Raw genomic sequence first — 72,089 nt, forward strand, 5'->3', positions numbered from 1 at the left:
AAATTTCTTGTCGTTCTGTGACAAACCAATTCTATGGACTTTTGAAATCTTAACAGTGTGGCTCTAAGGATTTAAGTTGCTCTGTGTAAGAACAGAAAATGGTCTCTCTGATAGCAGACTTCCCTTTTGTTCAGTATTTTTAGGAAATTAAAGATTAATTCATTTTAATACCAAAATGATAATGCTAGTCCTTGGGAATTATAAGTGTACAACAGGAACTGCTTAAGCAACCACAAATGTCACTGAATTTGCTGCTTATGAGGGCTCATTTTTCCTATTCTTTTATCTAGCTCACAGGAACCCAGAAGAAAATGGGAAGTAGGCCCTGGATCAGACTGCAACTTCAAAGTGGTGGAAGGTCTCACTTTTGATTATCACTACAGTGATCAAAAAGTTGTCTTTGAGCCTCAGACAAGAGGCTTACCCTAAGTCAATGTGATGGGAAGAATGCTAGTAGAAATTGAGCACCCTAGGAAAAATTTGAAATTATAGAAGTGTTTTATTAGGTTGTGTGTGTAGCAACAGTAATGTTCACCTTAACTTTCTATAAATTTTTTAATTCTACAAGTTCCCCAGTTAGAAATACTTCTGCAACTCCATTCCATTTTCCACATTTCTTGATTTTTCTAAATTACAGATGTTTTCTAAAAACATCCCACCCACAGCTAAAATCCTCCAATGACTTCCCATCATCTTGGTGATAAAAATCCAAATCATTGGCAGAACCAACAAGTCGTCCTTGATCTGATTCTTACCTCTCTCTCTCCAGCTGGCATGAAGGTACCATTTGGGTTCTGAATTTCATGAGAACCAGTATCATGTTTCCCACAAGCCAAAATCAACACTTGAAAACCATGTATATAGAGGGAAACTGCATGTAATGTTTTTTTTCTGTATCCTTCCCCTGACACCATGTTTCCAACTTCACAACTAGATGTACAGCTCCTATCTCTCTATTCTGTTGATCTCTCCAGCCTCTTTTCACCAGATCATGACCTATATGATTCCAGTCTCCAACTAGACCTCACCTGCTGTACATAGGAAGCCACATCTATCCTTTCCTAGATGGGATGAGCATCCTTCCCTATTGAGTCCATACCTCTCTGTGCATTATTCTGTCCAGATCTTGAACAGCTTCTATTGTAGACGCCCCTGTCATGGTCTCACCACTCCTACCGCTGTAAGTTGCATAAAAACAGTGACTATGTTTTTAGCTCTATTTTACTAAGCCAAATACTCAGAACAGGAATGTAATATGTGACGAATCAATGCACTAGCTAGTTCATTTGATCCTCCCAAACCTCTATGATTAAGCAGATAGAAAACTTCCTGTTAGCCTCATTTAGTAGGTGGCTGGAGCTTAGAGAGTATGTTAACTTGCTCAAGGTCTCACAGCTATTTAGGAGCAGAACTTCAGCTAAAATCTGAAATTGAGAGGAGTACTTTCTCTATAATTCTCTCTCACCCTCCCTTTCCTACACACACACACACGCACGCACACACACACACACGCACACACTTCTACTTTTGTGAATAAAATTCTAGGTCAAGTTATGATGTTAACCAAGTAGAGAAGTCCTCTCTTGTTCATGTTTTTACTTTCTATACTTTCAGTTACCCAGTTACCATGGTCAAAAAATATTGAATAGAAAATTCCAGAAGCAAAAAAAAAATTCTCAAGTTTTAAACTGTGCATTTTCTGTGTAGCATGATGAAATCTTGCACCATCTTGCTCCCATCCTGCCTCAGGAAATAAACCATCCCTCTCTCTAGTATATATGCGCTGTCTATATTATTAGCCCATTAGTCACTCAGGTATCTCTGTTACCAGATCAACTCGTTGTGTCACAATGCTTGTGTTATTTTACTAATAGTGGTCCCAAAGCACAAGAGTAGTGATGCTGACAAATTTTTACATTATATTGTTATGATTTTTCTATTTTGTTATTAGTTATTATTGTTAATCTCTTACTGTACCTAATTTATAAATTAAACTTTACCATGGTTACTTCTGCATAGGAGAAAACATAGTATATATAGGGTTTGGTATTGTCTGCTATTTCAGGCATCATGATAAAGGAAACTCAGATAAGAGAGAGATATTCTATTCTCATCACTTTGTGCTGAGATGAGTCTTAAAGGTTTTTAAAAATATATTGCAAGTCATTCACAGAAGCCAGAGATATGTTTTTATTTAATTACCACAACCCCCATAAAAAATTGGAGACTGTTATTTCTGGAGACTCTTGGATTTCCTTTGGAAATACCTCCCAACTCAGAACAAAATCTGAACAGTCTGATGCAGTCTCAAAAAAATTTTGCAAGAATACTTGTTGGAATAGGTGCTGTGTCACCGAGAACCACTGACATGAAGGGTTAAGATTGCAAAACCAGCTACAAACCATATATGGAGAAACCCATTTCTTAAAACTTGTGATGAACTCATGTTCTGTTTTCCGTTTGCTCAAAGCTGAAGTCAGCTATGCTTTGTGAAACCGGCAGCTGAAGACAGAGAGGAGAATTCTCTCAGAAACCCAGGCTCTGGATTTAGCTCCCTGCGGCTTTGTGCCCACCGGACTGAGCATGCGGGTCACATTTGCTACTATGACCTGGCTGATTTCTTTTGTCTATAGTTATTCATATAAGGTAGATACCTTGCCAGATATTGAAAATGAAGATTTCATCAAAGAGTGTGTTCGAATACATAACAAGTTTCGATCAGAGGTGACTCCAACAGCCAGAGACATGCTATACATGGTAAGGAAAAAAAAAAATACAGTATTTGTGGCATAAGTCAATCAAAAACAGCTCAGGTATTAACTTGGTAATCTTGGATGACTTTTTTGCTTATGATTAGTGTGTGCTGTAAATTCACAATCCATGATTAAAATGCAGTTTAGCCCTTTACTCACCACATCAAAAGCAAGCACCACAAGAGCAGTGTCGTTCTCTTTTGGGGCCCTTTCCTTCCTCATCTTGGGGAGACTTCTTTATTTTTTTGGTTATTTTCTTCCCTGTTAATAGGATTCTTTCGGTTTCTGTTTTTTCTTTTCTTGACTCTAAGCTCACTTTTTCTGTTGCCTTCTCAGGAAGGCAATGTGGATTCTAGGGTAAGGATGGGATTTTTGATTCTGGGTTTGAATCCCTGATCTGTGACTTTGAGCTGGTTTGTAGCTTTTCTGAGCTTCTTCAGATGAGGGATGTTGTGGCTAATAAATTGCATAGACAGTGAAACAGTATATACTATCTTGCACATAATAAGGCTTCAGTGAAAAACGTTGGTCTGTCTTTCTGGCTTAGATGCTAAATTCCATCAAACCAGATTATCGTTATTTCCTCAGCCCTAGTTATTGCTTGAAGACTGTGTTTAGGGAAGATTTACATAGCATCACATCTCATGTGCCTTTTAAATCCCTGCTGGCTCACACCACTTACATTGTTGTGGAAGATTCCATTCTTGACTCCCATATTGTTTAATAATTCCTTTTGCAGACTTGGGACCCAGCACTAGCCAAAATTGCAAAAGCGTGGGCAAAAACTTGTCAGTTTAGACATAACCCACAGCTGAAATCAAACAAGATGCACCCAAACTTCACTTCACTGGGAGAAAATATCTGGACTGGGTCTCTATCCTTATTTTCGGAGTCTTCAGCCATCTCAAACTGGTATAATGAAATTAAAGACTATGACTTCAACACCCGAAGATGCACAAAAGTCTGTGGTCATTACACTCAGGTAAGTATTGCCTGATGGTTTTTTGCTTTGTTTTGTTTTGCTTGTGGAGCTGAGGATTGAACCCAGGGCCTAGGGCATGCTAGGCAAGTACTCTGCCACTGAGTCACATCCCCAGCACTGCCCCCTTGTGTTTTTGAAACCATCTTTTCAAGTAGGAGGAGAAAACTGAAATCTGATATTAGGAAATATAAAGAAGGCCAGTGCCCCTGTAAATATGTGTGAGTAGACATAACAGTCCTAGTTCAAAGATAATAATAAATGGAATAGACTCCAATACCAGAGGAAATAATTCTTGAAAAGTTTAGTTAAATGGACAAAAGTGATATGTGAGGACCATCAATCTGGAAAAATACTAAATACTAGTACTGTATGAGATAACTTGCAAACATTATATTATTTAAAACCTTATAACATCTGATATCTGAATCTGAACTTTTACTAGCTAAATGATATTGAAGAGGTAACTTCTTAACCTCTCTGGTCCTGTTGGTTTGGATATCATCCCTTTATGGGTCTGTGGTGAGAATTGAATTAGGTCTTCAATGTAGAGAACTAAACCCTACAGTCACTGTGAAAGTGGTTGCTATAGCTTTGTTTTCCCAGACCCTAGGGATCTCTGGGCCTCTCCCCATGAGTAGAGTCCTCTTTTCAAGTAGGGGCAGAATAGGGTGGTCTCTTAATGAGAAGAGGTTAAGATCATTTAGCAGGGGCTCTAATAGCTATTTTGTGTCTAAAATATTAGCCCTCTCTTTTCCACCTAGATATAAAGCAACAACTTACAAATAAGTTCATTAATTTGGGAAGATCCATCTCTCAAATCTGAGGCCTCTGTGGCATAAATTTAAGTTTCCTTCTCTTATTTTGACTCCCTGTAATGATAGATATTATGCCTTACTTGAATATGCATGCAGAGGTTAGGAGTCAGTTCTCAATTTAACTGTATTCTAACCTCTATATATTTTGCATGCTGAGCTACTTGTTAATCATCTGAAGTACCAGGCTCATTTATACACATTATATACCTTCTACACCTTGTTAATTTTGCCTGGAATTGTTTTCTTTTTCAGTTGACTCAATCTTCATGAACCAGCTTCTGTTTTTCTTGCTACATGAAGTCTTGCACACACACCCCACCCTTGGCTGGAGAGTTGTTCTGTCCTCTTTGCTCATTGGTACCTTGTCAGTAACTGTGAACAACACCAGCCAAGCACTGTAACACATCCATTTACACATAATGTCTCTTCCAAAATATGACCAACTTCTGAGGACTAGGGACCAATCCAGACTGTATCCCTCCTTCCCTATCTCATTCCCTACATGTTTCCCCTCCCACTTTTCTTGAGATTATGCCCTAAAAATGTGTTAGCATATTGTTCTAGGACTCCGGAGTGAGATTTGTACTTTGAAGGCAGTGAACAAAGGTTAGATCCATCCATGGGCTAGTTTCCCAGAAGTAATATTGGAAAAGGATCTGATAGCTTGATTAGGAGTCCATTTTTATTTTTATGAGAAATCTTGCTGATTGATTCAAGATCACTCAATTGCCATTTTAAATTCATGCTAGAAAGTTACCTCGAGTGGATATAGTAACTCCTGACTTATCCTCATCTTCTGTTGAAAATTGAGCTATTTATAAATTTTCGTCCATGTTGGCTGGTTATACAGAATAAAAAGAATAAATTCAGATAAATTATCTCCCCACAAAAGGTTTAATATTTCTTGACATGTTAATTTAAAACTTTAGCTTTATATTCACTGGAAACAGCCTATTATTAAGGAATAATTTTAGTGTGGTAATATAGAAGATCAATCAAATCATATGTTTTGTTGCTGCCAGTCCATTTTGGAAAAATTTGAGAACAGTTTGGCAGTGTAGATTACTTGGGTCTGATAGTGCCAGGGCTTCCCACTAGATGGCACTATTCGTCTTATTTTTGTTTTTAATCTCGATTTCCCCACACATTCACCTTCCTGAAATTTTTCTTACACTCTTACACTCTCGTGCAACAATGAAAATTTCACAATTTCTCTGGAAGGTCTTATGCTGTTATGATATTATCATGCTTCTGATAATGATTCAGATGGCTCCATGCAGAGAATTGAAAGGATAAAGATGGTGGGAAGAAATTGTTAGAGAAAAAGAAGAGACATGGCTCTCCCATATGGGTTCCCCTGATGCAAAACTTGTTAGAAAGTATAGCATCCCTAGGTTCTGGATGGCTTTCATATGGAAAAACACCCTGAAAGCATCTTGCTCAGGGCATATACTGTCCTTACTGTACTTTGTGACCAGGCAAAATTAGCTTCCAATCTCTCATCTATAGAACATAGTGTCAAAACACCATTAAAAAGAAGCCAAGTGCTTTGCACAGGGCCATTTGGAAAGATGGCCTGGGACATCTCTGGAAAAGGCAGATCCTACCCATCACAGGATGCCAGGTATTAAAAAGTATAAAATAATTTCAAAGACTTTCCTTTGAGAAGAAAGTCCCATGGCACCCGGCTGACTTAGGGCCACCTAAGGGAATTGTTTTCCCCAAATTTTTTACCTTGTTCAGTCAACCATGGTTTAAGTGTGTCTGGTGCAACCCAGGCTGGCAGCAGTTCTTGGAGTGGTCAGTGTGATGGTGAGTGTATAGACATGCGGAATGCAAGAGTTACGGTGTCACGGAGGCTTCCACCAAGATTTCAAAGTAAAGCCCGGTAGGCCAGACAGTGTGTGATAGAGTGCAAGCCCCTGAAAGCAGTCTCTTACAGAATGATACATGAAGCTGGGAGAGTGAGCCAAACCACAATGGAGACCCCAGGAAGTTAGAGGTGCCAGGAACGAGGAATGCCTGCTGAGGGAAGCTGAGGCAGCAAGTAAACCCAACCTGTGAGGGTGGTCATGTAGGCCATATTACAACCCCAAGATAGCAGAGGTGGGGCTGCCCAAATTGTTCAGAGCTCACATCACACCACCCTGTCCACCAGATGTTAGACAGGGAATGATAGGATTTGATGTTATCTGCTAGTTTTAAATCTTGTGTTGGTCTAATTCCTTTTTTTTTTTTTTACTTACTCCTCTCTTTATGAATGGAATTGTATATCCTGTGCCATTTTTTATTAGTGTTATTGTAGGGACTCATAGCTGTTTGCTTTGACTCTCAAAGGAAACTTTGGACTTTTTGAAGAATATTAAAATATTTGGGACTCCGGTGACTCTTGGGATGGACTAAATGTATTTGCCATAGGAGACAGAACATGAGTCTTTGGGGACCGGGGGCAGAATGCTAGAATTCAGATCTTGAATGTCTCCCTTGTGTTAAAGGTTAATACCGCCTATGGCAGTATTAGGAGACTGGTAAAATGTTTAGCATTGAGGTCTAGTGGAAGGAAGTTAGGTCATTGAGAGGTATGCCCTTGAAGAGAATATTGGGATTCGGCTGCTTCCTTTCTTTCTCTTTGCATTCTGGCTATTATATGTTCCTCTCATGATGTACTTACTATGTTGTCACAGGCCCAAAGGCAACAGTCAACTGTCCGTGAACTGAAACCTTTGAAACCATGAGCCACCGTAAGCCTTTCCTCCTTATTCTCTCAGGTATTTTTGTCACAGGGACAGAAAGTTGACTAACATACCAAATAAAACATATAATAAATGCTAACTAAAATTTGTACTTTTGGACAAAAATAGCATTAAAGATACAGTATTACAAACATTAAAAATACTTGAGATGTAATGACTCTATGGAAGGAAGTACTTAAAGACCAAAAGATAAAACAAATCAAGCTAAGGTGAAAGCCAGGAACAGAGACCACATGAACCCAGGAACAGAGACCACATGAACCCAGGTAGCATGTGGAAGAATCACCGGAAGAACTTGTTAAAATAGATTTTAAGGACAATTCCAGTGACTTTGATGCCAGAGTTCTGAGATGAACCCCAAATTCTGCAAATCATCCCATGCAAAATCAGCTTGAAATGCAATAAATAAAAATTCAGAAAATTTCAAAGTAAAACAAAAATAATTGAAAAGCAAAAGTTTAAGAATCAAACCTGGGGAACAATAGCCAGCCCAAAAGCTAGATTCTCTCAGTAAGATGGAAGCCTAAGCGACTTCTATGCCTATGTAGGCCGGGGTTCCCTCAAGAGGATTCCTTGGAATGTGCTATGCAGAGAAATGTTCCTCAGGAAATACTCCATTTAGACCACAGAGAAGGGACTATCCCTTTCTAAAAGAGGGTCCTGCTCCTCTTCTCTGGGATGTTGGAAATGCCTTTCCAGATCCTCTGCAGTGGTCAAACCAAGGGAGAAAGACAGTCTGAAAAATCAGCTGTCCTCACTGGTACTATGATCACGTCCCTAAATACTCCTTCACCTCCTATGCCACATGCAAACCCTGGGGGAACTCATATTGCATCCGCAGCCCCCCTCTCCCCTCAGTCTTCACTATTTTCCCAGGGAATAATTTTTTTCTGCAGTCACCCTGGCCATGGTTTAATTCTGTGAATGAATCTTTTCCTCTTTGGGTTCACAGGAAGTATTGCCCTCTCCAGCTCTAGCTTGCTTCCTCGGAAAAGGGCTCCATGCCACATATGCCCTTAGAACCCTTCACGATGGTCAACACTCTTATGTGATGGTTGCAGGACTGATTTCCTCTATATTTTTGCAAAGGCACCTGCTGGCTCTAGCTCATCCACTATTACACCCCCATATTTAGCACAATTCTTATCACAAAATTACTCAACAAACTATGGTAAAAAAATAATTTAAAATGTAAATCAGTACCTCTGTAAAAAGGAATGCATTTAATTGTTGGCTTGTCTTCAGCTACTGACTCTTTAAATACTTTGTTTAGTCGTCTATGACACCAAACACTCTTTGTCAGGTAAAGCTACAAAATTTGTGGGGCCTGGTGCAAACTGAAAATGTAGACTCCTTCATTCACAAAGCAAGGGAAAAGTCCCACTGCTGGTGCTAGATTATGCAACAGTTTTGATTAACCAAATACGGAGCTCTTTTGGGCCTGGATTCAACTTCCCAGCACAGGCTGCTCTCCCTGAAGCTGTCTCCACTCTTGATTTCCCTCCACATCACTGACTACTTTTGCATCTGATTTGCTGCTCTTGCCTTTTTCTTGGTCCCAAGCTCTGCTTTAATTTTTCATAATCTATTACTTTGCCTATGTGATATAATCTAGCTTCATGTCTTTATACCTCTAACCTTACGCTGTTCACCGAACTGAAAATGGTTAAGTCCAGTAAATGTCCTGAATAGAACTGTTGCCCATGCTCCTACCCACCTTGCTTCTTCCCTAGTTTGAAACATCTCAATACATGTTGCTTAGATCAAACCAAAATGCTTCCCACATCCATAATAAAAGCAAATCCTTCCAGCAACACTTCTAAGCTGAGCCATGAACTTGATCAGTCCTCAGGAATGCCATCACCCAAGTGTGAGTTACCACGTTTCATTCTTGTAACACTGAAATAGCCTCCAAAGTTACCTCTTTGTTAGTTAAAGCACTTACTACCATGCTCTTTTCAGTGTCTTTACTTCCTCACTGCTACTGGGTTCTTGCTAAGATATGATAAAAAAAAAAAACAGTCACTCACCTACAAGAATCTCCACGGTTGGTTCCCCTGCCTTTGAGCTAATTGTCTATGACTCTCCCCCACTCAGTAGATCAGGCTCTACTTGCCTTTATTCTGCCAGTCTAATATATTAAGGAAAGGCTGCCTCAGGGCCTTTGTTCCTGACAGGGCTCTACAGAATGCTCTTTCTTCATTGTTGAGGTCTCCTAAACCATTAGCCTCTATGTTGTACCCTCATTGTTCATGTCCCAGTTCAAATGCCTCCCATTCAGAAATGGCTTCTCTGAACACCCCTGTTAAATCAGCCCCCTTTCTCCCCACTGATCACTCTTCATTGTTAACCCTGTTTTATTTCTTCATTGTAGTAACTCAAAATTATCTTGTTTATATGTTTATTTCTCTCTCTCAAACACATACACACAGACTACCACCATCACCACCGATGACAGTAATTATAGATCTTGTTTCCAGCTGAATTTTGAGCACCTGAAACTTCCTTGGTAGTAAGTACTTTAACTAAATAGAGCAAATATAGCTTACCATGTTTAACCACTGAACCACATCCCCAGCTCTTTTTATTTTTCATTTTGAGGCAGGGTCTTATTAAGTTGCTTAAGGCCTAATCATACCCAAATGTTCATTTCACTGTTTTCCTCTGTGTTAATATCCTCATTTATTTTCAGGTTGTCTGGGCAAACAGTTACAAGGTTGGCTGTGCAGTACACTTTTGCCCTAGAGTTTCTGGCTTTGAAAGTCTTTCCAATGGAGCACATTTTATATGCAACTATGGACCAGCGTAAGTGCCTGAATTAACCTCTTTCTAAAAGTTAATGTTATATTTTAAAAGTATTCATCTTCATTTTAGAAAATCTAGTTAATAAAGTATAGAGAAGAAAATTAATATAACTCTTAATTACTCTGCCCTGAGATCTACTCCATTAACATTCTGGTACTTTTTTCTGTGTTTCTATACTCTTTTTAAATACACATATTTTTAAAAGCAGCAAGACTCAAGTGTTTATCAGGGACACAAACTAGTCTGATATGGTAATAACACAAGATGGGACAATTTTTTATTAGTTTATTAAAAATTTGGCAAATTTTATAGAATCTTCTAAACAAAAGAACTAAAGTTCTTCAATTTATATAACTTCATACTTTTGGTAGTTCTGTTTTTTAAATGAAAAATGTTTTCACCCTTTGGAAAAAGTGGGAAGTGACCTTACCATATCCTTAACATAAACACATAAACACACACATAACATACCCAGATACATGTATAGGCATGTACATTTGTGTATTGTAAACATATGTAAAAAACTGTTACCATGCTGTAAATACAAGTTTTATATCTTTTTTACTTAGAATTATACCATGTCTTTGTCACTTAATTTAAACCTGAAACTCAATTTTAATAATTATAAAATCATTGATGTTTTATATAATGCTTACAATATGCCAAGCACTGTTCTGAGTAATAATTTACATGTATTTAATCTTCATTAAAAGTTTAGGAAATGTAAAAAAAAAAAAAGTTACACCTTTATCTTGTTTTGCAGATGAGGAAACTGAGGCATGGGCAAAGGGAGTAACCTGCCCTGTCCTACATTTTGTAAATGTCTTGGCTGGCCTCTGATCTGGCTATCTATCTCAGTTTGTGCTCTTGATAGATAATAATAAAAGTTAATCTCAGTGAAGAATTTAGATTGTTCTGTATTTTGTGATGAACAACTATAGTCAGAAATATTCAGTCACTTTTATGTTCCTACAATTCCTAGGAGTAATACTAGTAACTTGACCCTTTTTAACTTTTTAATACCTTTTACCAAATTACTTTTCATCACTTATTTTCAATTTATACTGGGGATTGAACCCAAGGGGCTGCTTAACCACTGAGGCACATCCCCAGCTCTTTTTTATTTTTCATTTTGAGTCAGAGTCTCATTAAGTTGCTTAGGGTCTCATCAAGTTACTGAAACTGGCCTAGAACTTGTGACCCTCCTGCCTCAGCCTCCTGAGTAGCTGGAATTATAGTCATGCAACATCACACCCCGGCGCATTTTAAGTATTTTCTAACTTGAAAGAAATTGTTTTCTTTTGCATCTCTGATTACTAATGATGATAAAATCTCTTCACCTGATTGTCTATTTATATTCCTTCTTGGTAAATCATATGATCTGCCCATTTTTCTTTTAGAGTGGTTTTCTTAATGATTGCTATTAGCTGTTTATATTTTAAGGCTTTTTAACCATTTGCCACATATGTAACATTGTTTTCTTTAATTTGTTGCCCTTGAGTTTTGTTTGGAGGGAAGGGAACTAAAATCAAGTATCCTTCAGAAAAGAACAACTTTGATTTAAGATTCCATAGTTGGAAAATAAGGAAAACCAAAGAAAAGGTAGACAAAACCTTAATTCAACCAGTGATAGTTTTTCATGACAGTTTAATGGTTAAGGTACAGTTAATTTACCATATGACCAGAAACAAATTAGTTAATTCTCTGAATCTGTTTTGTTGTCAAAAATCAAAATAATAATAGCATCTATATTTAGTGTAGCTATAAGAGTCATAGAAAGCTATGCCTGACACAGGTGATTGTTCATAAGTATTTATTATTTTTATTCTCATTATTAATTGCATGTGTGAATCCTAGTACACAATCACTTTACTTACTTTTGGTTATAAACATTGTTGTGAAACTTATGTTTGAAGTTATGTTTCCAAAAAAAACTGAGTTAGCTTCATACATTCATTTATTCAGCAAATATTTCTTTACTAAACTTCAAAGAAGAGCAAGCCAGATGCAGTCTCTGCCCTTATTTATATTTATGAGGCAGCTCAATAGATATATATGACTGCATTATAATGGGGAAACTAAGAGAATATAAATAATACTCTAATAGGAACTACCACTGGGAAAAGGTCCTGTTTAAAATAAAATGATCAGGGAAGGACATTCTGTGATAATTTTAGCTTAGGTGTGAAAAATGAGAAGGAATCAGATGTGAGAACTGCAGGAAGAGTTGTGCAGAGGGGAGAACAACTGCAAAACTTACATGGAGAGGACTTTGGCAAGTTTGAAGCATGGACAGAGACCAGGGTGTTAGAGCGTTGAGTGAAATGAAACCAAGGGGAAGATGGCAGCAGAGATCTCACAGGGCCTTGTAGATCATGGCGAGGGTTAACCTTAGTCAAGTCAGTAGAGGAACCCATCAAAGTATCTTAAATAGGGGACTCATGATGAGATCTGCTTTAAATCTGGAGATCAGTCTGTGAAGTGTGGAAAAGGAACTGGAACGGCAGAAGACAGAGGGGCCAGTTAGGAAGGTCTTCATTTCCTTCTGCCTTCTGAGGCCTTTTCTTATATCTTCAAAGCTGTACGCCCCCACTCCACATAACCCAGTATTTCCCCAGTGTTTCTGAGAATGCCTCAGAAGGGGAATAGGATGCTTAATTCTCCAGTCACCTGTACCTCTCTCTTCTTCATTCCCCTGGGCATCATTCAGCAAAACCATGGTAACAGATCTCTACCCAGAGTGGTTAGTGGAGAACAGGACAGTAACACAGAGGAGGAAATAACCTTAATTACAAGAACAGTAACTAGTATGGTTTGGCCATCTCTGCCTTGGGAACCCTTAATCATATTTAACTTCTCTTCCCCAATGTCCCAATCTTCTCTCTCAAGGTACTAGAAAAAAATACTAAAGCTTTCTGCTTCTTCACTGGATAGAATACTTCAGATCTCTTTGTCATAATCACTCTCATTCAGACAAACCCAGGTCTTTCTAGTAGCATGCTTTTCCCAAATGCATTCTTCACTTTACCTACAACTCACAACTATCTTGTTTTTAGCTTATTTTTAAGTAGCAATGTTTTCCTTCTCCTTTACAGTTTGGAATGCATAGTTGAAGGATAAGGTAGCATAAATGATTTTGTTAAAACCATCTAGAATTTAAGCAATTTAATGAGTATTATGCTTTTTAACAATAAAAGATATTCCAAGACTAATGTCTAATTTGAATCTTTTGTGACTGCTATCAGAAAGTCTACTATATTGCTTTGATTATACAGTACAAGGATAAATTTCACTTCTGAAGCAACCAATAATGTGAAGCCAAATGAGATTAGAACATATATCTTGGATTGAAAAAAAATGAGGTGTTAATATAAAGCCTCTAACTGGGGGCTTCTTAACACTAGAGTTAAATGTATAGTTTTACTGGGATAGGAGTTCATAAACATGGTTCAGAAAAAAATTACAATTCCTTCCACTGTGAATGAAGACAACAGACTAGGTTTTTTTAGCACTGTGACTCTGTATTAACAATATCTGTGTCTTTGAAAATAGCAGTTATTTTCACATTAACTCTAGTTGCTGCAGATACCTAAAAATATTTATGATTAACATTGATTTGAAACTACTTACAATATTAGAACCTGCTAGATCTGGTTTAATACTTAATAGAAAAGCACATATTTCTATATCATGATTCTTTTTTCAACATTTTGATGCTTATTTCTGTTTAATCATTTTCCCACATTCCTATGTATTTTTTTTTTTTTTTTAGAAAGAGTAAGAGGAGAGAGAGGGAAAGAGAATTTTAATATTTATTTTTTAGTATTTGGCGGACACAACATCTTTGTCTGTATGTGGTGCTGAGGATCGAACCCGGGCCGCACACATGCCAGGCGAGCGCGCTACCGCTTGAGCCACATCCCCAGCCCTCCTATGTATTTTATGCAATTAAAAATCATCCTATTTTAAGAAAGAGTCCATAGGATTTACCAAGCTATCAAAAGGCAAAGAAGAACTGCATTCCAAAAGCAGAGTTTAAAAAATTAGTGCAATGGTAGATTTGCTGATATAATGTACCAAGCCTGTGAGCATTGCTACTCTTTAGGTGCTCATGGGAATATAAAATGTTTATATATAATTTCACTTTCGGGGGCTGGGGGGGATGTGGCTCAAGCGGTAGCGCGCTCGCCTGGCATGCGTGCGGCCCGGGTCCGATCCTCAGCACCACATACAAAGATGTTGTGTCCGCTGAAAACTAAAAAAATAAATATTAAAAAATTCTCTAAAAAAATATATATAATTTCACTTTCTATCAGTGACCTTGGTCAGTTATTTGTACTGTGCCTAAGCCATTAGCTATATAATAGGGATAAATAAAAAACAGTAACATCCTCATAAAAATGTTGTGAAGATTATCTCATTCAAGGATGCTTAAAACAGTGCCTAACACATAGTGAATGACCAATATTTAGCTATTATTCACAGATCATCTTTTATGTGAAAACAACCTGTAATTCAGAATTTCCTGTGTGTGTGTGTGTGTGTGTGTGTGTGTGTGTGTGCGCGTGTGTGTGTATTTTGAAAGGCATTTCCTATCCAATAAAAACTATGGTGGCTAGGTTGAATAATGAGAGTAAATACAGGTCATGATAGCTTTCATGAGATAGGCAGATTTTTGGATGACAGCAATTACACAGGCCAGAGAACAGTAGAGGAAGCACAGCCCTGGTGTCAGACAAATCTAGTTTTCCTCCTGACTCAGGTATGTGTAAATTGTGATTTGGGGCAAGTCACTAATCTCTTAGATCCTCAGAAATAAAAATAATTTCCTCCCAGAATTGTCAGAAGTGAAATAATGTAAATTAAGAGGGCCATTGAATGAACCCTACACATACTAGTAGCTTTCCACTTATTTCCTTTTCTTCACATTTTATTAACTACTGGTTGCTTACAAGCTCTCAATAATTTTCACTTCCACCTTATTATCATTCTGGATCTGGTCAAGGATTCACAGTAAATTGTAATTGGAAACAAAAACTCTACTAATAGACATGCTTCTTCTGCTTTACAGAGGAAATTACCCAACTTGGCCATACCAGAAGGGATACACCTGCAGTGCCTGTCCTCCAGATGACAAATGTTTACAAAATCTCTGTGGTGAGTAAAAGGAACAACCCACAAATGAAATAATGGAATAGAAACTATTATGCCTTTCTCTACGGTTAAGAGTGTAATTATTTTATCCTAATAGCTGTTTTCGAGGAAATTGGCATCGAGGAGTAACCCAATGGCTTACCGTTCTAGAAATAAATATGTTTAAGAAAAATTTGAGATATTCTTTAAGAAGATCTTTTAAAATATCCTTTATTTTCTCATGGTGTGAAGGGAAACCTCGAGTAAGCTATTGTGCAAATTGCATAATACTTTGTGCCTTTATCTGTAACAAACTCAACTGCTCAGAACAGCAGGGCTGGGGTGGGATGCTTAGGATAGGACAGTGAGCCAAGTTTTACTGCATAAATTTTCATTTGGAAAAAAAAATGTTGCATTGCTTACATTTCCTAAGATTCCTTTCACACACAAAATTAGGATTCTATTAAATTGCTGTTTCCTTCCTATTTGTAAACATTAAACTGTAAACCTTACTCCAGGCATAGGGGTACTTTCTGGATCAACTCTCTAAGCCAGTTATTTTTCCCTCAGTCCAACCATTTTTTTTATTCCACTCACATCAAGTTCGCTAGGAAAACCCAGTAACATGTATCTAAAATGCAACTAATCTCTTCTGAGAATACAACATGTTAACCAAATTCTTTTAGGGTGTTACAACAAAGCATACATGTATACACAAGTGTGTATCCGTGTGTAAGTTTCTTCCACATTAGGCAGTATAATATATGAGTTAAAACCATAGATTTTAGAACCATATGCCAGTTTCCAGTTCAGTGTCCAGTTCTACCACTGTGACCTCAGGCAACTTTCTGAACCTATTTCCATAACTATAAAATGTGCTTGATAGTATCACCTCATGGGTTTGGTGAAATAACTTAGGGTAAAATCACGTTTTTCCTTTAAAGTTTCTACATAATTAGTAATGCCATCACAATAATATTGCTGACAGTTTGTTTTTGATCTTTGGAGCTCTAAACTTGAGATGGTCTCTAATCTTGGGAGATAAAACTCAGATTAAACCTCTAGTCCAAGAATGAAAATCCCTGAGCTCCTAAGGGTAAAAGCACACGCTAACTTGCATATTTACAAGATATTGTAAAACATATCACCCATTTACCATAGCATCCTCCAGATTAATTCTGCCACTAATTTTCAGAAAACTCAATTTTTCTGTAAAATGTTGGCTTCCTTGAAAGCATTCCATTTTTTTGCACTAGTGGGGAATGACAGGATTTATAATTTAAAAATGAAAGGATAACCATCCCCATCCCACCTTTTATCCTGAAGTCTGAGTAGGGTAAAGTTAGATAAAACCTTTTATTTAACAGATTTCAACTCACAAATTATGGCAAACATCAGAAAAAAAAATTGTTCATAGTCTTCTAGATACTATCTGTAGTTCAATAAATACCAAGAGGCCATACCAAACTGTTTTGCAACATATGTCAAGCACACCCATGATACAAAGGTAATTGTAGCTAGTAGATGTATATTAAGATGTATATTTGTTGAATATTTAAAAATATATACAAGAAAAAAATAATTAGAATATCACACCCTTGAATTCATGGATATAATTGCAAAAAGTTAGGGTAGCAGCTTCATGGTAACTCAGCACAAAGCTCACTCCCAGGTATGATGATGTTCAAAGATGCTCACAAGTGCCCAGAGGGCTAGGTCCTTGATGGCTTCCATTACAGGAACCCCAAAGCAACTGATGTACAACTAGTGTGGAAAAGGTCATTTAATAAAACAAAAAATCAAGAAGGCTAAAGGCAGTTGTGGGACTTATTTCCTCCCAGTACTCTGAAATAAAAAATCTAAATAAAGCTCAGTAAAAAAAAAAAGAGCATAGTTACCGCTTTTAATAAGCCAAAAGTCCTAATGATGACTTAATGATAAACTGGAATGGATGAAAGAAGCTACCGTCCCTTTAGTAGGGATTCAGCATTCACAATATCGTTGTTCTCAGGGAAAGACCCATTCTCAAGAAAAATATTTTGATAAACTGCTCATGTTGATTATTTCTAATATGATTTAAATTTTTTTTACTCTTGATTGTATTTATTATCTGAAGGATATAGTTATGTAAGATAATTTTCTATTTATAATAGATATAGTTTCCTCTGTATAAAAAGTTCATATAAAAAGCAGACTTAAAAAGACAATGTTAGCACAGTTAGGACAAAAAAATTCTTTTGGCGAGGATGTGGGGGAAAAGGTACTTTCATACACTGCTGGTGAGACTGCAAATTGGTGCAGCCAATGCTATGGAAAGCAATATGGAGATTTCTTGGAAAATTGGGAATGGAACCACCATTTGACCCAGCTAACCCTCTCCTCGGTCTATACCCAAAGGACTTAAAAACAGTATACTACAGGGACACAGCGATATCAATGTTTACAGCAGCACAATTCACAATAGCTAAACTGTGGAACCAACCTAGATGCCCTTCAATAGATGGTTAAAAAAAAAAATATGTGGCATATATACACGATGGAATATTACTCAGCAATATAAGAGAATAAAATCATGGCATTTGCAGGTAAATGGGTGAAGTTCAAGAAGATAATGCTAAGTGAAGTGAGCCAATCCCAAAAAACCAAATGCTTTCTTTGACATAAGGAGGCTGATTCATAGTGGGATAGGAAGAGGGAACATGGGAAGAATAGACAAACTCTACTAGGGCAGAGGGGTTGGAGGGGAAGGGAGGGCGCATGGGGTTATTAATGATGGTGGAATGTGATAATCACTATTATCCAAAGTACAGGTATGAAGAAATGGATTGGTGTGAATATACTTTGTATACAACCAGAGATATGAAAAATTGTGCTCTATATGTGTAATAAGAATTGTAATGCATTCTGCTGTCATATATAAATAAAAAAAATTCTTAAATTACCTTTGAAAATCACTGCAATGAAGTCAATAGTTACACTTTTTTTTTTTTTTAAATAAAAATCTTACCTGTACCTTTTTTTTTTTTAAATTCCCCCTGACTTCACAGTTAATCCAAAGAGAGACAAGGTCACACGTATGTATACACATCCTAAATTGTTTCATTAAGCACTATGTAATTTATGTCATTCCATTATGAGAAACAATGTCTTAGAAGACTTTCTATGTTTATTTCACAGGTTACTACTCTCTTGTGGATCCAGCCTGGCCCATATTTTTACGAAACAGATATACATCTCTCTTTCTTATTGCTAATTCAATAATTCTAATAATGTCCGTTATAATTACCATTTGGATAAAGAAAAAATACCCTAATTTAAGTCTTTTAGACTAATGCAGTCTGGGGGGAGGGAGAGATTTATTCATATGGCTTTTTAAAAAAAGTAACAATTGGGTGTATTTCTAATTTCCACTTTAAAACATTATTTTTAAAAAATACACTGCTGCAGTAAAGACTTGCTCAAAATAAAAATGGCTCAACTTCCTAATTATAGAATAAACTTATCTTTACTTTGCACTTTTTTATGAATAAGCATTGTTTTCAGGTTGCCACCACTGGGCTTTCCATATGTAATCTAGTTCCTGTGCTTTAGTTTAGCTTCCAAATCTATAAAATGAATGAGCTAGACTTATGTGATTCTAAGTTAACTCCAGTGATTGGTGCTTCTTACATGTTGCTTTAGCTCAATGTACCTGGTTTCCCTGTTCTCTTGCAATTTAGTATCTTTTTGGTTTAACACTTCCTCAGACTTGGTAACTGAAGTATTTGATTTCAGAGGCCTTGATTTTCTGCTTATGAGCTGTTTACTCTTAAAATAAAACAAAATTGTAAGAAGGGATAATCAGGGAGAGAGAATGCACTGAAAAACTGGCATTTATTTTCCTCAAAACCAAATGCTGGGACATGATTATGGTTAAAAACTAACCAATGACATCAGACTTTGGATTTAATGAAAAATTACAATAGTCACGTTCCAAAAATGTATATATAAAAAAACTTAAAAGTTACTCCTAAACTCATGCTTAGGCAAAACCTGCCTGATTAGGTACAATGTACACATAGCACTTTCTAGCACAAAATTTTTCAAAATACACAAGAATATATTTATAAAGAATATTATTATATGAAACTCAGAAATATTATTTCTCACACATAGGACAACTAATGCCCTAATATCTCAAAATCCTTTACAAAAGGAGATAGTTTTATAAATTCTAGTTCAGGGGGTTTTGGTTACTTTTTTAATGTTACTTTTTTTTTCTTCTTTTTCTTTTCATCTGCTTCCATCTTAAGCTTAACTTCTTCAGCTGTAAGAGCTCCCAGTTTCTTGTTCTTTGCTTTCTTAACCTTCTCCTTGATGGCAGCCACATCAATTTTAGTTTCAGTAGATGCTACAAAAATTAAAAAGAAAATGTATGCAATTCTATACAAATTAAAACAATGTGTTTTAGATAATAATTTCAGATCACTATTTTAATAACCAAAAGGTTATAAAATATACATGTTGCTAAAGTTAGAAATTTCTTCAAATCATAGTCTCTAAATATGCACTAGTGAGAGTTCATAGGAAAATGGCATGACAGTTTAAACAATTTGTACCAATTACTGAATTTAATTAATCCTTTTTCCCTAAATCTTGAGATTATTTACATTCTTTTCCTTATTTTGGAACGTTACTCATTAATATATCAATTTTCCATCTCACACACTGAAATAATTTAAAGTTACATTTTTTAAAAAATATTACACGTAGCTTTTCCAGCTTGGATTTCACTATGGATTTACTTTTCATAGACAATGGATTTTTTATATCAAAAAGTGAAAAATGAGCATTACCTTCCTTAGGTTTCACAACTGTTTTTTCTTTAGGTGGAATAAATGCTTTGTTTCTTTCCTCTTGTCTCTTACTGAGAGCTTCTGCTTGTTTAGCCTATGTTATTAAAAGTACATTTGTAAAATAAAGTTTAGTTTTAAGAATTCAGAATCTATGAATGTTGTTATTAACACTGTCAGCAAGACATAAAGAGTCTTACCTTGATTGCTTCCATTTTTTGTCGCTTCTTTTGATTCGCTTTCAAAAAGTATTCACCACTAGCCAATTCTTTATCAATCTATTGAAAACAATATTGATAATTATGTTGGAAATAATGTAGATGAGGACAGCAGAATAAAATAGACTTTATTATTGCTGTTTGTATATACGTGACTACATGAACAATGTAATTCTGCAACCTGGACACTCAGAAAAATGAGAAATTATACCCCATCTGATTCAAATGTACGATATGTCAAGATCATTGCACTGTCATGTGTAACTAATTAAAACAAATAAAAAAATAAATACATTAAAAAAAAGAAATAATGTAGATGAAAAGTAATTTCCTAAGAAAGTCACAACATCTTTAAGGTAACAGTGGAGTCAATACTCTCTCTCTTCATAAAGGTAGCTACATGAACTAGACTGGGGGTAGAGATAGAAAAAGGAAGGATGGGTCTTATCTGGGCTCTGTGTACATACATTTACATAAATATTACACTGAACCCTGTTAATATGTATAGTTAATACATGTTAATTTAAAAAAAGTAAAGAGATTTGCAGAGGTAAGGAAGAAAGAACAGCCAATTAGTACAAAACAGGTCATAGGACGTATGGCAGGTGCTATGGAAGCAAGGTTTAGCGATTGGCTCCACTATGCTCTTCTCAGCTATCATTTTCCTTCTGATCTCACTTTGTTCTCCGTGAGCTAACATTTCCATTGTTTTTTCACCATGATCTCTACTCCTTTTTCCCTTTGGCCTCTTATCACACTTTCCCTGAAAAACTCAAACAAGGAGGAGAAAAGATGATAGAAAAGGAAGAGTTTATATCCTGAACAGAAAACAACTAGTAGAGATGAATTATTTTTAAGACATTTTCAAAGGAGAGAATACTTAAGCAATACCAGAGATATAGAAGAAATTCACACAGATGGAAATAATTAATGCAGATGAGGAAAAGAATTACAGAGAGAAGAGTTAAGTTGAAGGAGTTTTTCCTGATGGCCTCAAATATTTCAGAAAAGTCAAGGAGTGAGAAGGTGTTGACAGAATTAAGACAAGAGCAGCCAGATAATACTGAGGATGTAAGGATGAAAATATGAATCTCTAGTAGATTTAATTCACAGACAGGATTTTCTCCAGCTTCATATGGTAGTGCATTATGGGAAAGTTTGGGGACTTAATCCAAGTCTTAGAAGGTATGACAGAAGGGGAAAGTGGCATGAGGGGCTGGGGTTGAGGCTCAGTGGTAGAGCGCTTGCCTAGAATGCCAGAGGCAGTGGGTTTGATTCTCAGCACCACATACAAATAAATAAAATAAAGGCATCAACAACTAAAAAATATTAAAAAAAAAAAAGAAAGAAAAGTGGCATGAAAGAAAACAAAGAGAAAAGAAAATAACTCAGAAAAAGAATGAATATTGGAATTTATGATTTCTAAAATCATACAGAACAGGGTCAAAAAAGAATATTGCTGAAGCAAAGTAGAGATACTATGGGCTAAATCTCTGAATTTTTAAAAATCTATAGAACATTTTCATTGGCTACAGAGACACAACTGACAAAAAACATCTTGATGCAGTTCACTCACAATGTAAAGGCCCCACTCCCCAACTCCATGCATTTAGCTCAAAATGTGCCTTTTTACACTTTAGCTTCTTCCACCTCTCCAGACAACATGCACTCTCTCTCCCTCCCTGCGCCTAAACTACCCTAAATAAAATTTCCAACAAAATAAGATTAGTTCTTCCTTTATATACTATAAAGTTCAACATTTAATACTAACCTGACTTTCTGGCTGTGGTGGTGGAAATGGAGTGTATGCTTTCTTAACAGTTTTCTTCTTTGGTTCCTTGCGCTTATTCACATTTTTGTGTTTGAAGTGTGGCAAGAATCTTTCCCAACTTTGTGATCGTAATTCAGAATCTTTTGCCAATTCCCGTTTAATCATTAAGGTCTTCAGTCATACACATAAAATAAAATTTAATTTCAAAATTGATACATTTATTTAAACTATAATAAATATTGCTTCTACAAATACAATTTTAAAAGGAACAGTTCCTAGTCTCTTTAGTAGAATTAACCAATTGCACTAATAAAAAGATATGTCATCATAAATATGTATAATCAGTTAAGCATCAGAAAATCATTAGAAATTTACATTAAGAAACAGGGAATTGTTAAGAGATAAAATTGATACTTGGTTTTTCAGTGAGTATTCCAATAAAACCTTTATAATTCAACTTAATTATAGCAGATAGGATTCTTAATTAGCTAATGTTCCCTGTAAGCAGGAAACTTTTAACAGTCATTAAGAGGGAAAGGAAAAAAAAATGTCTTGATGATTAGACAAAAGTCAATACTATTCTCACATTCACCCCCACTCCATTTGAATTTTATACACATTGGAATATTAAGAGAAAGCCAACCAAGCATCAGATGCACAAGTAGCTTTCTATCTGTAATATTCCAATGTAACTCAAAATAACTTTAACCTAATCTAAGTGACTTTTTTAACTTTATCAAATTTAAGTGAATTGCTCAATAAATACCCATAATAACAGAGCTCATCATACTATTTTATTTCCAAGTATAATCACAAACTTTTTGCACACAGGGATGTAACAGATCTTTCTGAGGGACTACAATTTGTTCAATTCCAAAGGTTTTAATGTAATCTAAGATATTTCCAGTTTCAATAGAAATAGGCAAAATTTTGAAAGATCACATCTTCAAATATAATACATGTGATCATAATTCAAGAAAACTGAATTGATTATGATCTACGATAAATTCTATGAAACTTATTTTCATTACATCAGAGCTATAAAATAAATTATAGTATTCTCTTCAATAATTTTTACACTGGAGATCTACGCCCCAAAGGAGGACTAGGGGAATTGAATGGGCTGAATTCTACCTATAATTCACTCAAATTAGCTGTATTATCAGATTTGTATATTAGACTCTCATAAAAAATTTAATTTCAAGAAAAGTTTCTGTAGTTAAGAGTAGTTTACAATCACTAGTAGAGTCATATGCGATTAACACTCACTTTAATGTTATAAATGGGATGAATATTCTTCATAGTATCTAGAACTACTTTTCGAACCTGAAATTTGCAAAGAAAAATAAATTAGACTGTTAGAATATTTTAATAAACCAGATAGAAGAGGAGTTAACATATTGCACGGCAGCCTATAAATCAAGGAATGATCACCAAATTGAAGATAATTCCTTCAACTGTTCTGAATGGCTTCTAAATATTTCATAATAGCAGTCAACCTCCCTTGGTTACAATGTTTCTCTATTACTGCTGAAATATGGTACTTGGAACCAATACAACAACCTCCTGGAGCTGTGTGATTTAAGGAGAAAAGAATTGGAAATAAGAGTCTGAAAATGAGTGTTCGAGTACTGAAACTGCTACTTTATTTAAGAAAGTAACTTGACTTTCCTGTTCCAGCTTTGTGACAGTAACAAAATGAGCTAACAGAAACAGCATTTGCTGTAGGTCTTCTCATAACATTTGGCAAATTAAAATTTCAGGAAAATATTTAATATACTTACTAAAATTCAAACAAAAAAAGATTTTTTTTTTTTTTTTTTTGATGCTGGGGATTGAACTCAGGGGCACTTGACCACTGAGCCACATACCCTACCCAGCCCTATTTTTTTTTTTTGTATTTTGTTTAGAGACAGGGTCTCACTGAGTGGCTTAGCATCCTTGCTTTTGCTCAGGCTGGCTTTGAACTTGCATTCCTACTACCTCAGCCTTCCAAGTCACTGGGATTACAGGTGTGTGCCCTGCACACGGCAAAAATGTATTCTTGGAAGAAAAATATTTTCAGAATCTGATCTTTACTGGCTGTACACATTATTGCAAGTAATGAGATGTCTGCTCAATTCTCCAATCACTTGAACATATGTAAATATACTACACTTCTCACATGTTATAGACTAAGATTTTAAATACCCATTTAAATTTTATAGTAAGAAGAGTGATGGTGCACAGGCCTATTTCAGAAATAGATGTCTCCATAGTCATCAAAGGTTGGCCAAAATATGTTATGGGTGATGATTCCCTTACAAAGTATTTATAACGAGCAAACAAAACACATTCTAAAAATATAATTCTAAAATGTATTATCCAATAAATTATAATCATTTCATTTGTTCTCTAACGATTACTTGAAGATAATAGTTCTTACCTCTTTTAAGCCACTAAAAGGTCCAATGGCTGAAACTGTATTTCCCTGAACCATAATGTAACAGTTTGTTAGGAGTTCCAATGCCTATATTGAAAGAACAGTTAAGTTAAATTCAATACAATGAAAAATTAATTATAGAGGAAGAAACTCAAGTTTTCCACTGATAAAAAGTACCTTTAATGTAGATCCTTTTGGACCAATAAGCCGTTGTCTTCTTTTTACAAATCTTTCCTTATTTCTCACTAAGGAACCTATTTTAATGATATCACACGCGATATCATCCTGAAGAATTCGTACTGCCTTTTGGAAAAATAAAAATACATCAATATGCTTCACAATTACTTATTTTTACAATTACTCATTAGTCTAATAATTGTAATCTAAACAAACATGAAAACATAATTATGAAAGGATGCAGGAAAAGGGGGAGGGAAGAAGGGAGGCAGGAAAGATACATTACAGGTTGTCTAACGTTGATATAAGTAAATCTAATTCTCAATTCACCTGTTCAAATGAAACACTCCTTGCCAACAGTTTTATTAGGTCTCTGGCCCTAATGATGATATATGGGTCAAAAGTCTTCTTTGTAGTACAAACAGTCATACTGCCCTCGATCAGGTCCAGGGTTGCTTTAACATGCTTCAAAAAGAAAAGACCAAACAAGTAGTTGTCTAAAAATGAGTTCAAGTTTACATAATTAAATAGCCTGTACTAACCAAGCTATTAACTTCTATGCCATTAAGCCATCTCTCAAATTCTATCAACTCCCTCCCTGAAGAAGCTGGGTAGTTAAATGTAAGTAATGAATACTTGATTAATTTCATATTTCACAAAATATAACAAATCAAAGCCATTGAACCATTTATACTTGGCTTTAGAATACTTCACCTAGAATAAAAATGTAACAGTGTATAGTTTCACTATCCTGGACCCAGCTCCAATCTATTTTCCTTCCGAAATATTTTCGAGATGTTTTGAGGATTAAAATCAAAGTAAAAACAAATTATCCTGGGTTCAGAGAGAAGCAATAATTAGGAACACTCAGCATTAATTCTCAATGGCAAGAACTAGACTTCGACCACACAAATAAAATGCAATTATCTAACTTGTGGAGCATAATCTGAAGACTAATTCAATGGAGTAAGTGGTGAATGATTCAACATAAGGTTGGGTATCTATGAATTCACAAGGAAAAAAAAAAAAAAAAGAAGAAGACGACCAAGTTTAATTTCAGATATAGATAGTTGTAAAACAGCCTGGAGCTGGACTGGCTACCTTCACAATGGGATACAACCAACTCCAGCGCAGTCCCACAGTGAGAAATACATTTTATATCACAATCTAGTACCCATATAAACACACACATGTAAAACTGAACCATAAGCTTCATAAAACAATTCTTATCATATGTGATACATTCTTTTTTTAAGGCTCATTATAGTCACTTTGACCTCTCAATTTACTAATGTGTTTCAATCTTCAATTTAAAAAACAAATAAACAAATACACTTCTCTAGCGACAGGGCCACAGAAACAGAGTAGTAGATAGTTGGCCACATCTACAGCTTTTATTGAAAATGAAAATTAAGCAATTAGGAACATGACTCAGTTCAGAACGAACAGGGATATGGTAACTATCATAGCCTAGAATAGGCATTCTGAAATTTGGATTTTATAAGTTTTTGACAGTTCATAAAACCTCTAAAATATTAATGGTATGTGACTTTTTCAAAGTAATTTTATTACTCACTAAAGTAAAAATAAACTATACGAATAAAATTTACCTAGACTGTTTAAACTACCAAAGAAACCAAAAAAACTAGCTACGTGGCACTTTTAAAAAGAAATCCATGAGCATACATTCACTTAATTCGGCATATGTGACAGCAAAATCTCAAAGAAATGTATAAAATATGCTTACATGTTCATTCAAGGCTTTCTGCACCAAAGGCCAACACTCTTTCAAGTAAGCCTCTCTATATTTGGGAAACAAAGTTGCAAAACTGCTCTCTTCCAAGAGTCCCCTGGGATTGTCCTCTTTAGAAAAAGCTGGCTCCTTCCAACCATCAGGAACAGTGAGGAGCTCCGATTCATCTACAAGCAAGAAAAAATTTACAGGTCACATTTTAAAGCTCTTTAGGGAACTCTGTTAACATTATATATACACACTAACAAGGTTCCCAATACTCTCTTTGTATTACTTCTTCCCTGCTTTTTATATTATTCAACAAAGAACATGCCTCCTCATTATCAAACACTGTGTAAAATTATCACCATACATTGCAGTTACCTCATAAGACAGTTCTCTAAGGGAAGGGAGTCTCCTCCTTGTTCCATACTCAACAGCACATGCCGAGCAGATAGTGGGTACTCTAGAGACCTTATTGTATTACACTATGACAGTGATGAAGTTTAAATATAATTTTGTTTATATCACTATTTTAAATATTAACCTTTCTTTCTTGGAGTGGAACTTGACAGAGAGAGAGTGAGAGAGAGTGTATGTGTGTGTATGTGTGCGCATGTATGCGCGCACACAACATCTTAAAGCTAAAAGCTCATTCTGGGGTATAATGTCAGTTAAAAATTACCTGAATAGGATTTTAGGTTTTTCCAAAGAGCTTTCAGTGTCCCATTTCTATATGGCTTTCATAGCAAATATGCCAGACATGAAGGATCAGTATTATTATTCCCATTTTATAGAAAAAGACACTCAGTCTTTCTTTAAAGGAAAATAAAGCTGACTCAGTCTAGGTCTTCTTTCACTAAAAGAAAATATGTTTTAAGGGCCAAAACATTATCTCCTGAATCACTTATTGGAGCTCCTAATCCTGAATTTTAGGAGCCCCTTAAATTCAATAGCTACTCTCTAATATCATTCTACTCAAAGGCATGCTCCACCAGACTTGTAACATCATCAACAACGGGAAGTTTTTTAGACATGAAATTCTTGAACCCTACACCAGATCTACGGAATCAGAATCTCTTTTGAGAGGCCCAGGAATCTGTGTTTTAACAATCTCATCAGGAGATTCTTTAGCACCCTAAAGTTTGAAAAGCAGGTCTTTAGCCCATGTTATAGATCCAAGTCAAGTAAACTTGCTTTCTTCTTTTAATCACATTCACTTTGCTACTTCTGGTTCAAATGAAAGAGAATTAGGTAATCCTCATATATCATTCGTCCCCCAATATCCTGAAATTTTTTTTCAAATTCTACTTAAAATGCATCTTTAAAGTCCCTATCCAATTTCTATAGCTATGAATTGATAAGAAAAGCCACCCACTCCAATCCTGAAACAAAAAAAAAGCAAAAGAAATAAAAAAGAGGATTCATAATAAAGGAAATATAAATAGCTCAGAAACATATAAAGTAATGTGCAAACTCATCTGTCATCAGAGATGTTCAAAGTAAAACAACAACCTGTTATCATGTCATCCCTATCAAAATAACAAATTCAAAATTCAGATATCAAAGTTCAGTATGGATTTAGAGTGATGAGAACTCTCTTCCACTGCTATTGAGAATCACAACTGGCACAATCCTTGAGGAAGTGTTAGCATTACTTACACATACCCTGCACTTTAAGGATTCCAACCCTAAGTGCATAGAGAAAACCTTAAGCATGTTAACAGAAAACATCCACAAAGAGTAAAGGTGTCACCCTGGTTGAATAATCAAAATAAAGCCAAGCTGGGGTAAAACAGAAGAATACATACAAGTCACTTTCATTCATGTAAAACTGAAAAAGAGGCAAAATTAAACTATTTTGCTGAACAGGCAATAAAGAGTATAAAGAAAGGTAACAGAATGCTTAATACCATTCAGAATGGTTATTGCAGGTTCCCAGAAAGGACAACATGATTTGACACATGCAGGTAGAGAGCTTCTGGGATATGGTAACCTTATTTACTCATAGTCTCAGCGCTAGTCCCCCAAGTGCTGACTTTGTTCTTCATATACAGTCTCTGCTATGTACGTTACATACTTATATAAAAATACAGCAACAACTGAGAACTCTTTAATATCTTCCCAATGCATTTTGAATGAGAGTTCAAGCTTTATACCACTTCTTACAACATTAGTTGAGCAGCTCCCCAGCTATTTCTATAGTCTCTTTCATTCATAATGAAGGTAGATATGATAAACGAGACTACAATGCAAGATTGCAATTTAAAAACAAGGCAGTCTAAGAGTTATATCGTCTAATAGTTTGGCCATCTGACAAAAAGGAATAATGATAAATGTTCCAAAATTTATTTGCTGAAAAAAAAATGGAGTTAAGGGCATGCCATATAGCTCCTTATAGATAAATAATTACTATCTGTTGCACTCTTTCAATATTAGCGTTCCGTATATAAAGATTACCTATCCCACCAGATCTTAGTCCTCTGTCAATGACTTGCAGTCACCGGCGCGCTGTAAATTTCCACAGCGCCCTCTGCAATTTTTAAATCCTCATTCTTTTAGAGGAAACGGATTCCATAATAGTTTCACTGGGATTGGTGCTGTGGTTGGGGGAGACTTGGCAAAAAGAATGAGCTGGAAACACGAGGCCAGAATACCGGTCAATTATTCCTGCAGGCGCAGTCAACTCCGGCACCATTAGCAATAATATGTACAGACACTTAACTGCATAAACAGGCTACAGATGGTTTATACGTCCAGACACAGGGAAAGAAAAAAATAGCAATTCAATATCCACAAAACCAAGACTTCACTTTTCATACAACCTCACCTTTGCTCTCCGGCTTTGACTTCTGGTTGCGAAATTCACTTTTCCCAGCTGCTGGAACGGGACCGATCGGCAAAGAAGACGCCATTTTCCAGTTGCTTCCGGTGGTACCGGAAATGAAGCTGTTCTTAAATCCTACCGGCTAAAATAACTGCACACAAAATGAGTTCCGCAGGACTCGGATGTAGAGATTTGCGCAGTCTCCGCACAAACTACACTTCTCCCAGAGCGCACTGCGACCGCGGCGTTTCGGTGAATGCTGGGAATTGTAGTTTGAGCGTGAGCAACTTGTAACCAATCTTATGCCTGGTTTTGTAGGACTTCATAGTCTAACCCGGACGGAACTGGGTATTGCAGAATTTAACCACAGAGTGTAATGGGACTATCGTAAATGTCATCCATACATTCGATAAATATTTATTTGCTCGCCAAATATAAGCTAGGTGTTGGTGGGACGTACAAATAAGAGAATATGAGGTATTCCATTACAAAAGTGATGGTACTGTTGTTTATTGTGAGACTACTGTATTTTATATTGAGCACTTTATTTGCATTATTTCTATTTAAAACAAAGACAAAGTTAAGACAAACTCTGTAATATTGATGAATCTGTGGCAGGTAGACTTTCCTAGTCCTTAGTTCAGATGGTAATTTTCTAGGGTGTTGGTATTTCTCGAAGTCAGAGGGATAGTATTTAAGTAACACTTCTGAAGACAATACCCTGACTTATTGGTGAGGGAGACATTCAAGATCCCAGTGGATGCATGAAACAGGATATTACTGACCTCCCCCCCCACACACACACACATACACAAATATATTTTCCTACATACCTATGATAAAGTTTAATTTGTAAATTAGGCACAGGAAAGATTAACAATAACTAATAAAATAGAATGATTATAACAATACACTGTAATAAAATTTATGTGAACATGGTCCTTTTCAAAAAATCTTGTACTATATTCACATATTGTCTAGATGGTAATGCTTATGGAATGAAATGAAAGTAAATGACATAAGCATTGTAATATAGCATTAAGCTATAAACTTCTATCCATAAGTTAGGAGGAGTAACCAAAACCTTACAAAGAGAAACTGAATATAAGTGGGGATTACTATGTTTCAGCTAACCTAGTAAATCCCTAAAATAACACTCCTGCCTACTACAGAACTAAATATAGCTAATTTCAAGATGTGTGAGGAGGTGCATCAGTAGCACAAATCACTACAATGTTACTCTACAAATTTAAAAGTTCTTGGACTCACTAAAGACTTCTTTTGTTAATTGATCTTATTGCTTATCCTTTCTAAAATTTTCTGCAGCACAAATAAGAGAAGCCTTTGTTAATTTGAATTCTTTTCTGTTAATGAAATGGAGAATTCTTGTCTGAAATCCACCTTGGTGTATCTTCTATAAAAATTTAGGCTTTGTGTATAAAACAGATCATCTTGTGGATGATCCTAAGACACATGATTACATTAATAATTTTACTTTCATCCTGTGTATTTTATAAACGTCAGGGATTTAATCTTTAAAATTTTCTCAAAAATATCAACCCTTAGATAACAGATGAAAAATATGAATACTAACAGACAAAAGTTATAAACTGAGGAACGCTTCCTTCAGAAACTCTATGAGGCAGAGTCTTATTAACCTTATTTTAGGTGACAATCATTAATAAGTGGTAGGTCAGGCTTCAAGACTGCTCCAAAAAGACTATTGTACATTAGTAGCTGTATATGTGTTACAAGGAGGACTGGCAGGTAAGCACTGGATGGAGAAAGAGGCACTTAGTCTTCAAGTATTCTTTGCAAACTAGCACTTTTTTTTAATATCAAAATTTTCTAAAGAAGCTTTTGTTTTCACTTGCATATGTGTCTTTAATTTTTTTTTTGTTTACTTCCCATTTATTCACATTTCATGGATTAGCACTCCCTCAACGGGATTATTCTAAACTAATACAAACTGAGATTATGTTTGACTTTTCAAGTATTTTAGTCTTAGAAAACAATTTCCTATTTAAAGTAAAAACCAACAGTTTATCCATTTGATAGCTAAGAAGTTTTACATCTCCCTTACAGTGGTGTCCACATCAAATGGAGAGTCCTTAGTCCTTACCATGATGGCTTCTGGTCAGGAACACACAGAGCCTGTGCTCAGTGCACGGTTGGAAGAACCAAAGACCAGTCTTGACACGCTGCTGCCCTCTACAGGGCTACAGGACAAGCTGTGTTTCCAGGATGAGAAGACCCGGGTGCGAGGACGCCAGAGTCCACAGAACCTTCTAACCCATCATGTGTCTTTAATTTTAACCATTTTATTGTTGACATTACCATTATTATTTGAGGAGGCCTGATAATGAACATGAGAAGGGAAGTATCAAAACCCACCCTTCCTTTGTTGCCAACATTGAATCCATTTGAAAAACCTACCTTTTAAATTATTATACTGAATTTAGAATTTGTTCACAAACATATCTTTGTTCTCATACGGTTTCTCATTATATAAACATTTTAAGTTTTGAATTATCAATTTTAATATACTCAGAGAGTCACAGAGTCACTGACAATTAGATGAAATTAGATGCATGTGGACACCATCATTCTATAATCACTTTTGAGTTTCTAGTTTTTAAGTTGATGTTAGGAGAATTTTCAATATTTATTTAAGATCAACTTATTCTTTCAACTTGTTTTTTCTTCAAAGATACCACATCTTTTGAAATCATTACTGAAAGAGGAACAAAAACATGGATAAATAACAACTAAGTGCTAAGATCCCTAATGCCTTCTAGGAACCCCTGTTACATATGACATCACACAAAAACATCTTGTCAGATTTCCAAAGGAAAAGATCTGTCAGGCCCCAATAATATATGATTCCAGAATTAAATATTTTTTTCCCTTGCCTAACAAAAACCCTCATGTTGTCATCCAATCAAACAACCAACCAAATACAATATAAAAACTGGATCAATATGACTGGAAGTTAAGTGAATATAAACAAACAAACAAAACATCCTTTGTCTTCCAGCAGCCAGTAATCCTACATGAGCTGATATCACAGTTAGGAGTAGGGAGTAATTTTATAATATGGGAAATAGAAGACTTTATTAAAAAATAAACCCATCAGGCTAGAGTTGTGGCTTAGTGGTAGAGCACTTGCTTTGCAAATGTGAGACACTGGGTTCAGTCCTCAGCACCACATAAAAATAAATAAACAAAATAAAGATATTGTGTCCATCTATAACTAAAAATTTTAAAAATGTTTTAAAAAATAAAAAATAAACCCATCTCCCAAAACCTTATAAATCAATTTCAAAGTTAATATTAATTATAACAAATTATTGTTAGTTATATACCAAAGGTTAGATACAGTTTTAAGATATATAGCACATTGTTCTTGATGAAAATATGAGATAAAATGTAGCAAGATACCAAATCAGTGCTAGTAGTTAGGATAATAATTATCACAAAATTAAATGAATGGAAAAAAATATACATTATACAAAATATGAGAGGTTGGTGCTTTCCCTCAAGACACATACATCTTTTTCAGATTTAAAATGGATTCTGATGCTTAAAGACTTTTATTTAATTTACTTAAATTTCATATTATGGCTTTAAAAGAATAGTACTCATAAGGATAGTAGAATCAAAATTGAAAAGTAAGCCGAGTGAGAACAATGTTTGAACAATTTGCTTAGACTATGTATTCTTGTCAGGTCTTTTGCTAGAACATCATGGCAGAAGAGTGTGGCAGAGGAAAGTAGGTCAGGACATGGCCACCAAGAAGGGGGGGGGGAATCCACTCAGTGACAAAATATAAACCCCAAAGACACACCCCAAATAAACCCCAAATAGCCACACCCTACCTGCCTACAGCTATCACTTAATTAATCCTTGTCAGGGGATTAATTCACTGATTGCATTATGGCTCTCACAACCCCCTCATTTAACCTCGAAACCTTGCACCATGTCACTCATAAGCTTTATGGGGAACACCTAATACCTACATCATAACACTGTGTTTTAAATAACTTTGGAGGAAAAAAAAATAACTTTGGAGGAAATGTTTTAAAACGAACTGATTCACTGTGACAACATGGGATAAATTCTGAAATTCATTTCCTTGGTTTTTCTAAGAATGAAACATTGTAACCAATATTACATTTCAATGATGGTGAATTTTAAAAACCTCTAAATAATAGTTTCCATGTACAGAAACTGCTTAGTTCAGATAGGAGCTCACGTATGAAACAATGCAAGTAAGTTTAGAAGTGAAATGAGAGCCTTGACCTAATTCAGTGCATTAACCCACTTGAATTGATTAACTGGAAACCGTAGGCAGGTAGGGTGTGGCTGGAAGAGGTGGGCCCCTAGGAGCGTGCCTTTGGGATATCTATTTTGTCCTTGGTGAGAAGAATTGTCTCTCTGCTTCCTGATTGTCCGGTCCTGACTTCTTTTCCCTCATCAGGCCTTTCTGCCTTGACGTTCTGCCTTATCTTGGTCCTGAAGCAATGGAGTCAGTGTCTATGGACTGAGAACTCTGAAACTGTGAGCCCCATGTAAACTTTTTTACCTTTAAAATTGTTCTTGTCAAGTCTTTTGGTCACAGTGGCCAAAAAACCCAACCAATCAACCAAACAAACAAACAAACAAAAAAACTAAAACAGGAACTATTCACTCTAGGTTCCTTCCCTCCCCCAATAAATATAAATATGATTGGTGTTATAAATCAGTAGCAGAAATAATAGATGTAAGTTAATAATGAATATAAATAGAATTTCCCACTATCTTCCTTGGAAACTTGGTTTCTCCTCACCTTCAGCTCTGTAATTCTTTCATCCCCGCCTTTACTAATCTCTCACTGTTTCATGGAATGATGAAACAGTGAGAGATTAGTAAAGGCAGGAAATTGTCACCTCCTATGTTAGTTTGCAAGGGCTGCCCAACCAAGGATCACAGACTGGGCGGCTTAAGCAACGCAGTTTACTGTCTCAGCCTGGAAGCTGGAAATCCAAAATCCAGGTGTGGCAGGGTTGGTTCCTCCTGAGGTCTCTCTCCTTGACCTGTAGATGGCAACTACTTCTTGTGTGCTCACAGGTGGTCCCTCTATGTGTGCCTGTGTCCTAGTCTCTTCTTACAAGAACACCAGCTATATTGGATAACCCTAACGACCTCATTTAATTACCTCTTTAATGACTTATTTCCATGTAAATGGTAATCCCATTCTGTGGTACTGGGTTAGGACTTCAACAGGAGTTTCAGGTGGAGGACATATTCAACCCACAACACTCTCCCCCTCCAGGCATTAACGGGTGAAAGAGGAAGGCCATTCCCAGAGTCACAGGGGCATGCTGTAGGGAGAACAGCTGTCACTGGGAACTGTGGCCTTTGTTCTGAGTGGGCCCAATTTGTAAGCACACCTTAACCCACCATGCTGCTTTTGCCTGATGGTGCCTGAGACACTGGAGTTAATGTGTTCTAGAGGTATATGTCTCTTGTTGCCCACAACCATGGATTCAGACACAGTCTTCCTCTAGATTTCTAACTTGTCAGTGTTGCCTTCAGATTGGAGCTTGGGCTTATGTAGAAGTAATTTCTGTTTTGTTGAGTTCTGACCTGTATCTGCACATGTTTGCCTTCTTTCAGGAGCCTGAGCAGTAGTACCTGCACATGGGCCCCATAGTGGAGTCTGTGTTTGCCCTGGTGGCCAAACTGGATGCCATCAAAAAGCACTCCTTCAATGACTTCAATCTGCTACTTGGGAGGTGGAACACAAAGATGGAGTTTCTGCTGTGGCAGGGGACAGGAACAAAGAACGAACTCACAGGAATGCTGCTGCGCCTGGCGATGTTGGAGTAGAACAATTGCAAATGCATCTTTAGAGGAGTTGGACTGGATTGCAGATGGAAGGACTCTGGGAAGCAATGAGGCACTTTTGTATAAATTAGGGGGGAAAAAAGCCCCACCACCTGTAGTTGGACCCAAGCTGCAGGCACATGGTTTATCAAGTGCAATGTGAACTGGATCTCACACAGCCTCCTGCTGTCTAACCAAGGTCCAATCTGCATGGCACACAATGTATAGCTGCAAGCTGCCCAGAGGTGCAGATATGACATGTTATTGATTGAAAGCTGCTCTCTGCTAAATTTCATAGACTGTTACCAGTGAAGTTAGGACCTGCCACTAACTCTCACATTCCTCCAGATTTCAGAGATGTGAAAATATAATTAAAAAATAAATATTAGAATTGTTGAAATATAGTCCCACATTTCCAGCTCACAATCTAGGTTCCTTTTTTTTGGACCAAAAAAAAAAAAAAAAAAGAAGAAGAAGATGATTTGTTTCACATTTTTCAAAAAAACTTTGTAGTGTTGAAAGACTGAGTTGATTTAAAAAAAAATTAAAAAGTCTCCTAAAATCAATTTAGAAGATTAATAACTCAAAAGTGATTACAAGAATAATGGAACCTACATGGACTCTACAATTTTCATCTAAATTTCAATGACTCTATGGTTCACTGATGATAAAGTATTAAATTAACAATTTAAAATGTAAAATACTTATGAGAAACAGTATAAGAAATAAAGTGTATAAGAGAATGGGAAAATATTCACACCACATTTATTGAATCAATATCAGTAATGTTCAAGGTGATAAAAAAGACAATTCAGTAGAAAAATAATGAAAAATTATTAATAGGCAATTATGATGGCTAATTTTATGTGTCAAATTAACTGAGTCATGGTGCCCCAGGTATTGGTCAAACATTATTCTGGATGTTTCTGTGAGGGTACTTTTGGATGAGACTTACAGGTAAATTAGTGAACTTTGAGTAAAGCAATATGTCTTCTATGTGGGGCAAGCCTCATCCAATCAGTTGAAGACGGAATCAAATAAAAAATCTGACCACCTCTCAAGCGAGAAGGAATTCTGCAACAAATATCCTTTAGGCTTGAACTACATCATTACTTTATCTCTGGGTCTCTAGCCTGCTGGCCTACCCTGAAAATTTTTGTATTTTGCAGCCTCCATAAACATGTCAACCAATCCCTTATTCTGTTTCTCTCACACACACCACCTGCCACCCACTCTTATTGGTTCTGTTTCTCTGAAGAACGTTGACTAACGCAGGAATTTATAATAAAGCAAGTCAAAATGGCTGCTAAGTTAGTTGTGTTGCTCAACCTTACTACTGTTGGAAAAGCATATAGACTTAACGAAAATTCCCTTCTCACCCACCAGGTTGGCAAAAAAAAGAAAGAAGAGAAAAATACATTTTAAAAATAATACTGCTAGAAGAAAGAATTCTCATAAACTGCTGGTGGAAATATGAATAATTACTGCCATTTTGCAAAGCAATCTAGCAATATAAAATATACCCCATATTTGCAATAGTTCCTCCCCAGAGAAGCTATCAAATAAAAACAAAGCATCATTCCAATACACTGCGTGATTGTGTCATTTACTACTTTTTATTGGAATAATTTGGGGAAATATACTTGGAACTCATACTGACTAGTTTGCCACCTACTGCCAGTATAGCCTGGAGTAAGTTTCTTACCTTCTCCTGCTCAGTTCCCTAGTCCCCTAAAATGGGGAGAAGAACGTTACCTCAGTAACTTAATATACATAAAGTGCTATAAAACATACTTGATATGTGGTAAATACTCAATAGGTGTTAGTTGTTATTAATAGTAGAAAAGAGTAAACCCATCTTGACTATTAATTAGTATTGTAGCTAAGTAAATTAATGTTACCTTAGAGCCATGGGTTATTTTGCAGTCATCCATAATATTGATTAAATCTATATGGAGCAATTACATAGAAGTATTGATAACTCCAGATACAAGAAAGTGCATAACATACACACACACACACACACACACACACACACAGAGCAAACTATTAATTCATTCAACAAATACTTATGGAGCACCTATAATGTTTATGACACCATTCTGAGAGCACACTTGGTTCTGTTTTATGTGCTGAAGATAATAAGATATTATCTTATATATATGGATGTATGTAATTTTGCAATGAAAAAGGATATGGAAGAATATACATTTAGTTTTCAAGACTGATTAACTTAGAGCTGGAGGTGATTGGAAATGAAGATAAAAACAGGCAAGAAGGAAGACTAAAAAAATGCTCATGATAAAACTGCATAAAGTGTATAATATGATTCTATTTATATAAAACTGTGTGTGTGTGCGTGTGTGTGTGTGTGTGTGTGCGCGTGCACGCGCCCATGCACATATCTGCATTGGAAAGTCTATAAAAGGTGGTTATCAAAATGTTAACTCTCGGTATGGAAACATTTCAAAGGATGTCAACTAAATAACAGTACAATTGTAAATCAATTGCTGTTTATAGCATTTTAACATTCTTGGAAATCTGTATGTACTCAGATCTGCAAAATTATTTTCATACATTTCATGAATAACACTAAAGGAAAAAGAAAAATTGACATCTGTAAAGTGTTTATTGGCACAAATCAGAATTGGGAAAGAGTCCTCTCTAGGCTGCAGCAACGGTAGGTGGGCCCATTTTGGTTGTGATTTGTTTTTCTTATGGGCCTCTTAAGCAATCTAAACCTACATGCAGCCACCACCACCCCTTACAAACCTGCTCTTTCATTTCCCCATAGAAAGCACAAATTGTCATCCTAACTCTCTTTTAGGATTAACAACCTGAATCCCCACAGTGAGCAGAATATAGTGGGCAAGAGTCAAGATAGAGCTAAGAATGTCTCTGGGGATATATTTTCTGTTATTAAAAAGAGCAGAACAACTAAGCAATGAAATGTCTTTTAGATATTTCTATATTCACTTATCATCAATAAAAATGATTTTTGTCAAGTAATCTATTTTTTCTATCTTTTCTTTTTTTTAAATAATCAATTCATATAGGGTTTCTCAAATATATATGGTCAGCACATTTTTTATCTTCTGACATACATAAATTGATTTCCATTCCAGTTCAACTCATAGAAATGTTTAAAATTATAAAACAACATGTCTTCCAATAACAACAGTAATAATACGTGAGATTATAAAAATAAGGACTCTTCTAACTCCAAGTGACTGTGTAATAAAATAGGTATATGATGATAACAGTCAAGAAGAAAAACACGATAAGGCAATTAGACGTAAATTCATTATATCACTAACCATAAAGTGTCAATAAAAGTGTTCTGCATGAAATTCAAGGAAACCTGAGAGACTAGGAGATCAAATTTGAGAAAGATAGCTAGCCAGTCTTGGAAGTTTCTCTTCTGTGCATCAAGATGTTTCACATGTTATTGTGTGCATCCATGAATACGTAACAACAGATACCAACATTATGTAGAAATATAATGCACCAATAAAAAACGTGGGGAAAGCTATGTTTCACATGTCAATACTGTGGTTGGCTTTTGGATGAAATATCTTACAGGCCCCTTACCTCTTCCGCTGAAGCCACACTTAGCAAACCCTCTGGATAATAGGATATGGTATACTAATTTGGCTGCTAATCAGCTGCTCTTGGGTAGGACTTGGGGTTAGATATGAGAAGAACCCCTAAAGCTCCTGTGTTAATTCAGGAATATTCAGAGGTGAAATGACTAGATTATGAGAGTTGTAACCTAATCAGTCCCTCTGAGTTTGAATGAACTGTCTGGTAACTGTAGGCAGGTGGAGCATGGCTGGAGGAGGTCTCTGGGGGTTGACATTGGAAGAGCTCATTTTCTCTGTGACCCCTTTCTCTCAATCCCTCCACCGTGTTTCCAGGCTGCCATGAAGAGAGCAACAGTCTTCCACCACGCCCTTCTGCCATGATGTTCTGCCTCATCTGGGGTCCAGAGAAATGGAGTTGGCCCATCACAGACTGCACCTCTACAATTGTAGAGCCAAAATAAACTTTTCCTTTTCTAAGCTGTTCTAGTTAGGTATTTTGGTCACAGCAATAAAAAGCTGACTAACATATCCCTTAACCAACTTCTGTTTTTTTAACTATAAAATGAGGGAATTGAGCTAGATTATCATTTCTCAAACTTCAACCAATCTGAGTCATTTGGAAGAGTGGCCCCCTTCCAGTTTCATATCCTAGTTCCTTAAGCCTAGGGTAGGACCTGAGATTCTGTACCCCCAAAACAACAAAGAATCATCTAATCCAAAATGTTGGTCATATCATGATTAAGAAACTGGTCTGTAGGTGTTCTGAATTTCTGTGATTCTATTTCAAAGGCCAGTGAGTACCTTAGTCATATCCAAGCAGGCCATGAAAGCAAAGTCATGGGAAGAACTTTGGTATCAAAAGCCAGAGTTTCCAGATGGCTATTCATTATTCTTCTGGGTTATGTGGTAGGTGATCCTGATCCATTTCCCTCAACTTTAACTCTACCATTATGCAATCTGTTGTCTTATTACCAAACAGACAATGAGAGTTGTACTTACAGAGGATGCCTAGTACCTAAAGACACTTGTTCCTGCTTTAGTATCCGTCTCTCCAGCCTCCAGGACAATAAAATATTCATATTTCACTGGGAACCGAATCTAGCCTCTCCTAACTCTTTACAGAGCAATCTTCCCATTCTCTTCATGAGTGTTCTCATTGATAAGCAGCTTTGATTTAATTTTCAGTTATAATATTCTTTCCCCTAAAGGAAATCTGGAACACATTTCATAATATTAGGTTCTATCATAGCAACAGAAGGCTTTTTAATGCATGCATGAATATTCGAGATTTAATCAGTGGCATATGAAATGTATCAATGCTGCTGAGAATCATTATTTTATGCAAATAGAATGAGCAAACTACAGTCTTTTATTTGTACAAACCACACTGGAGGAAGAGTTGGACTTTTCTGGAAAGATGATCTGTAGTCATTTACTAAACCTATGTGTCTCTTCATCTTTCAGAGAGAAGTAACTGCAGATGGCTGGCAATAAAATTATTTTTTTTAGAAAAGCATATAATAGATTCCTACTTAAAAAAGTTACTTTATGATATTAATAGGATGTTAACTTTGCTGTTTGTTGTTTCAAATCCTCTAATTAAAATGTCTAGCTACCTGATAAACTGGAAGGCATGAAAATTCAAGCTTTAACATTGCATTTTATTACTCAGTAGTGATTTCAACCTTTTTTGGTCTACCAGTCTCTTTATTAGTATGATAAAATCTCTAGACCTTTCTCAAGGTAAGCACATATATTTGAATACACATAAGAATACTTCTATAGAACACCCCCCCCCCCGCCACAAATCAGGCTATCAGGTTAAGTGTGTCCTTACCTCAAAACAACATGGGTAGAGTGTCCCGTGAGCCTGGATTTGATCTTATGAGCACTAAGTCCTCTGTGCTTAGGGCTTTCAACAGAGGGAGAGGTGATGGAGGGACTTTTTAACTTTAATAAGCACAGACCTTCTACAGTAGAATCTCAGCATAATTTATGATTTGCATATAGCTATATTTCAAGACTCCTTTGGAAGTCATAAAAACTCAAAGTAACTTAATTAAACAAGACCAATTATTGTATTATAATCCTGGGCACTGGATCTAGGAGTGTCACTATATCATAAAGACATATCTCAGGCACTTGCTTGTGTCTGTTTGTGACTGTGTATTTCTCATCACTCACGCTGTGGAAACAAGCCACCTTGTTATAAGCATGAGGTGTCCTGCCATCAGCCAGGTGAGCAAGCTCTGCAGCAGAAACTCCAAAGTATTCAAGCTTTTGGATGACTACAGCCCTGGTGCTCCTTAATTGTAGTCTCCTGAGACACTCTGAGCCACAAGTGCCCAGCTAATCTGCTTACAAATACCTCACCCTCAGAAACTACAAATGTTTGTCATTTTAAACTACTAATGTGAGGGGTAATGTGTGTTAGATACAACTAACACAATATTGAAGTGTGTCTAAGCATTCATCTTTTCATTTATTAGATTTGGATGGGGTGTGGATATGAAACTTTCTCATTAGAAGTGTCGTCTCTGGTTCTTGCCACTAGAGGGCAAGTAGTCACAAATGATGGCTTGAGTAAAGAATAGAAAGGCCTTTTCTATATCTGTGGCACTGCAGAAGTCAGAGGCAAAAAACCTCAGTGATATCTTCTGATGCAGTTCTGTTAATTTACACATGAGGATGCAAATGCCCAGAGACATTAACTCACATCTGCTAGGTCCATGTGTGCAAACTCAGCATCATTTGGTAAAGTACCCATCAGCTATCAATCGATTTTGCGGTTTTTGAAATTTCTGAGGTATAGAATGAAAAAGATTCCTTTATATCTTTTTAGCTTTTATTTCAATTAACATATTAACATTCCTAAGACCACAAAACTTAAGAAGGCAACAATAGTTCCCATTTCTTGGGTGCCGCATGTCCTTTCATTTAATCTATAGAGCAAATCTTTGGAACTTCCGGCCATGAGAACATGAGGGTCAGTGGTTTGTCCAAGAACTTATAACTAAAAAGAAGCAAAATAAAATTTGGTTCTAATGCAGGTTAAATTTAATTATAATGATTATTTTAGTGGACAAATCATAGTCTTTGATTATACCAGATGTTTTGTTTTTGCTTCTGGAAATATTTTAGTATATTGAAACATTAGAAATGATTGGCATATAGCATAGGTAGATAAATGAAAAAATAACTTTTGATGATATTCTTTCCTTTTTTCCCTTTTATCTCCCACATACACATGTGGTCTCTCTTCTTCTTGCTTGCGTGCACACATATACACATCTTCCCCTCATCCTAGCTGACCAGCTGTGTGATCATGGTCAGCTTTCCTAGAACTTTATTTTATTGCACCTTATTTGTTTCTAAAGTGGGAATACACCTCTGCCTTCTCCCAGCTCTTAACAGTGATCCTGGGATGATTAATAAAGAAGTCTCCATGAATCTCATTTGGTTTTACTGAAGACAGGTGTTGAATAAACTTGAAGAATTGTTATAATGAGAATCAGCCATATAGAACAGATGGGTGGGTTTGGCAGTAGTAGCTTTTCGGGAGCAGGAGCCACACCAAAGTGATGAGGTAATATCAATATGTCAGAAGCATCAAAAGCAGAGAAGGTGCAATAACAGCCTATGTCACATGCTGCTTTCTTCTCCCCTGCCTGGTACATACTGGAACATAGTCACAGCCTTCCCAGGGAATACAGGTGGGCACCTCATTGTGGTCTATGACTGATTACATACCACATCATTGTGGTACATAATCTCTAAGGAGAGCCATCATTGATGTCTTCCCTCAAACATTTTTCTTTCTACTCTTCCTGCCACGAAATTGATTGTCCTCCTGCCCTTGAATCTGGCTGGTCCCCGTGACTTGCTTAGACCAAGAGAATGGAGTAGGTATAACTCTGATAATTCCAGATCAAACCTTTAGGAGGTCTAGCAGCTTCTCCTTCTGCTCTCTTGGAAGATAGCTGCAGTGTGAGCAGTTCAATGACCTCAAGACCACCTCACTTTGAGGAAGCCCAAGCGAGTCATGAGAAAGAAGAAATAGAAGCATCATAGCTGAGGTTCTGACCTAAGTGAAAAGCAATCTTAAGTTTTTACTCCATGGAGCATGGAGTAAAAGAACTGCCCAGCCCAGACTGTGAGAACAGGCTATTAATAAGCATTTGTTATTGTTAAGCCATTGTGTTCTGGGCTGTTTGTTACATGATGACAGATATTTGAGACAACTGTCAATATTTTAAATAGGGTCATGCTTCTCTTGATTCCCCCTTTCTTGGCTAAATGAAATAGAGCACTCTTTCAGAGAAAGAAAATGAGAAAAAAAAAAAAGGTAACAACTTGGTACAATGGAAGGAGACAATTCCATTTTGGAGAATGTGTATTTTAGATTCATAAGAGTCTTGTTGAAATAGAGCACTTTCTTCCCTTTTTCACTCTCTCATTCATGCTTAGTAAATATATGTTGAATAAATTGATTTCCTACTCTGAATCATCTGGCACAATTCTAGGCATGGAGTGTATTGTGCCAAATGGGGTAGACTGGGAAAGACAAATATAATGACAAAAAGATTATTCTGCTAGTGGTAATTATAGTCTTTCTAGGGGTCCTTCCCTGACTCATCAGCAGCAAATGGGTAGACAAGGGAAAAAAAAAGAAAGAAAATGTTCCTCTTGAGCTTGTAATACAGTTTAATTTTCTGCAACCTAATTAGCAGTTTCTGGGTAGAAGTACATATTCACAAGTCACAGTGCCGTCTGGACTTTTCCTTTTTGTACTTTATGGTCTAGCTTTGCTAATAATGTAGCTGATCTGATAAGATAAGCTTTCCTCCTTACCCTATCAGCTTTAGGAGAAGCAAAGATGCTAATAGTGGAGGAAGTGCCATCTATGAACACAAATCTGAGACAGCCATTGCTGTGCCCACAGAAAATGAGTTTGAATTAGGAAAGAGAAACAAGGAACTGTATATTTTGTACTCCTAAATATCTGGAAGACTTCAGTTGCTCATCTTATTCTCAAGAAAGGTATTTTTCATAAGACTATTTCAAGTGGAATAGGCCCCCCCCGTCTTCTAGGGGGCCCAGTGGTATACACTGGGAGGATGAAGCTGGAGCATGGTTTGAGCCCTGAAATTTGGAGCCAACCTAGGCAATATAGCAAGACCCTGTCTCCTAAAAAACAAAAGAAAAAACAAAAGTCACTCTTTTTTCATACATAGCATGATTATGGTACATCTCACTATGAGAGATCTTCCATATTCTTTTAAATTATCGATAATATTTTTCCCCAACATCTATGCCATTTTTACATTTTTTTCAATTATACAGACCTTTATTGATGAGTGTTCTTTTTAATCCCTTCCTGCAAAAATGCTGCTGAGAGCAATGTGACTCAATTCCTTGTAAGATACCAAGATTCAATTCTAATCATATTTTATATAACCATCATATCACCATCTTTAACCTTGCATAAGATAAGCAAAATAAGATTATAAAATTTGATAAACTTTTGTACTATTCTTTTTTAAAAATATATTTTTTTAGTTGTCAGTAGACTTTATTTATTTATAAGTGGTTCTGAGGATTGAACCCAGTACCTCACACATGGTAGGCAAGCACTCTACCACTGAGCCACAACCCAGCCCTTTTGTACTATTCTTTACTTTCCCTTCAAAATTATGCTGAGCTATCCAAGTGATGCTATGAGTAGCCAATGAGGAGACATTTAAAATAATAAGTTTCAATAATGACCATGAAACAAGACTAATCTTGAAGCCTGAGGATACTATTCTTCAAATTTGTTTCTTTCATGCTAAAGTCTAATTTTAATCATCTTTTCACAGAAAGAAAAAGGATAGGCATAGTTATATTGATTTTTTTAAAACAAATTAGGAAATACTTTTATTTAAAAAAAGTATTGAATTTCTTTCTTTCTTTTTTTTTTTTTTTTGTACTGGAGATTGAACCCAGGGTGCTTTACCACTGAGCTACAAGGCCTGCCATTCTTATTTTACTTTATTTTAATTTATTTTGAGACAGGATTTCTGTAAGTTTTTAGGGCCTTGTTTAGTTGCTGAGGCTGACCTTGAACTTGCAATCCTTCTGCCTCAGCCTCCCAAGTCAATGGGATTACAGGCATGCACCTGGCTAGTATTGTTTCCTTAAAACAAATTAACAAATGATTTTATAAAAAAATGACTACCTACAAAATACCAATGAAATTCTTCACAGAACTAGGAAAAATAGTCCTAAAATTCATTTGAAAGAATAAAAGACCCAGAATAACCAAGTCTGAGAAATGCCAGAAGCATCATGATACCCAGTCTCAAACTACAATCAACTATAGGAACAAAAACAACATGGTAATTGCAAAAAAATAAAATAAAATAAATAAACAAAGACCAAGGAATAGAATAGAAGACACAGAAACAAACCTAAATAGATACAGTTATCTGATTCTTGACAAAGTTGCCAAAAACATACATTGGAGAAAAGACAGCCTTTTTAACAAATGTTTCTGAGAAAACTAGATATGTAGGAGAATGAAACTAGAGCCCTATCTCTCACTGTGCATAAAAATTAACTCAAAGAGGATCAAAGACCTAGTAATTAGACCAGAAATTCTGCAACTGCTAGGAGAAAACATAGGACCAACACTCCAACATATCAGCACAGGGGTCAACTTCCTTAACAAGACTACCAAATGCCAAGAAACAAAAAATTTTTAGTCTTTTTTTTTTTAAAGAGAGAGAGAGAGAGAGAGAGAGAGAGAGAGAGAGAATGATAATTTCAATATATATTTTTCAGTTTTTGGCGGACACAACATCTTTGTTTGTATGTGGTGCTGAGGATCGAACCCAGGCAGCATGCATGCCAAGAGAGTGTGCTACTGCCTGAGCCAAATCCCCAGCCCAAGTCTTTTTTTTTTTTATCTAAATATCCTTTCTCCTTTTTGCTTTCCTTCTAGTTTTCACATATGAGAAGAAAGATATGACTTTCTGAGTTTGTCATATTTTACGTAACATAATACTCTCAAGTTTCATCATTTTCCCACAAATTTTGTTCTTCTTTATGGATAAATAAACAACTCTATTGTGTACATTCCACATTTTCTTTATCCTTCATTTGTTAGGGGACACCTAGCCTGGTTCCATATCTTGGCTATTATAAATTGCACTGCTACAAGTGTGGGTATGCATGCACAGCTATAGTATGCTGACTTTCAGTCTTTAGGATAAACACCAAGAAGTTGTGTAGAGCAATGATTTGTCTCGTAAATTTTGCCTCACTTTCTTCATTTTGTCAAATATTATGTTGCCCATGGTACATGCTTAATAAAATATATGTGTATACACACACACACACACACACACACACACACACACACACACAAATGCAACAGTGCCTGGAGGTAATTGAAATTAACTAAATGTAGTTTTTCCCTTATAGAGGTTATTTGCTTCCAGGTAAAATCTGGGAAAAGTGAAGATTTCTACTGCTAGGATTCCATTTTAATGTATTTTCACTTAAATGTTAATTTTTCAAGTTCTGTTTTCTTCTTGAATAAATTTCATATTCGTCCAGCGTTAATGGACAACAGCTAATCTTTAATTATAATTTATTAAGAGTGACCATTTAATATACTTAATGATATTAGTTTAAAAATAATCAGATGGTTGAAATTAATTAGGAGAAAGAGGTAGATAAAGGAAAGGAAGAGAAGATTTAATTTATTTTAAAACCTAAAGACATAATGTCAAAATGTCTGTTCTGGAAAACTCATTAAAAAATTAAAAAATTCTATGATATTAAAAAAATAATTGATACCATCTTGGGGTAAAGCAAATCCAGTACACATTTTGAAAAATTAAATGAAAATTAATATAGGGTAGAGAGGAAAAAATCACAGAAATTAGTAGTTTTGTCATTTTTTTATACTTATCACATATTTGTGGACTGAGTCAATAAAGTAATATTGGTATAGAATTTGAAAAAAATCCAATGAGATTATTGTAACTTTCACAGCATAAGCTTTGGCAAAATGAGGACATGTAGTAATTGAGACTTGTCAGTGTTTTGAAATGAGTGGCAATGTGATGATATGGTCAGGACAACCAGCTTAACACCAGGAGCCATTTATTTAGACTGTGATTTAACAGGAAACAAACTGATAATATTCAATTTATAAGATAATCTCTGTAGGTGGTGGAAACTCTAGCCTTTAGGAGGATTCAAACGTTTTCTTCTTTAACCACTGTGCAGAAACTTACCGGCTATACAGAGGCCCTGAAATAGCTGTAAGGTGGTCCAAAATCCCCACCAGTCCTACCTCTGTGGTATCTCATCCCGCAGTGAATGTAAGGATTTATAAACAGACTTAGAAATAGCGACAGCATGTGATTCCTCTTTCTCTAATGCTTTCTTACCTTGGGTAGCAAATGCCTGAGAGACGTGCACTTCCTCACAAGCCTTTCTGAAGGGCCCACTGAGCTCCCTGAGGTTGTCCCCCAGCCTCCGCTTCCAAACAGCATCTCTGCAATGAAATTGGGAAAGTGGATCTGGAACCTCAGCATGAAGATCCCCACCCGCAAGAAGATAACAGCAGACTCCAAGAGTAAAGCGTTTTTCTCACTGAACCCCAGGTGGATACGGGCATGGAGAGGGAGAATGTGGAAACCAGTTACACATTCCATATCACCCCAGGAAGCTCCATGAAGACTCCTTAGGCTTTACCATGACAGACACCACTATAATCTCTTCTACCCTCCACTCAAAGACACAAGCCTGATTCAGTTCCCACCCAAAAGGGCTGGGTTTGTATCACTGCTTGGAAACCGATGTCTTCTCAAATCGTGGAACACTTAACTGAAAATGTCTCTATTTCCTTTCACTAATTTGATCACAGACAGGATGGGATAAAATGCTTCTCAGTTCTGGGAGAAGGGGTGATGAAGGGTCAGGAGTGGCCCAGGTGAGAGAATCTTCCCTAATCCAATTCAGTATTGACTCTTGGCCTAATTTCTGTTTATGACTTGAGTAACAATGGCTTTGGGACCCTGTGATTTGGGGAACAATAGTGTCTACTGGGTGTTGTTTAGCGTCTTTTGAACCATCTAGCCATTCATGTATTCATTCCATAAAAACATAACAAGTGGTTAGCTTATTTCCCAAATTATACTAGGCTCCAGAAAGAGTGCACTTAATGAGACATGGTTCCTACCTGCATTTGAGCTTGCAGTGTAGAGGAGAAGGCAGATACTAAACAAAACTGAAAGGCAAGTGTTCAATATTTGCAGTTAGGTGCTATGGCAAGCGCATAGAGCTGTGGCAACACACTAGAGGAGAGTTCCTAACTTCTTCCAGCTGGTAAAGAAAAGGCCACCAAACTGATTCTCCTCTGGATGTCCTGGGTATAAATGACTTACTTTCCCATGCACTAGTTTTCTCTTATAAAGTTGAGAGGGCTTAGAAGAGATAAACTCTAAGGTCCCTTCCAGCAATAAGATGCTGCAATCGTAGTCAAACCTCCAATATCATGTTCCAGGTCTTTTTCTGCAAGAGCAGTTTGAAGATTTTGTGTGTGTGTGTGTGTGCGCGCGCGCGTGTGTACGCGCGCGTACCAGGCTGGATAATACATTCTTCTGATTCATAGTGAACTGTCACATGCTTCAAAGGTGCCAGTTCAGAGAGTGATACCCTTTCATTTTCTCCCTGATGTAACCAAGTACATTAGCAAGAACCCCAGATTATTCTCCTTAAACCTTTCATTACCAAAATAAGGGAATGAGTAAAATACAGATATGTGCAAATATCCCTACAGTTTCCATAGTTTCCACAAGTGGTAAAAACACAAGTGACCTCCAGTCGGTGCTGTAATCTGGCTTTTTCAAGACCTATTTCTGTTTTCCTCCCCTATTATACTCAATTCTCAGGCTCTTTTCTAGGTAAGGGTAACTATACAATGCAATTCTGGCCAGTGAGGTATAGTTAGAATTCCTGGGGGCAGTAAGAGAACTTCTTGGTGCTCTGCATTTCTTATTCTTCCTGCTTGGAACAAGCCCTTGATGGCTGGAAATACAGCAGCCATCATGAAGCCAAGAGGAAAGAGAGGCATCACTGAGGTTGACAGAGCAGAAAGGGAATGAACTTAGTTCTTTGATGACATTTTAGAGAAGCTGCCTCAGCCTTAGATAATCTACATTCAACCAAATATTTTAAGTATTTACTGGATCTTTGGTTGTCAGAGATGAATATAACCCTAACAATAACAATAATAATAATACTGATTATATATAGAAAGGTCGTATACAGAAACCTCAAGATGGCCTTGGTGAACTTAGCAGCAACCCCAAAATTGATCAGAACATGTTAGTCCTTGGTTCCAGTGGTATAAAATCATCTGAAATATTTCATAGAATTTTATCCTCTAGGTATAAAGCTTCCAGGACCAACTGTATTAACCAAGATGAAAATGCACTTAATTTTGAAAATCCAGAGTTGTGATCACTCTGAATTCAATGATGATTTGCTGTGATTCATTCAGAGAGACAGAGGCAGACTGAAAATACATATTTTTAAAAATGTAAAGCTGCCTCAAATTGCATGTCATGAGGGATTTTCCTAATCTAAAGTAGACATTTCTCATACTTAAACATTTTCAGAATATATGAGGTTCTTCGTGCCTTATTAAACCAAGTGTTTTGAAAATGTCACCCCTCGAACCTCGAAAGTCAGACTAACTGGCTCAGATCTTTCTTTAATTCTTACTGTCTGTGCAATATTGGACAATTTACTGAACTTCAAGAATGTTCAGTTTACTCATGTGTTAGTTTGTTTTTCATGACTATAATGAAATATCTGAAGCAGGCTAACTTTATAAGCAAAAGAGCTTAGCTCACAGTTTTAGAGATTCAAGGGCATGATACATGCTTGGGTTCAATTCTGATGATGGTTTTTTTGTTTTGTTTTGTTTTGTTTTTTACTGTCAGAGTTCAAAGGTGGCACAAGACACAGTGAGGGTACATCTGAACTCTGCCCCCTCTTCTTATAAAGCCACAGGATTCAATCACGGGGTCTCCATCTAATGACCTCATTGAAACCTAATCACATCCTCCAAAGCCCCTACTCTGAACACCATAGTTGGGTTCAGTTTTCATTCTCTCAATTCCATTAGTGTATTTGGGATTAAATGCCTGCACAAGAGTAACAAACCATATTCAAACCAGAGTGCTTCATTTGTTAAAAAAAAAAAGAGTCATAACGCCAATTATTGCAGAAGACTAGATTGTATACAATTAAATTTTCCAGTAACTGTTAACTGTTATAATTACCAAGGAAGAAGCTTTCCCTGAAAGTTTGTTTATGTTTCATTTTTAGTTGATATAAACTTTCTTTCTTCATGTTTAAGTCATATCAGGTATCTTAGTTCATTTTCTGTTTCTATAACAAAATACTCAAGGATGGGAAGTCGATAAAAAGTTTCTTTGACTCACAGGTTTGGGAGGCTGTGAGGTTCTAAGGCGTCCTGCTGGCATCTCTTGGCATCTGATGAGGGCCACATGCACGTCTTAACATGGCAGATAAGCGGAAGAGCAAGTGGGGACCCGTGGAAGAAACAACCCATAAAGCTCAGCTTTGTCTTTTATAATGACCCTGCTCTAACAGTAACTGATCCTGTCCTGAGAGAGTGAGAATCTGGGGGAAAAGCACTGATCCCTCTTAACTTCTCAAAGGCTGCACTTCCCAACACCAGCGCAGTAGCAATCAAGTGTCAATGTGAGTTTCAGAAACGACACGCCATATTTGAACCACAGTGATGGGGAAGGGGTAGGCCATCAGTGATACTTTTGATAGAAGATACATAATCCTACCAGACTCCTTGGATTCCTTGGAGCTCCATGAAGTCAAGGAACATTTTTTCCCAGTGCCAAGCACAGTGTGTCTGGTACATAGTAGGTACTTGATAAACACTTCTTAAATTGACTGAGTACATGCTATGGAAGGAGGCAAAAGGAATTCCCTTTTTTAAAATTTTAGTTTATATTTGTAGTACAATATTATTTGTATTACAAACAGATCACAAATTACCGGAGTTTCCTCTTGTTTACTTGTTAGTTTTGTTTATTGTGTTCGAGTGGGGTATCATTGGTAGGGGAATTCAACTTAAGCCCTTGAATTATTTATTAAAATTAAAATTTCAAGCAGGGACGATTAGAGCCAAAACAAGAAATGGATTTCATCAAGTCTCAAGATGACCATTTTGTACCTCTGCTGACCCCAAGAATGGAACGAAGCACTTTGTTATCAACAGATTAATACTTTTGCCTTCCAAAAAATGAGATGGTCAACAGTGGATCTTCCTCAGAAGTTTTAGCTCGTAATTGACTGGCATGCATTGTCCACAAACACAAAACTTCATTAGAAGTGAAAATGTAGACTGGTAAATTTTATAAACCCAGTTACTCTGCCTATATGTGGCAGGAGAGGTTCCATGCTAGATGGATCTGCATTATTGGCAGAAGTAGTAGTTTGGGTTGCATCTTGAATACAGAGCAAGTTAAACCACATGCAGGTTCTTTCCTGCAAAGTTTTTCCTATAGTGCTCAGGCAACATTTATAAGCAACCATGTTATAAAACTTATTAATGTACTTATGTTAATGTCTGTATTCATATCCTTAGATTTATCTCTAAGTCCTGGTTTCTCAGTGGTAAAAGGCTCAAAGTTTCTTTATAAATAAATGTATTTGAAAGGTTATTTATATTGTAACAATAGGTGTATTAATGTCACATCATAACAGCTCTTCATCTTATGAAGATATCTGAAGTGCATGCCTTAGGACACTGGAGGGAAATTAATTAAACCGAAAAGGAATGCTTCTAGCATGTCATTATTTTTGCAGGAGAATAAATGGCTTTGGCTGAATAGCATCTGTAAATAAAAGGCACACAAGATCTCCTCCTGCTTTCACTCACAAAGATTCATCTCATTAAAATAAAACTAATGGATGCTTTTAAAAATTCTAATTTCCACAATTATCCACTTAATGTTGTTAAGACTTCCAAAGACACTGAACTAATTTTATCATTTGAAATCCTTTCCTTTTATGTCATGAAACATTTAAATGTCCCTGTGCTAGTCACTGTGGGAAGCAAGAATAAATAAGATATGTTTCTTAATCAAAGAATGGTCCAAATCAGGGATAAAAACATGTAAAAATGAATATATTTTGACAAATGTTCTACTGGATTTACATAATGAGGAGTAACGGAATCTTAGAGAAGGAAAAACCTTATCCTATACCTGGAAGGTATGAAAGTGCATCTGTGGGAGTCTTCTCCAGATTCTCATGTTAAAGCTGTGCTTTGTCCTGTTGTATATGATGTAGAGTAATGTACGATGTGTCAAAATTCATTCTACTGTCATGTATAACAAATTAAAAATTTTTTTTTAAAATTGAAGGGAGATCAGTAAAGAGTCCAGGAGGAGGGAAGAGGAAAAGAAAGGGAAAATAATGAGGAATGATATTGGCCAAATTATACTATTATATTATGTGCATATACAAACATGTAACAAATCCCGCTGTTATGTACAATGATAAAGCACCAATAAAAAATATGAGAAAAAATTGTACCAAAAAAAAAAAACCCCACCTTTGTTTTCACAGGACAATATGTGAGAAACCACTCAAATTCAGTACTAAACTACGTGGAGAAACAAGTTGGGGCTGTCTAAGTAGGGCCTTGTATTCCATGCTGAAAACTTCAAACTTTATCCTAGAGATGGTAGGAAGCCATTGAAAGATTTTAAGCCAGGGAGTGGAATTGTCAGATTTCATTGTATGTAGATAAGACATTTGAAGGGATGAATCTAGAAACAGAGGTACCAGTGAGGAGATTATTATAATATGCTAGGCAAGAATGTTTGTTGCCCAGATAAAGGGTTATGGCAATAGAGATGAAGGTGGAGATAACAGAACTAAGAAACTTTTAGGAAGTAAAATCACTGGGGCTTGGAGACTGGTAAGATTTAGTCCAGTATATGAGGGGAAAAGAGAAGTCTCAGTTGACTGACTCCAAGGCTTTTGGCTTTAGTGAAGAAGCGAACAGAGGCGCCATTACCTGTGTTAGGAAGACAGGAGAAAAAGCAGATATGGGGAAACCAATGAGTTTTAAATGCCTAAGGAAGTCAAGGTCAAGGAGTCCGGTGCCCAGGTGAGAAGGCAAGGTTTAAGAATGAGATTTTTGCATCATTAATATAAAGATCATGGTCGAAGCCACAAAAGAGCTGAGTATATATGAGGAGAGCCTGCAGAGAAGCGACCCAGGAGCTAAACTCAGAAAGCATGGATGTTGGAAAGCAATTGGTGTAAAATGAAAGGGGACTGTCAAGTGAGGGAGAAGATCCTATAAGCCCAAATTCAGAATTTCAGTAAGAAAATATATGGAGGGGTCTGTGTGTATGTGTTCTATTTCTAACACTGGAGTCCCATTTAGATACTTGTAAGACAACAGTATTCACCATCTTTCCTGTTTAAAAGAATTCCTGGGACCTACCTTTTATCTAAAAATTCAAACTTTTGGAAGCAAACCAACAAAACTTTGAAATTCTTAGGTTCATCTGGTTCTATAAAAGAATGAGAGCTTCATCTGCAGCTCATTTTCCTATTAGGCAGGAGGATGCTGTCATTAGTGCTAATGGCCATTGTTAATAGAAATGTTAAAAAGCTCTTTATGAAGAGAAAGATATCCCTTTACCCCTAAAGTCACTAACTAAAAATCCCCGCTATTACACAAATTGAAAACCAGGAGGCAAATCTTAATTAAAAATATTTATAGCAAGTGGAATAGCAGCTGCCAGTTTCTCTTGAATGTATTTTGCAGCTGGCCATAATTCTCCATTTCAATCAGCTTAACCAATAATCACAGCTGTTCATTAGGCAGGGGACATTTTATTAGCACCCTTGTGGTATGTGGTACATACTGGTAAAGAAATCTTCATTATGAACGGTTTTCAAGAGAACCACCCTGCGATTTGATGGATCACTGTCTGAAGGACTTTAGTTCCCCTAAATAAGTAAAAATTTTCTTTCATCTTAAAAGAGTCTCCATCTTCTGTGAAGCTCAAACATTTCTATGGATTTCCTAATTTTTTCCTTTAAAATCAGAAGAAAACTTTACATTAACAAAACCAGGAAAAACAACAGGAAAGGGAAGCCAGAGTTGCTAAAGAGTACTTAAGGATGAATTTGATGCAATATTTATGGGGTTTCTTAAGGGAACATGTTTTTAAAGATACTAAGAAAACTTACTAATGAATGCAAAACCCTAGAGCCTAATTACTTTTTTTGGAGCCTGGGGAGACTTATTTGGGTTTTCTCGTTTGCTTGTTTACTAAATCACCAGTGTTTCTGTGTCTAGTAAGACATTCTGTTTTAGTTCATAAGAAACAGAAAAGTCAGACAAAAATAAAAATGAAATGAACCAAAGTTGCTTAAACCAATGATACGAAATCTAGCAAATTTATGAGATGTGTTAATAAAGGGAACTGATGATTTATTTGGAGGAGATTCATAGTGGACCCTGCTGCCCAGAGCTTATTGGGTAGAGAAGACACAACACTTTATTTATGTGGAATAAAACAGATTTGAATAGCACAGTCAGATAGATAAGAAAAAAAGTATTTTCTCCTAGAAAAAAAAATAGAAAACAGGAAATTGTATTAAATTCCAACAGAATGCACAGTCCTCCTACCAGGGAAAAGAGGAAATAAATTGTTTAAGTACAATTTAAATTTCATTCTTATCAACAGATCAAATATACCCATACATGATTTTCAATGTATTCAGAATTGCTTTGGTGCAATCCTTTCTTAAAATATTCTACTTAGTTACAGCTATTATTTATGAAATTCAACTGATTATTAGAGGACAACTAAATTTTTAGTTTGATTCCCCAAAAGTCTTATGAATCAAACTTTTTAGTTGAATCATTTATTGAGTTATATATGTAAAAAAAGATGACACTAAAAATTAATACATTTTTGTGTCTTACCTTTTTTAATAATAAATAAATAAATAAGTAAATAGAAGGTATTTCAAGGTAATTTCTTCCCCTTCCTATTTAAATCTGATGCTTCTGAGCATCCCTTTCTAAAACAAAATGAAACAGCCTCTGAGATGATATGTGAGACTAGACAGAGCAAGCCAGCTGCAGGAGGCTGGACCCTGGACCTGGAAACCTGTGTCTGAACCACAAGTTTCTTACAGCCGCCTTTTCACCTGCACAAAGACCCAGCTCACAATTTGAAATGGTTAATTACAAAAATCTGATTAAATCTGTAGCTGATAGTTTTCTCTTTACCAGACTTTTTTTTTTTTTTTTTTTTAAGAGGGACAGGAAATGAAATGGCTTTATTTTTATATTAAAGAGTAAAGTGAAGGGACTTTACCCAACTTAAAGGGCTTTTCCAGCTCTGATTTTCCTCTAAAGCTTTGAGTTCCTCCATATGAATTGCTGTACTAAATTTACATGGCAGGCATAGAAATAGACTGGAGGCCAAATTTACATCTTAAGAGATTCATCTTAAAATGGAAGAGAATTGGCAGAAAATAGGAAGGAAGCCAGAGCAATTCATAAGGGAGAGGAGTAACTGATTTTTATTTTTAAGATGAAAACTGGGAAATCAAAATTAAGGGGAATATGGCAGAGGAATGACTTATTTATTCAATTGGATGCTTTTTGTGATTTCACTTGTATATTTAGAATAAATGACTTATTTGATACATTTTGATTTAACTTATTTTGGTGTAAAGCAAAAAATACAAATATGGGCTTTGGAATGGCACCTTGAGCAGAAAAGATAGCAACAGAATGTCTCACTCTTTCTGTGACACTGCCCTGGACATCCCAGGCAGACCCTTCCCTGGCTGTGCAATTCTCCTCAGGAGTTTCTAATCAGGTTAGGACAGAATAATGAAAGTCTGCAAAGTGCAAGTGTTTATCCCAGCTCTAAGTCCATAAACACCGTGAGGATTATCAGTTAAAGATGGTTCTCATACTCGGCTGTGAAAAACTTTAGGTATTGGAACCCAGTTGAGTTTAGATTATACCAACTTCCCTCTCTCCTTCACATTCTTGCATGAATTGAGTTTCTTGCTTGGAGAAGCTTTTATAGATGTGATATATATCTTGATTCATGAAGCTGTGAGCAAACCATAGTACAAGGAACAGAGAGGGATGTGGTTGAACTCTAAGGTCATCTCTTGTTATCACTTTGGAGATGCAGGACGTTAAAGATCTTTTCTCTTTCTATGTCTTCACATGCTTATTTTCTTTTTAATTTTTTCCCTCTTTTTTACGGTAACCTATTTATTTATTTATTGGCAGTATAATTATCCAAAATAATGAGATTCATTGTGATAGGTTTTTATATGCACATAATTTGGTCTACTTCATTGCCCAGTACCTCCCTTTACCTTTCCCTCCTCTCTCGCCAGTTCACCATCTTCTACTCTCCTGGTCTCCCTCCTATTTTTATAAAAAAAAAAAACAAAACAAAAAAACACCAAAAACTAAAAACCACTTTTTCCCTTTTTTCTCACTAGCTTCCACGTATGAGGGAAAACATATGACCCTTGACTTTCTGGGACAAGTTTTTTTTTTTTTCAAACCAGTTTGTATTTGCATGAGTTTGTGTCAACTTTTTAATGCATTTATCTTTTAACTGAATTATTTTAGAAAAGTCAAGTCATGCTTTTAAAAATGGAGTCATAGCATTTTTGGAAGGGTTATCTTAAGGACTTGGTAGAGAAAAGGAGGAGGAAAAAAAATAAGAGATCAGTTAGTAAAAACAGTGTAAATCATTCCTTTGTTTTCCTTTCTTCTTTTTGGCTGTCTTCAGATTAGTTAGAAGATGGGCTATAAGAAGAAAGAATCCCAAGGGCCTCCATTGAAAAGAAACTGTAGCTCTGCAAAGCAATTCAACCAAAAAGGAAGACACATAATCAAATATAAGTTGATGAACGTTAATTAGCTTTCTTTCTCCCCAGTACTCTATTGTGAGGAGCTGAGTAGAAAAAAATCGGAAATCTCAATTTTCATGCATTACATATATCTTTCTTTACTCATTCAAACTAAAATTGAGACAAGCCTCTATTTAAAAAATTTTCTGAGTAAATTAGCTATGTCCAATTACAAGTGAATAGATCTGAAATAACAAATGGGCTTATCACTATTGTTCTTGATTTGTTTTTCATGTAACTCATTCTTTGTGAGCCTTTGTATAAGTAAAAGGTGTCTTTTACTCATTGGTAGGAAAAATATCTTGCTTTGTATTTCTGTCATGAGTTTTTAGCAGCTTGTGTTGTGTTTATTTGGTGAACAGCCAGGGGTTAACTCTTTTAAGTGAAAACTAGATTATTTATGGAATATTTGACTTCTATACTGCAATTTTCCTCTTGAACCTACAAAAAGATAAAAGAAGGGGAAAATAGTTGAGGAGGGGAAGAAAAACAGTATTTTGGGCACAGACACATCCAGACTCCAACATTTACTGAGTACACATCGTTTACCTAGAACAGTGCTGGGCTCTGGTTGGTAGAGGAGAGAATTATAGGAAATGGAGAGTGTCAAGGAGTTCACCTTCTATGTGGTGAGATATAGACACATTGGTTGTCTGAAAACCCAATGCACAAATGAAAATTGTCATTAATAAGAACTTTGGGAATTCAAAAGTTGTGGAAATCAAGCATGAGTCCTAATGGTATAAGAAGACCACCAGGAAGTCTTGAGGAAAAAAAGAATGACTGGAACAAGATTATCATTGCTTCCTACGTGGAAGTGGAGAGGACAGTGCATTGGGCACATAAAAGAGAAAGTGAGGAGCTTGGGTGAGCCAAGGGACAATAAGGAGTTGATCTGGTTGGAGTAGGGCATTTGAGCTGGTAAACAGCATAGATAAGGAAAGCAGGTCACAGAAGGGTTTGAGAGGACCTTGAAAGTCAGGTAGAAGAGTCTAGGGAGAATGAAGTTCAAAACTTGTTTTGTTTCATTTGTTTTGGCCATGGACCATTGCTGAGGGGAAAAAGGATTCTGAAAACATCAGATCATTGATTTAGAGGAACAATATTTTATTCAGATAAAAATAAGGGAGTTTAAATCTTCTGGATTTCTTCCTTTGCATGTAGTGAGACTCTTCAATAATCAATGTACCTGGATTTACTTAATAAATGTTAATGGGCACCAAGGTAAATTGACATGTACCGAAAATTTCAATGACTCTCATAATCCTCACAATTTGTGACACATTAGTGTCAGGAAGGAAAGATGTTTCCTCTGCTCTCTATGCTCAGTGTTTTCCAAGCTTGTAAATTAAACTAACAAAAGATTAACAAGAGGAAAAGTACACAGTCTTTAGTTTGCATGCATTGAGTTAACAGAAATAAAACTCAAAAAAGTTGTTAGACTCGGGGTTTGCATACCAGTATAACAAAGGAGAGAGGGTTTGGACCTTGGAAAATACAGGGAGAAACTAATGAAAGATAAATGTTGGAAGTATGTAAGTTCATCTTGGTGCCGATTCTGCATCTCAGGTAATGAGAGTTACTCTCCTCTTCCTGGTACACAGAGGGCAGCTTATTTAAGGGAAATGCTTGCTTTTAGGCAGCTAAGTGAGGGCAGAGGACGCTTCCTGCATCTGTTGAATCTCTCGCCTTTGGCTCAAAATAATCCTTATGCTAAAGTGACCTATTGTGGGATGGCATATTCTGATGCCATTGTGGGATGGCATATTCAGGTAATGCTAAATTGATAGATGGCTAACTATAATTGCTCCCTCATGGTCACAACAGGTAAATTATAAGCAGCACTCCTTCCAAATGTAAATCCCATTGCCTTTCCACCATTTCACTCCATTTCCAATCTGTGCCCACAGACTTTATTTTTAAAAGCAGCACTAATACACAGTAACATATTTTTATTTTAAAACACATCTTAATGTAGTCTGCTACAAACTAATTTAGAATGTTTAGTAATTTTCACCCAAATCAAGAATGGGTAATCTTTCTGTATTTAAAAAAAAAAAAAAAGTAAAAAATCAAAATGTTTAATCAGTGAGTACCCATTAAAAACCTTTTAGGTGGCATGCTTTATAGAAATTATATTTTCACTAAAATTGAAAAATTTGCTATTTAATATACTTATTCAGATATATTTATAACTATATTAGCAAAGACTCCTTTAGGGTTGGGGTTGTAGCTCAGTGGTAGAGCGCTTGCCTCTCATCCCTGAGGTACTGGGTTCGATCCTCAGCGCCACATAAAAATAAATAAAAATAAAATAAAGATATTGGTCTGGGGTTGTGGCTCAGTGGCAGAGCATTTGCCTAACATGTGCGAGGCACTGGGTTTGAGTCTCAGCATCACATATAAATAAATAATGGCCCATCAATAATTAATAAAAATATTTAAAAAGAAAGCCTAAATTAGTAAATGTCATGGAAAATAAGTAAACTACAAAGATTGAAATAAATGCCTTCATTTTGACCCTCTTGTAATCAGACTCTAAAGAAGTGATGGACACATTGTTCAGATCACTACGCTGTTTACTTTCCATGCACTCGTTTTCAATTGGCCTTTCCAATTTCCGAAGAAATAATAACAATTTGGTAAGAAGGAATGGTTTTTAGCCATTTTCCTAAGTTTCCAGCAATTGTTCTGGGAATTGTGGGCTCTGTTGTCTCTCTGTCAGAGTGATTAATTAGATTTAATTTCATGCTGTTTTCTCCTGCGTCCTTTTCCAACCCCCCAAATGACTAATAACTCTTCTACAAAGTCCAAACAAATGGCCATGGTATCTAGTTTTTATTTTTGGAAGTTTTTCCCCCAGCCAAAATGCAGAGAACCACTTCACAGACAGCAGTTTAGAAATTCCTGGCTAGGATTCCTGCCCTTAACAGCGGCACTTGATATGGTGAGATGGCCCGTTGACTGATATCCTAGGGGGCATTTTGCCAGCACAAAAGTCGTCAAGGTATTCAAATCAAGAATAGGCACTGGCCGGTGATAAATGCAGACAGGCAGCCTGCAAAACAACTCGGCGAGGTCGGTATCTTCTTCAGGAAGTACCTCTGTGCTGACCCTAGAGCATCAACACCACATGTCTTTTTTCTACACTTGACATTTGTGGACACTTAGAGTGTGTGACAAAAGGAGGAAGAGAATGAGAGTGGAAAGGAAGACAAGAGAGTTTATGGGTGCAGCCAGCAAACGAGAGAGAGAGAGAGAGAGAGAGAGAGAGAGAGAGAGAGAGAGAGAATGAGATGAATTCCAGCTGGGGCTCTGCAGTCCATTAGGAACCAAGCCTGACTATTTAGCATGTGATGCAAGTATTAACAGATGCCTCATTTCAAGGCCAGAGCTCAGCACAATTGGAGAAAGGGGTCAGGAATGGGCTAGTCAAACCTCTATTTGTAACCATGCCATGCACCCTCCAAAAGAGTCCATTAGTCAAAATGTCACACGGCCACCAGGTGAAACCGTAGGGTGGGAAATAGTCACTCTCCAAGACATGGGCACAAAGAAGTGAGTTTCAGATGCCCTGAAACCAGATCACTGGCAAACTGAGGGGGCGAGAAATCACGGCTGTTGGGACAGTTCCAGACATCCAGACAAGCTTGACATAACTTGAGTAAATTCATCAGTGAAATAAAGATGTCTAGTGGTCTAAATATGTGTGTGTGTGCATAGCAGGACTTCAGACTCAGGATTTGTGGGGCTGAAACTCTGCCCTGTGGCTAATTTAAGGCTCAAGGAGGTTAACAACTGGCCCAGTATCCTTTTACAGATAATCCTCAATTTCCTCATCTGTAAACTGAGAATTAAATTAAAATATACCTCATGGGGTTGTTATTCAGCCCATCTGAGACAAATTGTACAAAGCACTTATTAAATGGTAAAGTCCATACAAATGTATTATTAGGCCTTTTATCGGGCAGCTCTCTCTCCTTTATAAGTTTAACACCAACCTTTACCATTGGTACTTTAAAAACATCTAATATAAAACACACTTTATAGGTCATCACTCTGCTCTTGGTACAACGATAGTTTTAAATGAGTAATGTTTTAGAAGTCCTCATCTTGGGATACCCTATCTTCAGACTACAAGCAAAGCCATTTCAGTTTGAAAAAGTCTTTTCATTGAGTTAACCTATAGCCCTGATAGACAAATTGAAGGAAAAAGTCAGTCTCAAAAACCACCATTCATTTTTAACCTAAAATTGTATCAATTGTATGTATCTGACATACTTGTGTATCTTTTGGCTCAGATACAAAAATCAAGTCCACAAAGGAAGATATTTACATTATGCTTCATGGTTACAATTTCATCTGATCTTACCATCTGAACCTCCTTGCCATTCTTTAGACTGGGCATGGCAGGGCAATCAAGCCTGGCTTGTGAAGAAGCCAAGGGGTAGAGAGAAAGAGACTCTGATGCAAGACATGCATTCTCATCTCCAAAAGCATTTTTATCTGAGGGAGAAATTTCTCCCTATTTATTGGGTAGTTCCCCTATTCCATGAAGTGCTCGAATCATTAGGCAAGCAACTATACTGTTGCAAAAAAAATACTGTGAACATTGGTGACACCATTGTCATATGAATATAGCCACCCAAAGAAGCCCTATTGAAATTTCTGACATTTTTACAAGTGTTAACTTCTGATATATTCATTTGAAAATCAGTCTGAGTTTTTAATCTTAAAGAAAACTTATATGTTATCTATTTATAAAGACTTTATTTTCAGAAGAAATCAATCAGAAGATTTAAAGTCTTTTCATCCATGTTGGGGTGAATTGCCAAGGTCAGACAGGAAGTCGGAATCAAACCATGAAGGAATAATCAATGAAGCCAGATGGCTTTTTAGAAAGCAAAAACAATATAGTGGTTTTAAAAAGATGGTCCCCATATGTATATCACATTATCAGCAAAGGGTGACTTTCAAATTCTGTACCTTTTTTTTTTTTGGTACCCAGGATAGAAGTCAGGGGCATTCGAACACTGAGCCACATCCCCAGCCCTATTTTGTATTTTATTTAGAGACAGGGTCTCACTGAGTTGCTTAGCACCTCACTTTTGCTAAGGATGGCTTAGTACTCGTGATGCTCCAGCTTCAGCCTCCCAAGATGCTGGGATTACAGGAATGCGCCATCACGCCCAGCTCCGGACATATTTTTTAATCTTGGAAATTCACTACACATTAATTCTATTTTTTCTTAACATGCCAAAATGAACTCCTGGCAACTTATTGTTACTCATTTTGGAGAAGCCTTTATTCTTTCTCCATAGAGACCATACATGGTTTCTTCTTGTGTGTTTCATCAGGGCTTCCTTTATGAGTCTTTTAAACTAGTACATTATTTTCTGGTCTCTTTCATGTATCAATATCTAATTTGCACACGAAGGGGTCTTTGCAAGGACCCCTGCTGGTTCCTCTTTCCTAGAACCTAGTACCCTAGAAGGTACATAAAAAGTATGTTCGATAATTATTTGATAAACAAATGAAAATATGCAGAAAATTTTAACTATGAGTATAAATAAACAAAAGACGTTTATGATATGTTAATGCATATCAAACCTGATCAAATGCTTATGTATTTACTATCTTCTGTTTATCCAGAAAAATGTCAGGGATTTTGACTCAGTATTCTAAATAGCATGTAGCCATAGCCATCCCAGAAAGACCTGAGCCGAGGATACCGCGTGAGGATTATTGTTGTTAATAGAATTATTTTTAGTCCTTCTATGTAGTTGAATGCATTCCTTTGAGGGAATTTGAAGTGCTTCATTCACATGTCTGCTTAATTGTCACAACCCTATGAGCTGTGTAGGGACAGGATTATCACTTATTTCATGAATGGGGAAGCTGGAAACGCTGACCCACTCAGGGTCACTCAGGTAGTTTTCAGGAGAGAAAAGATTCCAAATGCTTTCCTTACTCTGGATGTTTTTATTGTGTGGAACTGCAACGAAGGTTAGCATTTTCAGAATAACCAAAGCTTGACTGCTGCTGAGAGACCCAAATATTCACAAACCCAAGGGTCTTGTGGCTGCATAAATTAAAGCTGCCACAATCAAGAACTTATTAGGTCAGATTCATTTTACCTCCTAAAATTTGGGGGCCTCGGACTCAGCATCTGTGAATCCTGTCTCAGAATGAGCTACTCAATTTGCAGGACCCACTACAAAGTAAAACCACTGACTTCTTGTTTGAAAGTTGTTAAGAATTTCAAGAAGGGGTCTGCAGAGTGTTAAACTCAGCACAGGGCCTTTCTGAGATTGCTTGCTCATGAGAGTCACTTTGTCCTTGCTGTTCTGTTATCTTCCAGATCATTATCAAGTTTTACTTAACTGCTCCTAACATCTACCTTCTCTTTACTTTTGCCAACATCCCATTTCTCTTTATCCTCTAGGCTGGCAGCACAGTGAACTTTCAAAACTGAAGACATTGAGGTCATTACCTTGTTTAAAATCTTTAAAGGAGCTAGGATGTAACTCAGTGGCAGAGCATTTGCCTAATATGCATGAGGCCCTGAGTTCAGTCCCCAGTACCACAAATAAAATAAAAAAAGTCTTTCAGTGGTTCCTCTCATCTCCTGTATAAAGTAAATTTCTTAAACTCCTATTTATGCTATCTTTTGCTGCATGACAAACCATACCCAAATGACTTAAAACAATCACCACTGATTTTCTCTCAATGCTGGGACAAACTGTTCTTGCTTCCTGGGGTACTTGCTAGTCTTGCTTATGTATTTCATGGTCAGGTGGTGGTTCAGCTAGGGGCTGGCTGGCCCCAGATGATAGTTTACTTGGGCTCTTGGCTGGGGTGCCTCATTTCCACTCCCCATGGACCAGCAGGCTGGCAGGGATCTCCTAAGGCATCTCAGTTCTAAAGGAGTAAAATTGAAAGCTGAAAATGCTTCTTGAGGCCGCAGCCCTTATATTGTACTATGTCACCTCTGCACAAATCGTGAGGCCATCCCAGATTCATCTGAGCTGATAGAGAAGTAGATTTCACCTCCAGATGGAAGGAATGGCAGCCTCACACTGCAAAGGGGTGCAAGTGATCGCTGGCCATTTTTTACCATGTGCCACACACACCTTGCTGTGTACCCATCATGACCTATAGGTGCTGACCTCTGCTTCCCTGTCTCCCTTCGCTCTTGAAATACCACATTCTAGCCTTGATATAAGAGCAGATGTGGTCACTGCGGACTATTTTGCATCAGGCAGTGTCGCTGATGCTGTGCATGTCTTATTGCACTTTGTTCTCCAAACTCCCTATGCTGGAGATAAATGGGTATTTTATCTCCATTTTACAGATGAGGAAACTGAGACACTCAGAAGCTTAAGTTGGTGTCACAACAAGGAAGAACCTTAATTGGGATTCACACTCAGGTGTGCTCAATGGCAATGTCCACTAACTCTTTACCATACTATACAGCCCTCCAGGGTTTGATGTGCTCAAAGTGTACACACAAGCATCTGGGACTGTCCTGTGCTGTTTCTTTTGCCTGAAAAAGCTGCTATGTGTCTCCTTCCCTTTCTTCCTTTTTTTTCTTTCAGCCCCTTCTCCACATACATGGAGAAAGCACCTCTACAACTCTTCTTGAAAGCCTTACTGGTTGCTCCAGGCAGAGTCGGGTGACTCACTATAATAACCTATGCAACTTTTTGCTTGTTTTTTTATTCTGCAGCATATGCTCTTTGAGTAGATTCTTATTTCTCTTTTTGACTGCAGGCATAGTGTAATGCTTGGCTTATAGTCATTGCTTACGAAATGATGAGAGAATGGCATTTTTTAAAGCACACTAATGTTGAGAATTCAGGCATGTTGATAGTTTTCACTAAAATAAGCAATTAAAGTAGACGAAAGGGCCAAAATAATTGTCCCTGTGACATTTCAGAAAATCTTCTGTATGTGCCAGTTTCATTAGGCCATTCATTCCTTTATTCAATTACCCAGGCTACTTGCAGGGCATTCATACATATATTCACGCATTACAAAAATTGACCAGTCTAGATGGCACTGGTTCTGTTCTGCTTTGTATTGTTTTTGTAATCAACAGGATGGACAATGTAGATTAGATAACTTAGCACCCATTCCCAGCCCTATTCCTTCTTGATTCTCTTCACCCTTGAAGGCTGGAAATACTAGACACTCACCTTCTTGGCCTCCCTTGCAGACATGAGTGATCAGGTGGTTCAATTCTTATTAACATCATATAATTTGATATATACTAGTTCAGTTTGTGTGAGCATTTTGTTTTCTTCTTTATGTAAAAGAGTTAAACACAGCTGGCTTTGGATTCATCTCCAAAACATAGCTGGCTTTGGATTCATCTCTGAAACGTCACACATAATGCCAGGAGCTGCAGAAACCATCTTGTAGCTATGAGAAACTAGCACTGTGCTAAGAATGACAAAGTGTTAGGTTAGAAAGAAACTAAGTCCCCTAAGCCACAGCTGAGCTGCTGCATAGACTCCAGTCTATCTACACACAGACTCTGTGCCAAGTTAAAAAAAAGAGAACCCTATATGTCTAAACAACGCCTGGTCAGATTTCCTCTTACTTGTAGCCAAAATCATACCTATCTAATGTACACACTCATTTGACAATACAGGAGAGAAATTACCTATAAGTGTCCATGTCTGTTTTGGGGAGAACTATTTTTAGTTGAACAGCAACAGTACTGTAAAATAAGTCTATAAGGGCAGGGCTACTTGTTTTTGTTTTATTCGCTACATATAGTTCAGAATTTGGAGGAATGATTAACAGACCGTAAGCATGCAGTAAATATTTGTTGAGTGAAGACTGTAACTGTATTAAAAGTTGACTCCTGAAGTGTGTGTGTCTTAGATTCCCTTCTGCAAGATGCATTTTTAACTGGACATTTTAATGGGTCTTTGAAACCTGACAAGCCGCTATATATCTTGCAACCAAAGTTTCTTGCAACCTCAGAATAACCAGAAGAAATAAATCACAGGAGCCCTACAAATTTAGTGCAATCCTGTGCTTGTTTTATTACAATATCAAAAAGGCCAGTTTAAGAGGATACCAGCAAAGGGACATGGACTCTCAGTTCCACAGCCATATGACATGTGCCTGCAGTCACCTTCTTCATGACTCTGTGCCCGAATCTTTCCTGTTCTTCCTCAGGTAGGATGTTATCCAATAAGAAACTGCCCCAGGTACCAAAGTGTAGTCATAAGACCTTGTAGTTCATTGCCTCCTCTCTACATCTGTCCTCAGGGAGATGATGGGGGTTCATGAGGCATAGGCGTGTTGCTTGTTAAACTTTGGCCTTATGTACATACTCACAGGTATTTTGTTCTTGTTCACATTCTGCATTTCTCAACAGACTTGAAATATGAAACGACATTTGGGTGAATTCCATATGTAAATAATTCAACATCACTCATCTGTCTACCTTCAATAGGTATTTTTTTTTTAAAGGAGAATTCTTCCTCCTATTGATCCACTCTAACAGAAATACTGTATTTTTAGTACTGAAAATGCCTTTTAGAAAATACTTGCTGTATGACCAGTTACTTATAAGCTATGGATGTGAAAGAAATGATGTTAGTGCAAATCTAAAGAATGAGAAACGAGGTTCAATATTTTGTCAGAAAATAATTTGTCACTCTCTGGAAAAAAAACATTATCAGAATCAATATCTGATTGATTTGATCAATCAATATTTGATCAATCAATCAAACATCTCCTCCTTTTTAGAGATGTCTATGAAATCTAGAAAACTAGCCCTTTGTCAATCTTCATGATTCCCTTATATCAATAGAAAACAATATCAACTACATGACTTACGGTGCATTTTTGGGCTAGAGTAGTCCTACCCCCAATGTCCAAGGAGCAGAAATTACTCTCTTAAGAAAAGTTTAAACCAGTCCAACAATTTGCAAGAGTGAAGCCCAACAGCCTATTCTCACTTTGTTTTTTAAAGTAAAAACTCATGAGTTCGTTTTCCATGAACATGCTATCTGCCTGCAAGAGGACATGAAGTCCTTAGTTTTTTCACAAGAATTCATTCAATATTAGGAACATCTCTTAGTTTTCTATTGTCTTTGGAGTTCGTTTGTCTCATTTTGTCCTTCCTAATATTTTCCACTCAGGTTTCCCCCCACCTGTGGACAGTCTATTTACTATCTTTGGAGAAGGTGTGCTGTGTTTACTTCTGCAAAATAGGAATAGGCTTCCTCTGCTGATTTTCGATTCCTGCTCCTCATAACCCTTCTCCAGCCTGAGGCAGCTCTGAGATTTATAGGGAAGGGCAGGAAAGAGTCAACCGCCAGGCCAGGGACAGGCAGTCATGAAATACTGGGATCAGGTGGCAACAGCTTCAGCTCCTTTCACAGGACACTGAGCAAGAATGAAGACTCAAGGGCACCTTTCAGGCGAAAGCAGAGGGGAGGATCCTCGGGGCTTGGCTATGCCAGAGCTCCCATCAGCCACTGTTGTCTTGCAGAAACATTCCGAGCTCTGCAATTAGCTTGGCTTATGGAAGGCTGGAACCCTTTAGGATAGAGATGTGCTATGCTGCGAACTGTTTTATAACCCCGAAGGATTTAGACAGAATCTACAAAGCAATGAAAAGCATGAATGTTTCACAGATTATCTCCCAACCCTGGCTTCTCAGGAGTTTGCCTGCTCTGAGTCTGTGGCTTATGCTCCTTTGGGCACGGAGGTCGGATCACTATTTTGGGAACTGGCACAGTCGATTTGGCTGTGTTCGTGCTCTTGAGTGTATTTAAGCATCCGCAAAATTTGGCTTCTTAATACGAAATGACACCTGATATGAAACTGTCCCCTAAGGAGGTGTCAAACCCAAAAATTCAATGGAGAGTCGGAAGCACAGGTTCAGCTGAGCACGCACAAGAAGCAGAGGCATTTTTATATGTAGTAAGAGGAACTAGTTAAAGTGAACTCTGGAATGAATTTTAAATAGTACCCCACACGCTTCAGTGGACAAACTATCATCTGGGGCTTGGCAGGAGGACAGAGAGCTTTCTAAAGGCCATGTCAAAAAAAAAAAAAGTACAAAAAATATTTAGGAGAATACCTAATATTTATTCAGTGTTTGTAAAGAGCCAGAAACTATGTTAAATATTTTTCAAGCATCATTTCATAGGTTCATGACTAAATTCTTTGAGTAAAGCAGCATTGTGATTCCCATGTTACAGCTAAGGAAATCAAGGTTTAGAAAAACCGAATAATGAATGGTTAATACAAGTCTGTTTGAGTCTAGAGCCCCAAAGTCTTAACCAATGGATCTGTCGAAAAATTCATTCATAATTTCAAGCAAGCATTGCACTAATAAAATGAAGAGATAATAATCTGGAAAATGTGAACAGTCAGAACTATCCTATTAAGTAGCTAGCCCGACTGGACACGAGCAGATACAAAGACATGTATGAGTTTGCTACACATAGCAAGTAATTTCAGAATAGCCAGCTTGTCCAAATGATGGCACTTCCTCTGAAATGCTGATTGTTCAAAAAACAGGAATTGTGCCCTTTTCATTGTGTTGCTTCTTAGCCAAGGCTCATTGGACTTGGGCTGTAGGACAAACCCTCTTATTTCCTGTATTTGTTGGATTCTGATGATCTTGCGTTGCTGTGTCGAGGTACATGCACTATCAGGAATTTTCTTAATAAGATTTACTCTAACTCAATGATTAAAAGGGTCAGTATCCTTCTGGAAAAGCCCCAGGACCGGCTTTGGAAAGGCATTTGCCAAACAGTAATGCTAGTTCTGAAAGCGCTAGTATTTATTTCGCCACTAGAGGGCAGTGCTTGAAAGAATAACGATCCTGACCCCCGGCGGTAAGGCAGCACCAAGAAATGGAACAATTGGGCATTGTGACTTCCCCTAACCCACGTGCACAGCACATAAAGATTTTATTTCTTTGGAAGAAAAAGGAGAAATAAATATGTTTGCTCTAACTTAAGGCAGAAATCAATGATGATGCTATCTTAACTTGCTGAGCACAGAGAAAGAGAAATGCCAGCAAAATTTAATATTCTGAACTGCCAAAGAATAATGAAAGAAAACATCCTTATAAATGTAGTTGAAATCCCTTTAAAATAAACTATTAAAGAGGCGATATTTGTTGAAGCTGTGATTAAATTCTCAGTAAAAAAAAAAAAAAAATCCATTGCTATGATTTGACCATTAGAATTTACTTATGGTGAACAACTTATTTTGAAAAATGCTTTGTTTTCCTTCCTTAGTATAACAGTCACCCATATTGTGTGGTACAAAATAAAAACTCAGAAATATTTAATATTATGGAATGGCTAAAGTTCACCCTTTGATGAAGAGGTAAGCCTTGGGGTGGGGGGGGGATTTAAAGCTGTAAGATGGATTTAAAGCTGTAAGACCCCCTTTTTGTTACCTGCTTAAATCTTCTGACAAGACCATCATTAATTAGGTAGACTGCCAAAGTGAAGGCATTGTGTCTTTAAACCATAATTAAAGCTCACAGTCCCAGGTCTTGACCTTTGCTTTAGATGACTAGGACCCTGAGGGATTAGTGGAGAATGGGAGTTGGGTGTCAGATGGGGGGAGATAAGGAGTATACATGTGAGACTAAAGAAGGACTTGATCAAAGAATACTAAACCAAAACTCACTTTTCTGGAGTCAGATCAGGCAATTCACCAATCAGCAAGGAGTAATTGAGTCCCTGCAGAGACACAGAATTGGAATATTGGCAAGTCCAGCACAGTGCTGGGTACCCCTAGAAGGTTATAAAAATTGCAAATCTTTCCACTGCCCTGAAGGATAAGTGAAAACAGTCAATAAGACAAATGGAACAGGAGGGATACAGTGAAAGTGGAAAGAAGTCAGAGATAAGACTGGAAGAATAGAGGGTACTTCCACCCCAATTCAACAAAACAGGTCCCTTTTCCTCTAAAAGCTTACTACTTTGTGAAGAAGACATTCTGACACCCAGCTAGACACCCACTTCCGGAGTTGGTGGGTAGGCCTGAGGAACACTAGGTTCATTCTCATTCATTTCTGCCCTTGACTTGAAGGTACCAGTTGAAGGATGCTGAAAGCAGGATTTCTAAGAATCATCATCATCATCTGGAAGATCAAGATTTTTGGACAATCTTCCCAGTGTGGCGCTCTGTGACCCTGCCCAGGACTACTTAGCACTCCGTGCAACAGTTTTCCTCTCAGCAGAACAAAATGACGGATAACACCCATATCACAAGATCCGCGTGTGCAGGAAATCCGGATAGAAGCCACTCTGATGCTCCTCACAGAGCTCGTTCTCTTGTGCACCCCAGCCTGCTCTCAGAGACTTGACTAATTAAAAAGGAACGGGCTCTCTTCAGCCTTCATTTTGTATATACAAAAAATTAGCCACAAATAAACTGAGACCTGATTTTTCACATTCTAAAGCATCTTGAACTTTTAAAGCAGGATTAAAAACTAAGAACAAACAGCCCCCTTCCTTTTATTGTTTTTTTCCTCAAATGAGTTAGCTGCAATTATAGAACAAAGGATCTGGAAGAGATTTTGGAGAGGGTGGAGGTATCCCATCCCCACTCCTCTACTCCCATGTATAAACAAGAAAATAGCAATCGAAATGTTTTCCTTGGGTCCAGAGCAAATGTTTGGCAGAGCTGGTTTTCCAATTCTCAGCCCTGTAGGTTGGTCAGCTGAGAACTGTGAACACAAGATTAGGATCAGATAGGAAAATAAAGTGACTTTCAAACCATCATGTTATCCAGCAGAATTTGCTTGCTCAAGAATTCCACATTGTTTAATTATTCGGGAATATATTTATAAGAAATAATGAATTCCCAATACCAAGAGGGGAAAAAAAAAACTGTGTGCAAGGATACTATTTATTATTTGTAGTTTTGGGTCAACCAGATTATTCCTAGTCTTATCAGAATCCACGTGGCAATAATAGGTTTCCTTGTCCTTCTAACCTCCTTATTAAAATGCATTAAATTTGTTCTTCTCATATATAGAAAGATAAGGTTATTAATTACAGAAACTGCTTACAAGCAAAATGTAAAATAACAAGAGAGTCATTTGATGGTCTAGCTAAGAAAAAAACAGAAATGGGAGAAAGGAAGAAATTTAAAATAAAAGAAACATTTGAGAATTAATATAGAATCTATATTCACAAAGAATTTAAATCTTAAAATCAAAATATTTCAACGAAAGCAGTCATGTATTTTAAAAGAAAGACAATAATAACAGCCATGTATAAAAATATGTAAAAGTGAAAATTATCACTTAAAATTAAAGGGATAAACTGTTATATACCTTTGCTAGAACTTTTACAAATAAAAAATCAGCTCTGCTGTCGGGGGTGAGGGGTCAGTAGTGACATGAAGAGTGACCTCAGTGTCTGCTTCAGATGCCGGGCTTTGATTCCTGTATAACTCATCAACAACTAGATTTTGGGGCATCTTAAATTATAAGAATTTAATTTCACAGTTAAGGAAAATTAATATATGGCAATTACACTGCAGGGGATTATCTTGTCTTCAGAAGGCAGAAAAATGGAGCAGTGGATTCTATCAATTTTACCTGTGTTTAGAGCACTGCTGTTAAATAGGCAGCCAGCAATCTGCTATTGTGTTTTCTTGCCTGTCAATCAGAGTGTTTGGAAAATGGATTCTCAACATTGGGTGTCAGGCAATAATGCCACTCTTGAGAAAAGGCCATAATCAATGCTGAATTCATTTGCATTTAATTTCTTCAACTTTACAAGTCATGGTCACAGGTTTTAATTTCCTCCACAAAATAAATTAATGAAAATCACTTGCATTTGATACAAACAAAAGGCCTCAGCCTTGTTCATCTGAAACATACACACACATATTCAATGTCTAAATTAAATCATACTCCCAAATTTAGAGGAACAGGTACTAGATATTAGGGAGCAATTATTCTTTTCTTTTTTATTATTTTTTAAGTAGGAAGGAATTTTTTTTAATATATTTGATTGTTGGTGAAAGACAAGGAACCTGAATTCATAAATCCTTATGGCTGAAAGCAGTAGTTTTTGTAGAATACAATATTCTATGTATATTATATATTATCTGTCAATCAGCCTATGTACCCATTTGTCTGCCTACCTATCTTTATGTTTATTAAGGGCAGTTTTCCAAAACATTTTTCAGTTATAGAACACTTTAAAAATTTATCTGAAGATGTAACATACAAAGATGTTCTGGCTATGTTTAAGAGAAGCCCATATCCAGACTAGCTCTGTCTTACTCCCACTTATGAGTTGGAAGGAGAAACGTGTGTTTGGGAAAGGGGCAGTGGTGGCCAGGGGAAGGGCCATGACCCTGCAGTGG

The 72,089-nt window shown here is 36.7% G+C and overlaps 2 protein-coding genes across 2 annotated transcripts; one reads left to right on the forward strand and one right to left on the reverse strand.

Annotated features, from left to right (window-relative positions):
• The first annotated feature begins 2,481 nt into the window (after window positions 1–2,481).
• Glipr1 (GLI pathogenesis related 1) lies at window positions 2,482–18,948 on the forward strand. The gene is made up of 6 exons (XM_076854883.1): window positions 2,482–2,757; window positions 3,493–3,735; window positions 9,996–10,108; window positions 15,180–15,265; window positions 18,289–18,315; window positions 18,419–18,948. Exons 1-6 carry the CDS (start codon window positions 2,584–2,586, stop codon window positions 18,571–18,573), a joined length of 798 nt encoding a protein of 265 aa, XP_076710998.1. The 5' UTR covers window positions 2,482–2,583; the 3' UTR covers window positions 18,574–18,948.
• A 147-nt stretch (window positions 18,949–19,095) lies between these two features.
• On the reverse strand, window positions 19,096–29,319 carry Krr1 (KRR1 small subunit processome component). The gene is made up of 10 exons (XM_076854882.1): window positions 29,224–29,319; window positions 26,409–26,581; window positions 24,992–25,126; window positions 24,662–24,787; window positions 24,488–24,571; window positions 23,332–23,388; window positions 22,063–22,233; window positions 20,274–20,351; window positions 20,077–20,170; window positions 19,096–19,631 (listed from the first exon to the last, which is right to left on the reverse strand). The coding sequence occupies exons 1-10, from the start codon at window positions 29,306–29,308 to the stop codon at window positions 19,474–19,476; spliced, it is 1,161 nt and encodes a 386-aa protein (XP_076710997.1). The 5' UTR covers window positions 29,309–29,319; the 3' UTR covers window positions 19,096–19,473.
• Window positions 29,320–72,089: the final 42,770 nt, after the last annotated feature.

The sequence above is a fragment of the Callospermophilus lateralis genome, chromosome 4 (genome assembly GCF_048772815.1).
Source record: "Callospermophilus lateralis isolate mCalLat2 chromosome 4, mCalLat2.hap1, whole genome shotgun sequence".
Taxonomy (NCBI): Eukaryota; Metazoa; Chordata; class Mammalia; order Rodentia; family Sciuridae; genus Callospermophilus; species Callospermophilus lateralis.

Coding starts and splice junctions, on each gene's coding strand:
- Glipr1 (XM_076854883.1), top strand. CDS start 2,584: ATGCGGGTCACATTTGCTACTATGACCTGGCTGATTTCTTTTGTCTAT. Junction 10,109..15,179: donor ATATGCAACTATGGACCAGC/GTAAGTGCCTGA, acceptor TCTGCTTTACAG/AGGAAATTACCCAACTTGGC. Junction 15,266..18,288: donor ATGTTTACAAAATCTCTGTG/GTGAGTAAAAGG, acceptor CTGACTTCACAG/TTAATCCAAAGAGAGACAAG.
- Krr1 (XM_076854882.1), bottom strand. CDS start 29,308: ATGGCGTCTTCTTTGCCGATCGGTCCCGTTCCAGCAGCTGGGAAAAGT. Junction 23,389..24,487: donor CTTTTAGTGGCTTAAAAGAG/GTAAGAACTATT, acceptor TGCAAATTTCAG/GTTCGAAAAGTAGTTCTAGA. Junction 20,171..20,273: donor AAAAAATGGAAGCAATCAAG/GTAAGACTCTTT, acceptor TTAATAACATAG/GCTAAACAAGCAGAAGCTCT.